Source organism: Rhamphochromis longiceps, linkage group LG23, assembly GCF_057381845.1.
Source record: "Rhamphochromis longiceps isolate RC_006_pf linkage group LG23, R_longiceps_female_GT1.1, whole genome shotgun sequence".
In the NCBI taxonomy this organism is placed as follows: domain Eukaryota; kingdom Metazoa; phylum Chordata; class Actinopteri; order Cichliformes; family Cichlidae; genus Rhamphochromis; species Rhamphochromis longiceps.
In genome coordinates this window covers 853,532-922,811 of record NC_140578.1, presented here as the reverse complement: position 1 = coordinate 922,811, position 69,280 = coordinate 853,532, and the positions used below count along the sequence as shown (strand labels likewise).

General features: G+C 44.9%; 6 protein-coding genes and 1 long non-coding RNA gene across 8 annotated transcripts; 3 read left to right on the top strand and 4 right to left on the bottom strand.

The window, feature by feature from the left end:
• Positions 1-10,074: 10,074 nt before the first annotated feature.
• Positions 10,075-20,876, bottom strand: enc3 (ectodermal-neural cortex 3). The gene is made up of 4 exons (XM_085397822.1): positions 20,589-20,876; positions 18,522-19,556; positions 17,660-18,434; positions 10,075-11,439 (listed from the first exon to the last, which is right to left on the bottom strand). Exons 2-3 carry the CDS (start codon positions 19,542-19,544, stop codon positions 17,688-17,690), a joined length of 1,770 nt encoding a protein of 589 aa, XP_085253948.1. The 5' UTR covers positions 19,545-19,556; positions 20,589-20,876; the 3' UTR covers positions 10,075-11,439; positions 17,660-17,687.
• Positions 20,877-32,197: 11,321 nt separating this feature from the next.
• On the top strand, positions 32,198-36,301 carry timm13 (translocase of inner mitochondrial membrane 13 homolog (yeast)). Its single transcript, XM_085397828.1, has 3 exons — positions 32,198-32,465; positions 32,842-32,910; positions 35,264-36,301. Exons 1-3 carry the CDS (start codon positions 32,346-32,348, stop codon positions 35,360-35,362), a joined length of 288 nt encoding a protein of 95 aa, XP_085253954.1. The 5' UTR covers positions 32,198-32,345; the 3' UTR covers positions 35,363-36,301.
• tmprss9 (transmembrane serine protease 9) lies at positions 36,050-43,970 on the bottom strand. Its single transcript, XM_085397821.1, has 16 exons — positions 43,831-43,970; positions 43,208-43,426; positions 42,945-43,072; positions 42,796-42,863; positions 42,542-42,717; positions 42,402-42,446; positions 41,604-41,717; positions 41,281-41,446; positions 39,919-40,193; positions 39,627-39,769; positions 38,734-39,007; positions 38,536-38,649; positions 38,282-38,450; positions 37,937-38,202; positions 37,459-37,595; positions 36,050-36,870 (listed from the first exon to the last, which is right to left on the bottom strand). The coding sequence occupies exons 2-16, from the start codon at positions 43,347-43,349 to the stop codon at positions 36,709-36,711; spliced, it is 2,379 nt and encodes a 792-aa protein (XP_085253947.1). The 5' UTR covers positions 43,350-43,426; positions 43,831-43,970; the 3' UTR covers positions 36,050-36,708.
• LOC146640884 (uncharacterized) lies at positions 43,876-46,361 on the top strand. The gene is made up of 2 exons (XR_014909574.1): positions 43,876-43,979; positions 44,091-46,361. It is a non-coding gene; the product is annotated as an uncharacterized LOC146640884 (long non-coding RNA).
• Positions 46,080-47,888, bottom strand: lsm7 (LSM7 homolog, U6 small nuclear RNA and mRNA degradation associated). Its single transcript, XM_085397827.1, has 4 exons — positions 47,821-47,888; positions 47,474-47,564; positions 47,291-47,362; positions 46,080-46,543 (listed from the first exon to the last, which is right to left on the bottom strand). Exons 1-4 carry the CDS (start codon positions 47,824-47,826, stop codon positions 46,401-46,403), a joined length of 312 nt encoding a protein of 103 aa, XP_085253953.1. The 5' UTR covers positions 47,827-47,888; the 3' UTR covers positions 46,080-46,400.
• Positions 47,889-48,031: 143 nt separating this feature from the next.
• On the top strand, positions 48,032-51,178 carry LOC146640882 (kelch-like protein 23). The gene is made up of 3 exons (XM_085397823.1): positions 48,032-49,133; positions 49,264-49,675; positions 49,794-51,178. The coding sequence occupies exons 1-3, from the start codon at positions 48,164-48,166 to the stop codon at positions 50,095-50,097; spliced, it is 1,686 nt and encodes a 561-aa protein (XP_085253949.1). The 5' UTR covers positions 48,032-48,163; the 3' UTR covers positions 50,098-51,178.
• Positions 51,179-55,024: 3,846 nt separating this feature from the next.
• LOC146640881 (ceramide synthase 2-like) lies at positions 55,025-69,013 on the bottom strand. 2 transcript variants are annotated; one of them, XM_085397825.1, is made up of 11 exons: positions 68,789-69,013; positions 67,612-67,788; positions 65,583-65,700; positions 62,299-62,417; positions 61,746-61,803; positions 61,572-61,622; positions 60,492-60,584; positions 59,984-60,112; positions 56,971-57,077; positions 56,631-56,787; positions 55,025-56,551 (listed from the first exon to the last, which is right to left on the bottom strand). In XM_085397825.1, exons 2-11 carry the CDS (start codon positions 67,785-67,787, stop codon positions 56,354-56,356), a joined length of 1,206 nt encoding a protein of 401 aa, XP_085253951.1. In that variant the 5' UTR covers position 67,788; positions 68,789-69,013; the 3' UTR covers positions 55,025-56,353. The 2 variants fall into 2 exon arrangements, with proteins under 2 accessions (XP_085253951.1, XP_085253952.1); XM_085397826.1 differs by lacking the exon at positions 68,789-69,013 and adding an exon at positions 68,114-68,246.
• Positions 69,014-69,280: the final 267 nt, after the last annotated feature.

The window sequence follows — 69,280 nt, the reverse complement described above, 5'->3', positions numbered from 1 at the left end:
GAGTACGTCTCTGCGTTCAGAAGCAGGTCTCTGGGTTTGGTTTCATAGTCTTTTATAAATGTAACTAGAAGGTGAGGATTTAAACAGGCTCGTAAATCTGAAGGATAAACAGGAGAGAATAATTGCATCGTCCTTCGTTCACCCTGAAGACAGCGGCGCTCCCGGTGCGAGTGCAGCTCAGCTCTACACGGGGGATCTAAACACAGCCTCTCTGATTTAGGAGCTGGAACGGAGCAGTCGCCAGCCTCCCACCAGAGCTGGCAGGATCGGTTGGCTGTCTGGCGGCTGTTGCTGATGAGGGGAAGGCGGGTGGAGTGGGGGAGTGGAGATGGGCAGACGCTGCCAAAAGACCAAAAGGCCACTAACTGCTGTAACGGCAAACACCAGACTAGGACAAAGCCGGGTGGATTTCCTGCACGCAGGGAAAATTATTTTGTTGCTAAAAGTCTGTTTATATAATTACTCAGTAGTACTGCAGCAATTACCTCTATAGAGTTGCATCCCTGCAGTTCTACAAATCCAATGAGGAAAGTTGTCACAAAGCTGAGACCATGACTGAAAAAGTGTGAACGGGCCCTGAGACTCGAAATAATGCAAAACCCCCCAAACTCAGCCCCAGTAACACATCACACCTGCTATCAGTTCCTGCGAGCACCTGAGCTGTTCGCCTATGTTCAGCCACTGCACCCATGTTTGAGGGATGGAGCTGCATGTGGGTGTACACAGTTTGCTTCAGGTAATAAAAGCAGTTTGGCTAAGGTTAGATCAGGATATTGAAGTTAAACATTAGCAAAGTCATGCCTCGCATTGCTGCTGACTTCAACCTTCAAAAGTATTCCCTATTCTTTATAGGCAAAAGAAAATTTAGCAGATGAGTTCATTAAAAGGTTTCCTTCTTATGTTGAAAAGAAAAGCAATCAAAGTGTGGTTTCTCCTGCAAGTGTTAAACATCCATTTCAAATCACGAGCAGCTGATTTCAGCTACTTTAAGCACTGGTAGCATCGATCCGTGATCAGCGGTCCTCTGGGTTTAAATGCCTTGTTGATGCCAGATGTGAGAAGCGAATCTCCCGACTGTTGGAGCTGTTAGGAAAGCAACAGTGGCTCTAATAACCGCTCGTCACAGCCAAGATATGCAGAAGAGAATCTCTGAATGCACAACGCGGAAGACCACACCTGTCAGCTCAGAGCAGGACACTGATTTCCCTCAGGCTCACCAGAATTAGACAAAATAGAAGCTTGGAAAAAGTCGCCCGCTCTGATGAGTCTCGACTTGGGATGGTGGGGTCGGAATTTGACATAAACAGCAGGAGCGCAGCTGGATCCCCGAGTACTGATTACGTGTTGTTTAAATGCAACACTCTGCCATGTCTGCTGACGCCGGCGTGTCACAAAGCTGAGATGATGTCAAACTGGGTTCTTGAACAGTGAGTTTACTTAAATGGCCTCCACAGAAAACTGATTTCAACAGAAGGTGTAAGGTCAACCCACAAGTCTGCAGCTGTGTGATGCTAGCGTGTCACCATCATGGTGCCGACAGGGTTTAAGGCAGGACCACCCGGAGTCTAGACGCTGATGTGGTGGTGAAGATGAAGAGGTGGATGATGGAGGGCACAGATTTAAACCATGAGAAGCGGCGCCTGATTGGTTCAAAGAAGGTGGGCGTGAAGATGATTGGACTAGAATAATGACGTCGGTATTGAAAGCGGTAACAAAAGCAGCCGAACACCCAGGAAAGCAGGCTGATGACTGATTACAGATCTTAACTTAACCATAAGCTTCACTTCTATTAGACAAACAAGACAAAGTTCAGTTTCCAGGCAGACGCCACCAAGTATCTCCTACTCGACAGTTAACACAGCTGTGAGTGTCCCGAGGTTTTCATCACCTCTGAATTTACCTGATGCAACAGAGGCGACACTGTCTGCTGTGAAACCACTCTTCATGGTGCAGACGCATGAACAGTGTACTTTAAATCACACAGTGTCTCTTTTGATCCACGGATCTTATTTCATTTGCATTAAGCAGGATCACACCTTACTGTCACTCGGCTCGGTCATCTACTGTAACTTGCACCCGAACCTGTTCCACACAAAGGCAGACTGCTCTATTGTTAGTAAAGAAAACCTCTCCCTGCTCTTTATTCCTCCCCTCGGCCCTTTGGGAAATGGTGTGTGTAACCAATCAGAGAGCAGCAGCTGGGTCCTCGCCTTCTTTGAACGTAACCTCGTCAGTTCAGTTTCCTCCTTGAACAACGCGCCCAGCTACAGTGAGATTTGTCATGAATCATTCAGCGGTTTGCTTGCTTGCAGCGCCCGGCCTCCGCCGGGCCTTTCCTCCTGACTTTCCTCCTGACTGGGAAAATTATTTTTGTATATCAAAAGCAGAGCGAGCTTCTCGGGGGAATTCGAGGGGTCTGAGATGAGATGCAGGTCATGAAGCTGCCACATGGCACCTTCTGCACTCACACTTGTTTGTCTGTCTCTATATGTGTGCATACATCCATGAGAGTGTTAATGCAGCGTGTCTGCTCCATTAGTTTTGTATAAGCCTCTGCGCTCTGCTGTGAATGAGGAGGGAGGACGACACACGTCAGGCCCAGACGCAGACAGATGCTGCTGACACATCTGAGTGTCTCTATTGTATTTTTCATCCTCGGTGTCACGTCTCATCCGGAGTGGTCAGCCAGACACGGCTCAGCAGAAGGGGTCGCCTCGAGCGCGCACGCACACTTGTGGTTTGTTTTCATAGTTCTGTTTGGGTGGGACTTTCTGCGGCGTGTGTGTGAGAGAGGGCGGGTTTAAATCTGCCACGCTGCAGCTCCGAGGCCTTCATCAGGCTGTGGACGATGCTTTTGATGCCCGTCTCTCTGAGCAAAAGGGGGCTTCTGATTGGAGAGGCTGCGTGTGTGTTTTTATGTGTGTGAGCATAAATTTGTCACCTCGGGCAACCTATCAACCCCTTCCATGCCAACCCAACCTTGAGCAACCCCCTCCTTGAGCCTGGCTCCGTGCCGACTGGGAATTCATGTCTGTTTTATTAATGAGACTCAGAGGAAATGGCAATTACATGAAATAAAATCTCAGTGCATGAGATAAAAGAAGGAGCTTGGGAGTGTTTTTAGTTGGTAGAGGAAGAGAAAGGCATCTTTTTGTACCACACGAATCCAAAAATGCCCGGCTTGCCTGGAATGTCCGCTGGCTCGACTCCGCTCTGCCCACGGTCTTTGCTCATCGGCTACGATCGGCGGATGAAGCCATTGTGTGTTTTTTCCTGTGAATGAAATTGTCCCCGTGTTGACTTTGTGATGTGACTGCATACCGCTCCTCTGCCAACGCACACACTTCACATGGTCCTCCCACCTTTGTCTTCAAAGCGGAGGAGAAAAATCTATAAAATACTTCTATTGATTTATTTTTTTTTAGAGAGGCACGCAAATATTTTGTTAATATCCCATTTTATACAGAACCTTTGCTTGAAATCATATTTTTTGAAGGAGAAAAGCTGAAAAACATCAATGAAAGTTTTTGCACTTTTCTCAGTTTTGCTGTTTTGTGCAGTTAAACCACTGAAGAAGCTCTCAGAGGACCCGTCACTCTGCTGCACGTGCCAGCAGCATGAGTGCCGTATAAAGACAGCTTTGCAGAAGCCAAACTCTTAAATATCTGCAACAGCTCGCTGACGTGTCCAGGGTGAACCCTGCGTCGCGCCTCGTCAGAAGATCGGCTAGAGTTAAGGTTTTGCTCCAGGGCCTCTGCAGCTCTGGACAAATGTCTTTTTTAGAGAGCACTAAGATCCTCCAGCCAACTGCTCCTAATGCAACCAAGGTCTCGTTTAAAAACCAGAGGTGACCGTGCATTTGCCATTAGACTCTGGAATAATCTCCCAGTTGACATCAGGACATCGGAATCAATTCAATCGTTCAAATCCCGTTTAAAAACACACTAGTTTAACTTAGCTTTTTTCAAATTAGTGTGACGTTCATTCGGCCTGCAGCACGCCGTGTTAATGCAGTTTTAAGTATAATTGTACTATTTGTTCTTTGTTCTGCCCGCACTGCGGTTTCATGTGAAGCACTTTGATGTACACTAGCCTTTTAAATGTGCTACATAATAAACTTTGACTTTTTATTTATAGATCATCAGTTAGATAAATGCAGAGGAATAAAAAGTGTAACATTTTCCTGCCATATGGAGCCAAGTAGAAGCACAAGCAGGAAATGGAAATACTTGAGTATGTATACAGCACCCCAAAGTTGTACTTGCAGTAAGTGCAGCACTTAGTACCATTTAGTCTGGACCAACCCACAATCAGGGGTCGTTATCGTCATGACGACTTGAAATTTGAATCTGCAGGCAAATAGCAGTAAAACGCAAGATGCTTGTTTGGTGGAGCTCGAGCCTGAGTGCAAGGAAGCAAATATATGAAGCCCATCAAAGACCTGAAAGCTTTGATGGGCTGTGTCCTCCTCCTCTCGTTCCCCTGCAGTTTACTGGGTAATTACTGCATTGTGTAAACAGCTATTTCTGTAGCAAGTCTGGATGCTTCCATCACAATGCTCACATCTCCCTCTCTCTCTCCTTCACAGCCACAGCTCCTCGCTGCACTCAGAAATTAATCTGGTGGAGAGAAAGTGAGAGAGGGAGGGTCAAAGGTTGCAGAAGTCTACAGGAACAGGCGCAGAGTGAAATGTTCATACATGTGAATGCAGTTTTTCCAATGTCACGCATGCATAAGTTCAGCTGCACAGCATGTGTGTTTGTCACTGAGATCTTAATTAAAGGTGCCAAACAACACTGCACGCATAGGTGTTTACTTTTTATTGTTCTTTCCATTTATAGAAGCGTTGGAGGACAAAGCTGATTACAGGCTTCCTGAACGTCATGGCAGAACACCTGTATTGGATTTCATTAAAGTCTACCTAAAAATGCAATTAAATCAAAGCTTTCACAAAGCTGCAGACTGGAGGTAATAAAAGCTTAAATGTAGGAGTAAATAACAAGCCGTTACCAATAACAGCGATAGTGATACTTTTAACTCACAACAATAATGATCACTGTGATTTCGAAGTACACACAAACAGCTGTAGATGTTGTTCATAGTGCATGTTTCAGGTGGAAACACCGACTTACGACATGAATTTGTTCCCGAGGGTCTTTTGTAAGTCGAAGCACCCATCGCGCCTTTTGAGTGAAGCGATGCTGTACGATAGATTGACAGACCACGTGACTTTCGTGCATTGCATGCCGGGTACTAGTGGCAAAACAATGAAAGCAATGCATCAAACGCAAGTATTTGCAGCGCCGCAAAACATTCATTCTTGGTTCCAATACCTTCTTGCTTTTTCTTTGCCCCCCAAAAAGGTTCTGTACAAAACGAAGGAAACAATGCCGGTCCGTACAAAGACAGACTTGATGAAAAGTCAAAGAAAAGATACGAGGAAAAAAATCAAAGGAGTGAAAGGGTCAGACCCTTACGAGCACACAGAGTGGACAGAGTGCCCAACTTTCACCACGCTCAGATTTATAATCATACGGTTCTTGGAGTGAGTGCATACACTCATGAAGTTTAGTAACTTCCGGTCACTGCAACAAGCCCAGGTACAGTTTACCGACGGATGGGTACAGGACCTTGAAATGCACCGTGTAGAAAGTAAAGACTATTGTACGTATCATAAGTTTACCAGTCTCACAAATCGTCTTCATAAATACACATTCGTTAACCGTTTATTAATAGGACCTTTGAGCTCAACGGTAATTAATTAGTAGTGGAAATAATTTCTGGTAGCATCACAGAAATGTAGCAGTGACAATAATACTGTATGCTGTAATCGTACTGGGCAATTAGTGATACAAAAAACCTGTTTTATCCTGTGAATAAAAGTATATGTTTTTATCAGTGTACCATAATAACAGAAGCGAAACGCAATATTGTGTCAGGACAATTCACTATTTATGCACAATGAACAAAGGAGCATAGCGCGACAATTTCTGTTCAGCGCCAGACTTGCTTGTAACCTATATCACTAATTATGTTAAGAAAAATGACGCATTAACTACAACAGCAGACTGACCTCTGTGTAAATGCTTGGAGCAGACTAACCTGTGAGCTGGAGTGTTCTGGGACGTAATATTTGATCTTTGAATGGCTGCAATCCAGGCCATCCGTCGCCTCTTTGTTACTTCGGAAACATGGCTCGAACAATTTCTCTTCAACGACGTAATCCGACAACAACCGATCTCTTTACCCGTCGGCTTCCTGTGGCTGTCATGCGACCGGCTATTGCAGTTAATAACACAACAGCTTCTTGACATTTTTTGTTTCTTATTATGCTGTGTGACTGATTTCGATTGAAAGCCTGCGTGCGCTAGTACCGCTTGCCACGAGTTCCCAGAATTCTTTGCGGTTTTACCCCTGAATGACGTCACATTTTCTAATTGTTGTCTAATTGGCTAATTGTTAACTAGAACAACAATACATCGTTCAAGTGGAACAGCGAAGCGCAAGTACGGAAGCCAAGGGGTTGTCACATGATTGTGGGCATTGTAGGCTCAGCCAATCAGAGTTCAGCCTTCCTAACTTGAATTTATCGTGAAATGGGGTCTTCGTAATTCCACTGTACATGTTTTTATTCCCCATTTCATATTGGTACCAATATCGGTACTGGTATCAGACCACCTCTAGTTTTAAGACTAAATTCCACCTCGTTAAATCAAATGTCCTGTTTTTTAATGTATATTTACTTTAAATTCCAAACACACAACACTCTGCATATGGCTCAGTCTGCTGCCAGCACACATTTAACTCAGGAGATTCAGTTCTGCCTTGCTTGGTGCTAGCCGACCTGTCAGCTCCTCAGAGCCCCTCACACACACACACACACACACACACACACACACACACACACACACACACACACACACACACACACACACACACACACACACAGAAAGCAGAGACGAGACAACCCCTGCATTCGCTCCAGTGGTTAGACTGTCTGACTGGCTGTCTAACTGTCTCACACTCTGTTTACTCCTCATTTGCTTACCCAGCCAGCTCTGAAGCCGTGGAGCGGCTGCCAGCAGAGATGCCCGCAGCTATGGAGGGGGGAGGGGGGGATAACAGGGGGGAGACAGAAGGACAAATTTGACACCAGTAGCAGAGACGGGGGACGGCATTGTTTGGTAATTGTATACTCTTACAGGCTGGACAGGCTTGTGGTCAATTGTTTGGTTTAAAATGGAGCACTGTAACAAAAAATAATTTCCCCCAGGGATCAATAAAGTATTCTGATTCTGATTCTGATTTTCTCAGTAGTAAAACGAGGTAGACAGTGAGGCGGGGCATCGGTTGATGAAGATTGATTTGTGCCTGTGCAACCAGGGAGACTTATGTAAGAGTGAAGGAGGGACGTTTCCTCCCTTCTGCAGTTCGACTCGCCTGCTGATTTTTTCAGTCCTGACAAACTTCCACATGCAGACATGCAGTCTGCAAACTCCCCTGTGCGTCTGCACTTGGACCACATATTTGTAACTTTTCTTATAAACGATTGCAAGTTTTTGTATGCAAGTTGGGGGATCATGTTAAATGTTATTTGACAGGACAGAGCGGACAGTAGACTGGAAAACAGGGAGAGAGTGAGAGGAAATGACATCAAACCCAGGCCACCTAAACCAGGTGAGCTATAATGGAGCCGTTCACGTTAATATCTCGAGATCATAGGAAGCCTTGAAGCATCTTAAGATGAAGATTTAAGCACTTGAACAATCTTGATGCAGACCGATAGCCTTGATTTATTCCCCTCTGTAGCGTTTAAAATTCAGAATTAAAGCCCCTTTACTCTCGGCTCAGATCTGAGCTGCCCAGAAGGCCTTTATTGATCCATCGATCGGGCTTCCTCCTGCCGACGCGTCATCAAGGCGTCTCCTTTTGTTCCTGTCCAAAGCAGGCGCGGCCCCCAGCTGAGGGGGTCTCAGGCCAGCGCACGCATGCCAATATTTGGGTGAGTGAGGCAGAGTGCAACGTCTCTGTCCGTTCCACCTCACTGCTCCTTTTCTTATGGGTTCACAACAACCCCCCGCTTCACACACAAACACACGACCACAGACACACATGAGGATGAAGCATAAATGCATATGTGCACAAAAACCACACACACATAAACAGAGACTCCACATATCCTCCAATCCAGTCATGACAGCTCATCCAACCTTCCATCCCCCTTTCCCAGTGTGTGTGTGTGTCTCTGTCTGAGGTTCTTTTGTGTCCAGCGGACTTTGAAACGTCTATTTATTCGCCGTGGTTTAATTGTGTTGTCGGCAAGTTCTGTTAGCATCACAATAGGAGCCACTGACCGACCGGCTCATGGTGCCAGGCCTCCTTTCAGAGAGGCCGTTTCATTTTTAATGCGCCTTTGCATTGTTTCCAAAAATTCATAAATTAACCTTTTGATGAATCTCTTACCCACAGTGGCACAAACGTGTGCACATGCTTGACTGGACACGGCCCGTTACAGCCACGATGCAACGGCTGCAGAGGCACATTTTTCTTTGCTTACATCCAATTAACAGCACTCAGTGCACTGCTGAGCAGTAACAGCACACTTTGAAGTTTCTTCGTCTGTCTTTGGAATATTTTAACGACGCTGTTGCATTATGTCACTCGCGTTAGGCAAAGACTGAACATGTTGGTGTACAGAGAGTCTTTTGGATTTTTTTTATCAACCTTTTAGACATTTAGAACTATGCAGACAAGAAGTCAATGCTAAGAAAATGAAAACCTTCAGACGATCTGTTTTCCCAGCTCCCTCTTTGTGTCTGACACTCTCAGGCAAACACAGGCGCACTCACTGATGTCTTCATCCATCTGTCGTTCTCAAGCATTGTCAGGGTAGCTCATTTCATCTCCACTGAGGCCGAGGCGAGGAGAAAACAGAAAGAAAAACAGAAGGGGATGAAAATAGTGACGGTCTAAACTGAGAGTCAGTGTGTTATTCTGCAGCCAGAGGACAGAGAGTGAGAGCTGGGGAGGAAGCTTGGACGAGCTGGACTGTGATCTGAGATTTTCCACTTTTTTCTCTAACTTTGTGTTTGTGAGATCAGGAGTCTGATGCCATCGCACTGTGACAACTACAGTCTCTGTGTCCAAAAAGCCAAAACGAAAACACTGTCCCTGTTTGAATGCTTGATTCACGAGTGCAGGTTATCCAATAATCCATCCATCCATTCGCTTCCGCTTATCCTTTTTCAAGGTCGCGGGGGGCGCTGGAGCCTATCCCAGCTGTCATAGGGCGAGAGGCGGGGTACACCGCGGACAGGTCGCCAGTCTGTCGCAGGGCTATCCAATAATGCAATTGCAATGTTTTTGTTTTAATGACAGGTATGTGTGTGTGTGTGTGAGAAACATGTATTTTCTGTTCTGATCTAGTTGATCTATGTCTAACTTAAAATCTGTCATTGTGCAGTAATTCCTTTTTTAAAAAGTACATATATCAGGGTGTGTGGTGGAGCTATTTTACAGAGTTAACAGTCAAGTCTATCGTTCCTGTGACAGTTTTCTAAATGTCCTCTTTAAACTTTGTTATCTTTTAAAGCACAAGTCAAAGCCCTGCTGCCCGACTGTTTAAACACCTCAGAAGTGGAAATCCTGCAGGTTTGTTACAAACCTCGAGCTGCAGGCAGCACTCATTGAGCGTGGGTACATTCCTCTCTGGTGGTTCTCCTCCCTCTTCTACGCAAACGTGCCAGCCCCACTTCCTCCCACCCAACGCCCCGACTGCACTGTTTGTCACAGGAGGAGCATCTCCTGACTGCTGGTGAGAATCATCAGGGTATATTTTAAAGATCTGAGCGTTCTGATGGTGATTTTAGAAGGGTTTTCTTCTCTGCTTCACATACCATGTGATCCTGACGCGTGATATTGTCAAAGAGATCAAACATGAGCAGTTAATCTGAGCGACTCCTCGGTGCACAGAGAGCAGGAAGCAGTTGCTGGTAAAATACCAAAAGCGCTCCGAACCTGCATTTGGAAACTATCTGAAGCACCTGTGTGATTGTACAGCTGCTGAACTCCACAGAGGACGAGCACGAGTCCAACAAGATGACATTTATTGAAAAGTAACAAACTATAGAACAAGTAGTAACAGACTGTTTCAGTAATAGCTTAATATATCAGTATATCTGGAGTATACTGCCATACATCGGAGACTTGCACAGAGAGCAAATTAACATATTTTTGACGATTTGCTACAAAAAGGCTTCGATTACTCACACTACCCGACCGGGTTAAGACAAAAGATACAAAATTAAGACAATTAAGAGAGTTGTGCAAATTTAAAGCCTTCTACAAATGAATTACGAGGCAAATGTACAAAACTATACACACACCAAAGACTTCTGTAGACACGGAAAGAAAAAATCACTATTGCAGCTACAAGGCTATCACACTAAGTTTTGTTATTTAAATCCATAACAACACTAAAGTTAGATATTCAGGTTTTGGCAACATTTCTGTTTCAGATATGACCGACGCTTTTAAGCACGATCAGACATTTTCCACTTGGCAAAACGACATAAAGAAGAGTTTGTATCACAAAAAAAAAAGTACATTCACTAGAATGAAATTTGTTTTCAGACGAGCGATAACAAAAGATGTAACCCTTCCTTCAGCAAGTACACATGACCCTGAGACAGATAAGAACAGACAGAAATCATCATCTGAAAGCCGACACAGACGAGTGTCTCCTTCAAGTCGTGATGGGCCACGTTCCCTCTTTTTTCTTCCTTTTTTTGCGAGCTTGTATTTTCAGTTAGGAAGAGGATACAAATTTAGCTCAGCAAGATTGAGGGAAGCCCAAGTCCAACTTCTAAAAACACAGACAGGAAGATCGTTTCTGTTCACAAAATCATACACTTCCCCAAACGTCTCCTCTCCCTCTGCACATGCCGGCCGCAGCAAAGGTCTAATTCAGTCTGAATAAATTACACCTGAGTAAACAGTGTCAGGAGTGGGCGAGGACAAAGAGGGACATCTCAACTTCCTTCTTCGCGGTGAAACAAGCTAAAGTGTCAGTTAGAGCGGTGATGCACTGGTGAGAGGATGCACGTCTCCGGACGAGCAGTGCAGGGCTGACAGAGCGACAGCAGCTACAGAGAGAGAGACGTGCTCACAAGGCCCTGCTGGACACGCACCAGCGAGTCCACTTCAGACGCGGGGACAACACGGCAAAGTTACACAAGAAGCACGAGTAAACACATCGGGTAAAAAAACAAAAGTCTCTGTGCTGTTTCCAGGCCTTCGCTCATGTGCAGTTGGAGATAATGTGAATCAGTCTGGATGGAGAAACGACGGGAACACGCAAAACCCCCTCCTCTTCCTCTTCCTCCTCCTCGGAGCCGCCGAGGGGGGGCACATTCCTGCATACCAGACTCTGAGGCTCATCTGAGGGAAAAAGACAGAGAGGGATTAATGTGCTGGTCCCGTGAACTCTGCTGTACAAGGACCCTGTATGAGAACGCTGGGCACATGACCAGAGGGCCTGGACGTTCTCAGGGAGAGGAAGGCAGAGACCTCCAGGCTACACAGCAGCTTATCACTGTGCTGTTTTATCAGGCTTTGGCCACAGAGCATTAATAACACCTCTGAACGCAGCAACATTTAACCATTTATGTGGCTTAGTGATGAATATCTGAGGGTGCAGAAGTTGGGACCTGTGAGTGAAAATAAGCTTCAGTGAACTCAGATAAAAAGCACATATTCCAAAAACCATCTGCTTTATCCTGATAGGAGGCTTTATGCTGCAATTCCTGCATCTGCAAGCTGCATTTTTTAAAAATACAAACACTGTAATGAATTCTTTGGAATCTCATATTCCTCTGCAACCTCACTGTCTAATTTTCCTCTCGTGGCGGTATGAGGAAGTCGTCCTCTGGATGTTTGGGACGCTGGACAGAAACCTGAACCTGGTGGTTTGCATACTGCACATTTGCAGAGATACTAATAACCCGCCTGCAGCGTGAGGCAGCGAGTTCGTACTCGGGCTCTGCTGGGGGTTTGTTTGAATAACCTAAAGACTCTAATTTCCACGGCTGACAAAGCCCGATGATACTTCAGAAGCCTTCACTGATCCACGCACATCTGTGACGGTTGTGAATACTTTGCCTGAAGCGTAACAGTCAGACACAGTTGGAGAATATTTGTTTGCACGTTTAAACTCTTGATTGCTGTGATAGGCTGGAGCTGTTCAGGCTCTAGTTGTTTATCGCTGCGAGCGTGCTGATTCTACCACTGCAGCAGACGTGCCGGTGACATTTCCAAATCTCTATAAAAGCTTCCTTTGAAAAGGAGCTTTATTGTTATGCTGCGTTCCACCTCCTGATATTTATTCTTGAACTCTGTCAGAGGAGTTTTGCCTTGTGAAATGAGTCGTCTGTGATTGGCTGCTTTTCACAAGCGGAAGATGTTAAAACAGCAGGTGGGTGGAGCTCCAAGCGTGGAAGAGAAAGCCGTCCGTCGAGCATTTGAACAGCCTGAAGCTTGCAGTGATTACTGGCACACACACTGTATATACACAAACCTTGGCTTTGTTAAATTGTAACCACTATTTTATCTTTTTTTGGCTTTATTGCAAATAATCATATCATTCCAATTTTACCTGTTCATGGTTCAGTAAGACTCTACAGCTAGGCTCCTCAGCTAGCTTAGCTCATCCTGCCTTGAAAAGCAAGAACAGCAGCACTCATTGCATCGCATGCAGCTTTAGGCCTCTGCTTTCTCTGTCAGTGCACATGTGCATGGCTCACCGGCAGCACCGGTTGCTGTGCAGATGATGAAACCCAAACACGCCGCCACTTTGCTCAGACCGTGACAGCTCTGTTTATCAAAGCTTCATAAGAACTGCGGCATCAGGCCGTCACGTCCAGGGTACGACGAGCTGAACCGCGGCCCAGACAGTGAAGAACATTCACCAAGTGCTTAAAGACACCAAAGCAACAAAGAGGTAATGTACTGCCGTGGTTAGTTCATCCACTGAGAGATAATATCCTCGTCTCACATGACCAAACTTTAGCTCACTGTCACCTTGGATGAACTCCAGACCGTCACTTCCTTGTTACCTGTCACATCAAGGTCAGTTTTGCGCAACACCGTGCTGCATCGTTTACAGCGTTCACCTTTCGCCCACATTTCAAAGTACGGCTCTTCATTAGACACAGCTGTAACCCAGGAATTATCCAGGTGCGCTGTGTGCGTCCAATCAGGAGCAACTGCTGCGTGCCTCTGCAGACCAAACAGATGGGCTGGGACTAAATGCTGCTCTGCTTGGATCTGCCAGGTTCGCCTCATGTTTTCACAAAAGCTTGTCTCATGAAATCACACAACGTCCAGTTTGAGACACCTGGAGAGGAGCGGCTCACAGAATGACACCTGGCATGTTGCAAAAGCTGCATTTAACTAAAACCCACATCTGCATCTTCTAGAAGCCCAACGAACCAAAGCCAGTCCTTTCTTTAGCCCAGTCCTTTCTTTAGCTGTCCCCTGTGTGCAACAAGGTCTGTGCCATGTTTACTAATGACCACCTGAAACTGCAGCGTATTGACCGATGCATGAATCGCAGTCACTTCATTTACATGAGTTTGCATTGTTTTCAGGGATGCGTGAAGGACTCTGGGAATGAGCTCCGGCTTACAGGCATCTTGGTACGGCTCTAAAGCATAATGAGGCGCGCCTGATGAATCGCTGCAGAAACAAAGAGCATCTCTGTGACTGGACGAGCCTCACTTTCAGCACCACTTCAGCAAATATTACGCAATTTGGATTAATTACCAGGCAGACACACTGTTTCCTTCCCCAGCTGGCTCTCTGAGGGGGGCCGCTGTAACTGTATGACAGCTCGTCTCTTTTTAAGGGTCTAATCGAATTAGTCTGGGTGATTATTCAGCCATTTTAAGCATCGTCTTCCCTTTTCTCCTTTTGTTAGTCCCAGCGTGGAGAAAAGACCAATAAAAACACCATTAGGTTTATGCAAATTTCAGCATTTGTGCTGAGGGCTGTAATGTGGCAGATTGATTACTCGAGGGACCCGAGACCAAGTGTGCGTGCACGTGCTAACTCTGACTGTACGTGCACGTGTGCGTGAGCTGGGGGGGCGGGCCTTGTTGTACACAGATGCCACAATAAAAGCTTCATTCAGCCCGTGCTCCTGGTGGCCCTCACAGCAAGGCATTAATAAAACATTAGTATTGAGTGACTGAGGCCTCTGCTGTCCTCCTCCCCGATCCCACCGTGACCTTTCTATTTCACAGCAGCTGTTTGGGGATGAAGAGAAACCACCAAGGAGTCCCTCGGTGACCTCTGACCTCTCCAGGTGTACCCTATCACAGAGAGCCATGCCCACCTCACAAGACCGTCGGTTAAAGCCGTTAAAAAGCTGAATTGTGGGGGGGGGGCAAAGGCTCAGGCAACATAACAGGCATTTCAAGGCTATTACAGTTCAGTGGTGAGAGAGCGGGATCCAGTTACGTGTTGTCTGCCTGTAGTCTGGCACCAACGACGGACCAGGCTGTCCCCCCGGATGCCATCCAGCTTATCATTTCCCAAAAGACGCACTAAATAAACGAGTCTAAACAAAATTACACGCGTTTAGTTCTGCGTGTTTTAAACCCGTCTGTGAACGTCACAGGCTCTTACTCCCATTCCCAGAACAAACACGAGCCTTTACAAACACTCTTCCCCCATCCACAGTGGGTTCTGGCTTGGCCTTGAAGTCTGCGGTTAGTCACATCTGGTGGAAATGCACAGGGCAACAAACTGCAGTAGGTGGTGACAAAAAAGAAAAAGAAAGACACAGCACGGCTGGTAATCCCATACAGGCCACGCAAACCACAAGGCGACATTAACAAATCTTTACTAATGGGAAAGCAAGCCACACCTTCATTCCTCCCAAATTAGAGTGAGGACGGCTGGTTTTTACTAGGAAGGGCAATGCCAGCAATGTGTAAAGTCTCACCAGACTGCTGGGAGGAAACAAACACACACACTTGCAGAAACACAGTATTCTTCTCTCTAACCCCGGCTGAAAGTTGAAAACTTTGGAGCAACGTATTTTTAGGCAGGCGTTAGACTCGGCTGCCAAGCGCTGGAAAATATAGCTTTGCTTCTCCTGGTCTTACTCGCTTATCTCCTCCTCTCCTTCAGTTTGTGCATACGTTTGTGTTTGCCCCCCTCCTCCTTTCTTGGGTGTGTGAGAGAGAAAGTCAACAAGGGTCTGGGGAAGGAGTGTGTTTAACAAGCTGGAAATCTGAGCTTTCTCCATCTGTGCAGTAATTAAACATAAAGGCAGTCAGCAGCAGGACGGCAGCTACTGTAACTGCGAGGTTCATAAAGACGCGGTTCCTTGATCTTTCACAGGCAGCCTGTCTGTCTCCATCCCAGCCCAGAAACCTTGGCTACCATGGATACAGTGGCCCATACCAGCAGCCCCATAATGCTAAGCCCCCAGCCCCATCATCTCCAGCTGTTTACTGTCGCTCGCCTCTGCTTTACTCTACTTTCAAACTCTCTGGCAGAATAAAAAGAGGAGGTGCCTTTACTGTTGCTTTTGCACTGTGGGGGAGGAGGATTTACCCAGGATGCACCTGGGTCTGTCAAACAGAAAATAACAAAATATGCACAGAATTTTAACTTGAGCTGTATCCACTCTGGCTATTTTCTAGCCAAACATTCGTCAAGCACATATAAGAACAGCTCACATTTACCGCTGCATTTATGATTATCTGATCGAGTCCGTCTAGTTTCAGTCAACTTGGTTCTTAATCACGATCTCTCAGTCTCATGGTGCACAGCATATGAAGCTGGAGGAGACCAAGCAGTAAACCCCCAGGCTGGAAAGTAAAACCAGCGCAAAGCAACAAAACCTGAAGTTTCTCAAGAGGCCACTTGAGTCTGGCCCCAAAAGCGAGTCAGTCCACTTATGCCTGGATTATACTTTGGTTATGGAGGTTATGGACAACTGGAGACCCGAAGGCCAAGCAGTCACTCCTGCTTCTCTGAAGTCGGCTTGTTTTCTTGTTTTGACGTCCTCAGTGCAGCCATCAAAAATACAGATCCTCGTGTCACTGCTTAGGCTTCAGACTCCCACATTAAAACAGCCAGGAGTGAAAACATTTGCTCTCTACAGACAATTTCAATTTCCATCACAACAGCTATTTTTTCCAAAACACGGGATGGCAACTGCCAGACGACTGAAACTGAAACGTTGTAGTCGACATTTACAAAGAAACGGCTGATGTCATATTAGCCGTGTCCATTTTTTGTTTACAGTCTCTGTAGAAAGCAATTAAGTTAGCATGAAGAGTAGAAGTTAGTTGGACCTCTTCTAACTTTAGTTACTTTTGCAGAGTGACATGCAAACACTCTTGTTAGCTTTAGACAGAGCAGATAGAGCCAGGCTAGCTCTTTCTACTCTCTGTGCTAAGCTAAACTACACGACCGCTGGCTGCAGTGTCGTAAAACCCCTCCTTGTTTTTTCCTTTACAGTTTTATTACTGTAATAAAGATAAAACCCTTTAATTTCAAATTCAATAACTACTGCAGCACTCAGCTGTTTTCTACGGATCGCACCAGAACTGAAATAAGGTCACAGCACGGGCCTCGTGAAATTTCAAACCACCGGGAACGTGTGAAAAATAAATAAATAAAGCTGCTCACTGCGCTTGTCATTGCACCGTGTAAAAGCAGAAAACGCCTCAGGAGTAAAGCATCAATCGATAGACTCGCATGAAACTGAAAACTGCCCCTGCCTTCCCTTCAGGCCAGTTGGCTCCTATTATTCTTGAGTTGTTGTAGTCAGTCATATTTTTATACCCTTTAGACTTTCTCTGTTCCTGAATTCCTGATGACTGGTTTGACTGTTTGTCACCGTGGGAAAAACTCGTCAGCACGTATGGAATTCGTTTTTCTTTTTTCCTTTTTGAAATCCTTCAAAACCTGGGAGCAAGTCGAGGACTTGTTTGTTTCCCCGTCCTGTAAAATGTCCAAATCTTAAGTGTTGCTTCACACGAGCTAACAAACAGAATGTCTCTGATCTTATCTAAAGCACAGCGAACGTGACGCATCGACTTTTCAAACTGCCTCGTTACAGGCACCCCGTTAGCAGCATTGGGCCTGCAGAGCTCCCTGCACCCTTTTGCCATTCACTACAAGCACAGACCTGATGCCTGCCTCTCCACCTCGCTCCCGTCAGTGTCAGAGGTCTTGTTGTGCAGCTCTCGCTCTGTAATTATCAGCACCACTGACATTCCTCCTGCTCTCTAAACCAAGACTCCTCCATGTTTACCCGACACCCAGCCGGCACAGCAGCTAGATAATGTGTAACCACTGTAACCATTAGCAACCCTGAAAACACAGAAGAGTCTTTAAACTGGACGGTTTAAAGAGGCATTCACCTGGACTGTGTAACAGTGTAACAGTAACAGTGTAACAGTGAAACTGTAACAGTGTAACTAACAGTGTAACAGTGAAACTGTAACTGTGTAACAGTGTGCTTTATGCTAGCCAGGTCCCACATATGATCTGAAGATTTAAAGGGGAACTATGAATAGCACACATACAGTAATTGACATCTTGTTTGTTTGCGTCACTTTAAGAAGCTACAATTACTCACCGCAAAACCTCAGAGCGTCAGTGCATCTCTATGCTGAGAGGTACTTCCATGTGCTGACGAAGGCAGTGGGAATGAGCGAGTAGGGCACGCTGGTCACGCTGTCCCAGGAGTCTGACGCTGGATCGTAACAGTCTAGCGTCTTGCACCTCTGAGCCCCAAAGTACCCTCCGACCACATAAAGCCTGTTTCCCGACGCCACAGCGTGACAGCTGATCCGCTTGGCTGTCACGTCGCCAAACTTTGACCACTGATACGTCTCGCTGTTGAACCGATACGCCGAGCTGGCAGAGAATTCGGTGTCGCCGCCGATCACGACGACGTGGTTGCCGACCACGGCCGCTGCCGTGTATCGCCACAGCTGCGGACAAGCGGCCGGCACCGACCACCGGTTCTGGCAGGGGTCGAAGCACTGCACCTTGGGGTATTTGTCTCTGTTTACACTGGTGCCCCCAAAAGCGAAGAGTTTGTTTTTGGCGCCGACAACGGCAGCGTTGCTCACTCCTTCTCTGAGCGGGGCCACGAGGGTCCATTTATTGGTCTGAGGGTCGTACTGTTCCACCTGCTTGAGAGAGACAGATGGAGAGGCGGGGAAGGATCCGGCGAGGGAAGTGTGTCCTCCCACTACGTACAGCATGTGGTCGAGCTCCGCGGAACCGTGTCCGAACCTGGCTACCAGCATCGGCGCCGCTTTAGACCACTCGTCGTGTAATGTGTCGTAGACCCAGACATCTTTGGACGCTCCATTCTCAGATCCACGTCCTCCAGTAACATAGACCTGAGGGACAGAGAGAGAGCGTGTTTACATCGTCGAGGGGTCATAAAAGAAAAATGACACATTTAAGTCGATTCATTGCTTAAATACCTTGCAACCAATGGCGCAGGCGCTGCACTCTTTCCTGGGACTGGGGATGTCTGTTTTGGGGGTGATCTCCTTGGTCTTGTTATCAATCACGTAGACTTTATCACACATGAAAGTCTGACCTCCGAGCAGCAGCAGGGCCTGACTGACTTTTCTTGGACGTGCACAGAATCCGGTTACGATCCCATCGTTCTGGAGGATCCGCATCTTACACCGCACAGCGTCTTCGACGATTTCCCGGCACACCTTGTGGCACATCACCAGCTCCTCTGAAGCGACGTTCTTCAGCAGGTACGATTCAGGCAACAGCGCCAAGCGGACGCAGCGCAGCAGCTCGGGCAGCTCGCTGTGCCTACGCTCCATGTCCGCCTTGACCCAGTCGATAACGGCCTCGTACACCAGGCTCTCGTCCTCCACCTCCAGTTCCTCGCTAAGGATGAGCTCCTGAACTTTGTCCTTGGGGAGGCTTAGGAAGTCTTCTGTCCTAAAGAGAGTAGCAAAGTTCGCCAGGCACATCCTCCACGACAGCTCATACAGTCTCTGACACTGGTGGGCGTCGGACAGCAGCATCATCCCGAGACAGTTGGACTGGTGAAGGTTCTTTTCCAGAAACTCTGCCGCCGCGTCCCTGATGTCGTGAAACTGAAGCATGTCTCCAGCTTCCAGCAGTGACTCTGCATTTTCCTCATTGATGATGACCCGGGCTGAGTAAGCGTAGTCAAGCAGAAGCTCCAGCACTTCCGGGTGGAGAGAGTCGTGGAAGTTGACGTCACCGTCGTGACTCTCCCTGAGCCCGCCGCTAAACATGGCCTCGAAGTACCGGCTGCAGGAGGCCAAGACGGCGCGGTGGCAGGGGAAGGAACGGTTGCCGGCCTTCAGCACGACATCTGTGAAGACGCTGCGTTTGCGTAGCAGGTTGAGCTGAGTCAACAGGCTGTCCGCGTGGGACGTCTTGTGGAAGAGTTGGATATTCATTGAGCCAGAACTAGAGCGAGACTTTCTGTTTTCGTGGTTGCTGACAGACATCTTGACTTGAACCTGGAACACAGAGACAAAAAAACATGGATAAGTTACTCTTACAGCTAATTCTATTTTGATTACAGTTGGCCAGATATAAATCTTTTGATGTGAGCACTCCTCCCATTTGATGATTAAACAAAAACTCTGCCGCCACCGATGAATGGGCTGTACATGAAATACTCTTATCAGTATGTCAGGCTGCAGCGGAAACGGACTTCAGACTGTGGAGAGATGAAAGGAGATCAGATAAGGCGCACTCCCACGTAAACCCAGTGTGTGTTAGTGCACCAGTGATTTACACAGTGCAAAAATCTATAAAGCATGCATCACTGTCAGAGCCGTGAGAACAACCGGCTCTTAGAATAACCTTCAACGATTAAGGTTAGGCTAGAAGCAACACCTGGGTGTTTCCACCCTCTTCCATTTCAGGGCTGTGAGTCACCTCCAAACTCGGCAAAGCCAATAAATTCCTGCCAGCTTGTTGTGTTTCTCAGCTGGCTCACATACAGGAGCTTTCAAGCCCACATAAGATGTGACACCTCAGAGCAGCTCCTCTAGGATAAAATTATGTAACCGCAGTGCAACAAGGGAGAAATAGAGGAGGGGGGGGCATTTTCTGATCGTTTATATATGAAGCTTGAGTGGGAGTGACATTATATGGTTTGTTTAATATTCTAGGAAATATTTCAGCTACCCACTTGTCCTGGCACGGCGCGGCGGGCTAACAAAGAGCCCACATATAACTTGAAAACGACCAAATAAATATCTCCCGCCTTAAAGCGCCCATTGTTTCACAGCAGATAAATTTAAATCGGCCATTCAACCCAGCTGAAAGAGGGACGGTGGACTTCCGTGCAGGGGGGTGGGGGGGAAACAGCGTGAAATCCAATTCGTTGTGTGCAGTAAATGTGAAACTCTGGTCAGCACTTCCAGCATGCGCTCAACTTTCCTCCCAAGTTAGCAGCTGCAAAGCATCGGCCGAGATCAAAGGAAACAGTGTTACAGCTCAGTAATAACGCGCGCGAGCGCTGTGGTACGGTTGGATCTTACCTCGGTGGGAAAGGCAGCGATCCCGACTCCTTTCTTTATCTCGGCTACAACTTCCACCCGTCGTCGGGTTTGTGTTTGAAGTTGTGGCACACTTCAGGCGAGTCCGCTTCCCGACTTTAAAGCTGTATCACACCCTAAACTCGCGGGAGACGGTTCAGCCATCTGTTTGTCTTCACACTCTTGGGTTTGTGCCCGAAACAAAACAATTTTTGGAAAGTTAGCCGCTCGCTGTTTTCTGTGGGTGAAGCCAAGCAGCGTGCCGGAGAGCGACGAGCTGAGCGCAGAGAGAAAGAGTCGAAGCAGCAGCGGTGGTGTTTCCTCTGGCTCCTCCCACTCCTGCTCCCGCCGGCCAATGGGCTCAAGCATCAGCGCAAAGCTTTCCTTTATTCTCCAGCCAACCTGGATCAGTGTCCGTCATTATATTCAGAAACCATCGCCATGAATCACCCGAAACACCTGTCACTGTATGTTTCACCTGCCTGCTTTGTTCTCGCCTTTCCTTGGCTTGCGCGTAAAGAAGAAAATCTCCATTTCAGCGCTATCAATGAACGCCAAGCAGCCTGTGTTTGTAAAGGATTTAGCGGAACAACACAATGGAAAAGGGGAGTCTGTGAAAAAAGACGACATAACGATAGACAGAAAAACTATCCAGGACGGCATCGATGCTGGGTGTAAATGCGCACAGGGTTAAAACTACACGTGTAATACAGGCTGATGTTTAAGAAAGGTTTTCCTGAAAGCTGTTGCTGCTGAGATTTTTACACTTTGATGTCACAAAACAGTCTAAAGATCACTTAAAATGACCTTCATTTCACAGACCAGTCTGCTCACCCAGCTCTGAGTCAAATGTGACCGAGATGAACAGCATAAACATAATTTCATGAAATAACTATTGTTACTAGAAAAAAAATCAACGCATTGATTGTGAAAGACAGCGGTGTGAAGTTGTAAATAACTAACCACGATTTTTAACTGAATGAAAGGTAAAAAAGTTACATGGAGGTTACATCATATAAGATTTAATAATCTGCTCTCTAGAAGGTTTTCAGAAAGTCACAGGTCCATCCAGCACACCCATCCCCACCCACAGATAGTGCAGAAACCACACAAACATTTTGCTTAAATTACTGAGATTTTTTCAGATTGTTTTCCAACTCGGTCAGCTATTGCATTATTTTGCACCATTTTTATAACACAGAGGTCTCAGTGTTGCACAACTCTTCCATAATGCTCACAAGAATAAACATTGTGGCAGTAAATCCCCAAATTTTTGATTATTTTTGAAAACCACAAAAATAGCTACCATGTAGATAACAGAGCCTATTCCATGCAGTGGGATGGGCTGCAGCAGCCCCCTCGTGAAGCCGAATAGGATAAGTGGGAGAAAATGGACAGATCAACTGTGTACATTTTAATTTTGGAATGTAAACTATCCACAGGTTGACAAAGAATTAAAAAATTAATGATTAGAGTAAGAAAACTGCATACTGAAGTTCTTAAAGGATTTTCGCACATCATACAAGACGGCCAATCAGTAAAATATCTGGAACAACAGTCTTAGTGATCATATGATTGCAGGTTGAGCGCTGTGAGATTGTTTCTTCAGCTGAATTCTTGGCATTTTCTGCAGGAATTAAGCACTCGTGAGGTTTGCAACAATTCATAAAGAATGCGCCTCGGATCCAAGCAGCCTCTCAGGACGAGAAGCAGGTCAGTGAGGAGTCGTCTAAGTCAAGCCCGCTTGTACTTGTCTGCAACTCAAAGTTTTAGAAAAGAGACTAAAGTGAGAAAATGTAACAATTATGCGCCAGCCTTTGCTGGGACATGCCCTGACATGTGTGACTGATGATGTGAACAATTTATTCTGTTAAGGTGTGTCAGTTTCAAGGCTCTCACGTTGTTCCAGTGGGTGAATTTAAATGGATTTGAATTTCTGCTAATGTTATTAGTGATTGTCGTGCTTTGACAGGCCACAGTGTCTGCTGTGGAAAAGCGTAATAGAAGTCAGCAGAGAAAACCTCATGGATTTAAACAACACTGGTTTGTTTGTGCACCGAGAAGACTGAAGTCCACCAGAGTGGGTGCCACACATCTCGGGTTTCCTCTGCCTCTCTTCCTGTTTTGAACTCCTTCTTAGTGTCGCTCAGCAGCTGCTTTTGAAGATTACAAACTGCTGCTGCTGCTTAGCTTTCAGAATTTGTGTGGATGAGAGAAGCAGTGTTTTAAGCCGTCTTCCCTTTTATCCACTATTTCCTCTCCTATTATTTGCTTGACAGGGGATTTACATTTGAGTGCATCTCATTTATCAAGTAAGCAGACGTCTCTTTCTTATACAGCGAAACGTCCTGGAGTAACCTCACATCCTGGTGCAATACCTCAAAGTCTGACAGTCATAAACTGGCTGGTAATTCACAATTTTATAACAATTGTAGCCGCTACTCATTACTGCTGGAAGAGCCAAATGCTTTTATGCACACAAGTGCCTGAAGGAGATTAAGAATTTAAGCAGATTAGATTAATGAACTCATGATTGTAATCTAGGGTTAATTCATTTTGCTTTAACCCACTCCTCCCCGCCCCCGGCCCTTTCGACCCCCAGGGCTTGAAGCCTAACTGGTCTGTGGAGTGTGTGTGTGTGTGTGTGTGTGTGTGTGTGTGTTGTTCCAAGCTTTGTATGACTGGTCATTAATTACTGTTGGGCAGGCGCAACACTAATCAGACCCCCTACGATTGTTCATCAACACCCCCGACAGTGCAATAAACCACTCAGTGAGCGTCTGTTTAGATGACAGTAACCGCCACTCCATTGTTGCCTACACTGTACCACTTATTTGTTCGCTCAAGGCAGGTGGTCTTCTTAGTGAGGTCATTGAGTCTGAAACATAAAGCTGGGGGTCCTTGGAGAGGCCATCCTTAACCCTGGGCCCCAACGCAAACAGCACAGAGCTCCTTCTGACTTTCTATTCCTGTAGGCAACTCTGGCTTTTCATTTATTTTAGCCTGCAGTAAATGTTTTGGCTCATGACCCGCTTATCAAGGACAGCTGACATGTTTAGTCCTAACATTTATTGAAAATGATGTTATCTTTAAACAAGTAGATTTGACAGAATTGTCCCTCCTTTTAGAGTGACAGCCCATCCATAGATGGAAGAGAAATGCAGTTTAGTCATTAGAAGGATAAAGTGTATCCTGATCAAAGTAACACACAGAGAATCAGGAAAACTTGTGCTCGGACTACAATTTAAAGAGTGACTGCTCCTTTCAAAGGATGTCCGTGTGTAACTATTTTAAATAAATCTCAATCTAAATTTAAGGGGTGCATTAAATATTTTATATTATTATTTTTAGTTAATAATAAAATAAATAAAAATTATGACTTATGGGTGGAAAATAAATGAATACAAAATTAATTTCAGTAGAGGAAAATCAGCCTCGTTACAGATTAAAGTCTTATTATGTGCAGTGACAGGAAAGTTGACCTCACATGGTGTTGATCTGCACAAAGAGCATCTGCTTCATGAACAGTCACAAACATGTATCGACACATGTAACTGTTTACAGCACACTGTGAAAGAGCCTAACTGAACTTAGTCAAACTCGAGGGAGTATTTAGCGGAGAACAGCTCCACCGTGTGGCAAACAAAAGCACTTTTGTTAAGGTGGATCACGTGCTAATCGTAGGGGTGACCAGATGCCCTTCTTCATGTTGGACTGCACCGCATTTTTTACCCCTTGCGCTCCTGTCACGCATATTGAGACAATGTGCCGCACTTTGTGTAAATGACCTTTAAATTTGGTAAATATTTTTACGTTTGTTTGAAAGGCACTTCGGTTTTATTTTGAAATCCATGCTTTTATTTTGAAACAGGAAACTGGCACAAAACCGTTAAAGGGCTGTTAGTAACGTTTCTTTTAGGATATGGTAAAATAGTGTGCCTTAAAGTGAAAAATATGTACGTTTACTTTGCCAATTAGTACCTGGCTGACAGTGGCACAAGGTTTGTTAATGTTTCCTTTAACGGAATAAGTTACATGCAATCAAAATGTCGTTTAATAGAGTTTATATTGTTAACCTTGAACTTGACCTTTATGTGTAGTGGTAAGTTAGTGAGGTGATACAATGAATTGAGTGATGTAAATTTGATGTATATGCTATATGTGAGCAGGAGAAATTTGTTTCCTTTGATCTTATGGTATTAATATTGCTGGTTTTGTTTTGCTCCTAGCTCTTACGGTGTCTTCACTGAATGTTTCAATAAAAACATTTCCAATAAAACCTCTGTGAAGCATCAGTATAAGAGACCATCATTCAGCCAGGGATGCTACAGTAAGAGCTTCAGCCTCACGAGTTTCACCTGACTGCCAAAGTCTATGATGAAAGAAGAGGGATTCATTGTGATGGTCTAAATGTGACACTCGCTCAAACTGGAAGCATCTCAGATATTAACTGCAGAAGCAGAAGGCTCAGATCAAATAAAAGACATCTGTCAAGCAAGCAAGGATGAGGAACTTCGCAGATCTGATCGCCCAAGAAATCCCACGGAGAAGATGCTTACATTTCAGAGAGAGGAGGCATACAAAAGGGAGAAGCGGCTCATGCACCTTTATGATCAATGGAAGATCCAGGCACGTAAGGCAAGAAATCAGCTAAAGCTAAACATTCCAGAAAGTGAAATCGCAGCTCTCATTGATATCTTAGAGAAATGCATGAATGATATTACGGACATTTATGTACAGATCAGAGATCACCTCACACCATCCAGTGAAACGAGACGTCGTGTTGATGCATGTGAGGCCGTAACAAAGGACATTATTAAAATTGCATATGAAAGAATATCAGGCATAGACGAAGACTATGATAGTGAAGCAGTCAAAGAACGCCTTCGTGAGCTCCTTAACAGAGACTATGCTCATTCCATATATGGATCCACGGTTTCACCTCCAAGTCAACACACTATAGACTCCATTGTCGCAGTAAAAAGAGCAGATGCTGCAGCAGAATTAGCAGCAAAGGAAGCAGAATATGAGTTGTTATTGGCGGAAGGAAAACAAAAGGAAAGGATCCAGCTCTTAGTAGAGCAACAGAAAAGGGATCTTGAAGCTCAAAAACATGAACTAGAAAGACTAAGGGCTGAAAAGGATATAAGAGCAGCACGAGCAAGATTGTCAATTTACAACCAAGATGTAATGCAGGAGGGCAGCTTGTGCTCTGCTAACAGCAAACTAAGGAACCAGGAACATATGCACCCACATCAAGCTGTATCTCTGGCTCCAGTTCAGCATCTCATAAGATTTCCAGCTTCACCTCCACAGACAGATGTGTCCCACTTAGCTCAAGCAGTACAAGACAGCATAGCCATGAACAGACTTCCAATGCCAGAGCCACCTGTATTCACCGGCGACCCAATCCAGTTCATTGAATGGAAATCTTCATTCATATCCCTCATAGATAAAAGGAACATATGTTCAGCTGACAAACTGCATTACTTGAGAAGATATGTGGGAGGTCCAGCACGAAAGACACTTGATGGTATCTTTTACAGGGAGGATGATGAAGCGTATAAGGATGCATGGGATCGCCTTAATAGCAGGTACGGTCAACCATTCGTCTTGCAGAGAGCTTTCAGAGAAAAACTAGCTAGCTGGCCAAAGATCCACTCAAAGGATGCAGAACAACTCAGAGCATTCGCCGACTTCCTACATGCATGTCAGCAAGCCATGCCTCATATTAAAGGGCTGGACATTCTGAATGACTGTGAAGAGAACCAAAAGCTGGTCCAAAAGTTACCTGAGTGGGCAGCTTCAAGGTGGAACCGCAAGGTGACCCAGTTTATGAAGGACAGACAGGAATTTCCAGCCTTTCAGGACTTTGTCAACTTCATGTCATTAGAAGCAGAGATTGCCTGTAACCCAGTAACTTCCCTCCATGCATTACGTTTATCAGACTTACCTGCAGAGAAACATCATCTGAAAGAAAGGAAAAATAAATCTACTGTTCTTCATACACAGACACTTACAGAGAATGAGAAGAATGTACCATCCAAGACAAGCTTAAAGCCCCCTTGTACATTCTGTCATGATAACAAACACCGCCTACATAGTTGTCCAGAGTTTAAAGGAACGCCTCTGGAAGAGAAAAGAAAGTATGTAAGGGAAAACAAACTCTGCTATGGTTGTCTGAAACCAGGCCATAATGTTAAAGACTGCCGCCACAGACACTTATGTGATATCTGTAAGGGACGACACCCAACTTGCCTTCATGACGACAGATATTCCAACATGAATGCTGTGTTAGCCTCTAATCAGAATACAGACGAAGCAGTTACGACATTGTCTCTCAATACAGAGACTGAGCACACATCTACGACTACATCCATGATTTTGCCAGTCTGGGTTTCCTCTTCCAACAACCCAGGAATAGAAAGGCTTGTCTATGCTCTGCTTGACACCCAGAGTGACACTGTGTTTATTGATGAAGATGTTAGTCGTAGCTTGACAACCAAGACCTATCCTGTAAGGCTAAAGCTAACCACCATGATCGGAAAGGACACAGTAACACACAGTGAAAGAGTCTCAGGTCTCAGAGTGCGTGGCTATACCTCCACAAATCACATTGATCTCCCTCCTGCCTATACCAAAGACTGCATACCAGTGAATCGAAGGCACATTCCTACCAGTGAAACGGCGAGGCATTGGAATCATCTCAAAGCAATAGCAGATGATATTCCGCCACATTTAGACTGTGAAGTTGGTCTTCTAATAGGTTATAACTGCTCACAGGCACTAGCACCAAGACAGGTCATCCTAGGAAGAGATAATGAGCCTTATGCAGTCCGCACAGACCTAGGATGGAGCATCATAGGCTGCTCACCACCTCACCTTGAATCTCCTCCTGTCGCCAACATATGCCATAGAGTAACTGTCAAAGAGCTTCCTCCAGTGACGCCATCCGATGCCATTAAAGTACTTGAGTCTGACTTTAAGGACATCAGCAAGGACAACAGAACAGTGTCTCAAGATGACATCCTCTTCCTCAATATGCTAAAGGAAAGCATTTACATGAACGCACATGGTCACTATGAGATGCCTCTCCCTTTTAAAGAGAGACCCTACCTTCCCAACAACAAGCAGTTAGCTATCATCCGGCTCAACCATCTCAAACGAAAGCTGCTGAACAACAAGAACTACAAGACTCACTACGTAACGTTTTTGAATGAGGTAATTAAAAACAATGATGCTGAAGAAGTTCTCTGTGAAGAGAAGGAAGGTGAAACATGGTATATTCCACACCACGGAGTTTATCATTCCAAAAAACCAGAGAAGCTCAGAGTGGTTTTTGATTGCTCGGCTAAGTACAAGGGAACTTGCCTAAATGATCATCTCCTGTCGGGCCCAGATTTGACAAATACTCTAACTGGTGTTCTTATCAGATTTCGACAGAACCATGTTGCTCTGATGTGCGACATCGAAAGGATGTTTCATCAGTTTCATGTGCGCGAAGCGGATAGAGACTACCTACGTTTCCTGTGGTGGAAGGATGGGAACTTCAGTGTGGAGCCACAGGAATTCCGTATGAAAGTTCACCTTTTCGGTGCTGCATCTTCACCGGGATGTGCCAACTATGGGTTGAAACATCTCGCTAAGGAGAACGAGAGCATGTTTCCTCTGGGCTCCCAATTCATTATGAGGGACTTCTATGTGGATGATGGTGTCACAAGCATAGCAGATGTAGATGAGGCTATTCAGCTTGCAAAAGAAGCCCGAAGGCTCTGTGCTATGGGTGGTCTGCGACTACACAAATTTGTGTGTAACAATGCGAAGGTGCTTGAGAGTATAGCACCATCTGAGCGTGCCACTGAAGTAAAGGCTCTTGATCTTGCCTTTAGTGATTCATCACTGGAAAGAGCCTTAGGAATCCACTGGCACATTGAGTCAGACAGTTTCAGGTTTCATGCCCGTTTGAAGGACCAACCAGAAACCAGGCGTGGTATACTATCCACTGTTGCCTCTCTTTATGATCCACTTGGGCTTATTGCTCCTTTCCTGCTAACTGGGAAAAGGGTTCTTCAAGAAATGTGTAGGCATGGTACAGGTTGGGATGACCCACTCATCAGTAAACTGCAACCAGTCTGGAGATCCTGGAAGAGTGATCTGGCAAATTTGGATAAAATCACCATACCCCGATGCTATGTACCAGCTGACTTTGGAAAGGTCACAAAGAGAGAGCTACATCACTTCTCTGATGCAAGCACGTATGGTTATGGCCAGTGCTCATATTTGAGACATGTGAATGGAAATGGAACTGTTCATTGTGCTCTGATTATGGCAAAGTCCAGAGTTGCTCCAATCAAAGCTGTGACCATCCCCAGGTTAGAACTGACTGCTGCTGTTGTATCAGTTGCAGCAAGCAATACTCTAAAGGAAGAACTGGGAATTTCAGGGATTGATGAATACTTCTGGACAGACTCCAAGGTTGTACTGGGGTACATTAACAACGAGACACGTCGCTTCCACACATTTGTATCAAATAGGATTCAGAAAATACATCTCAGTACAACTCCTCAGCAGTGGCGATATGTTTCTACTGACAAGAATCCTGCAGACCTTGCTTCGAGAGGTTCTAGTGCAAGCAAGCTTCTGACATCGAACTGGTTTACTGGACCCAAGTTCTTATGGGAGAAAGAGGTATCACCAGAGGTAGAGGTAATCCCAGAAATCCCAGTTGGGGACCCTGAAGTTAAAAGGGTTCAAGCACTAAATTTGGAGTCTGCAGAACAAGTGACTCTTTCAGACCGCTTGTCAAAGTTTTCTTCATGGTGTAAGGTCAAACAAGCTGTTGCGCGACTTCTTCGCCGAACCAAGAGTGACAAGTCAACAAGCCACAGCACAGTTCAGGAGCGAGAGGTTGCACAGCGCATCATTATAAGAGATTTACAGAGACGAGTGTATCGAGATGAGATCCAGCTACTTAGTAATGGCTTACAACTTTCACGGCAGAGTAAACTGTTTCGATTGGATGCCTTTCTTGACAAAGATGGAATCCTCAAGGTGGGAGGAAGACTGAAAAATGCATCTCTCCCTGCCTCTCAGAAACATCCAATGATCATTCCAAAGGACCACCACATAACGAGGATGATAATAGCTCATCATCATGAACAGGTTAAACACCAAGGAAGGGGTATAACCATCAACGAGATCAGATCAAATGGATACTGGATCCCAGGAATGAACAGAGCTGTTGCATCTTATGTGCATCAGTGTGTCAAATGCAGGAAACTCAGGGGATCAGTGGAAGAGCAGCGAATGGCAGACCTGCCATCTGAGCGGGTGGATCCATCTCCACCTTTCACTTATTGCGGAATGGACTGTTTTGGGCCATTTTTTACAAAGCAAGGGCGTAAGGTGAATAAGCGTTATGGTCTGCTTTTCACATGCCTTTGTTGTAGAGCAATTCACATTGAAATGGTGAATGATATGTCAGCAGATGCCTTCATTAATGGCCTCCGATGTTTTGTTTCCATAAGAGGAGCAGTACGACAAATAAGATGTGACCAAGGAAGCAATTTTGTTGGAGCTAAGAATGAAATGTATAATGCGCTGAAACAGATGGATGTCAATCGTCTGACTGCATTCTTGGCTGAGAGGCAGTGCGACTTCATTATGAATGCTCCCCATTCAAGCCATGTTGGAGGTGTCTGGGAGAGACAGATCAGAACAGTAAGAAATGTACTTCGGTCCACTCTTTCACTCTCACCTGGAAGATTAGATGATGCCTGTTTGAGGACATTGTTTTACGAAGCAATGTCTATTGTGAACAGCCGTCCACTCACTGTGGATAACCTGAATGATCCAAATGGTCCAGAACCGCTGACTCCTAATCACCTACTCACTATGAAACCCACTGGAGCCTTACCACCTCCCGGGACGTTCATCAGAGAAGACATGTATGCTCGTAAGAGATGGTGTCATATCCAGTATCTAGCAGAGCAATTCTGGAACCGCTGGAGAAGAGAGTATCTCTCTAATATTGCCACTAGACAACGTTGGCATATTTCTAGAAGGAATCTGAAAGTTGGTGACATAGTTATCGAAAGGATGGATGATCTGCCACGGAACGAGTGGAGATTAGCCAGAGTTGAAGAAACAGTCGCTGATAAAGATGGGCTTGTGAGGAAAGTTAAGATTCGTCTTGGAGACCAGAAAATGAAAAGGGAGGGTCAATGTTCTGGCAAGCCATCCATTGTTGAACGGCCCATTCAGAAACTGATCTTGCTTTTAGAGGCTGTCTAAGACAACGACTATACCCTTTATTGTATGAAGACTTGTGGACATTACCTGCAGGCTCATGCATGGATAATTCTTTGTTTTCGTTATGTAAAAGGCCTTGTGGTTAAGGTCATTTGTTTTTAAAATTCATTCGTGTTATAGTTCTCCCTTTTGTTAAAACACTCATGATTTGGTGGGAGTGTAAATGACCTTTAAATTTGGTAAATATTTTTACGTTTGTTTGAAAGGCACTTCGGTTTTATTTTGAAATCCATGCTTTTATTTTGAAACAGGAAACTGGCACAAAACCGTTAAAGGGCTGTTAGTAACGTTTCTTTTAGGATATGGTAAAATAGTGTGCCTTAAAGTGAAAAATATGTACGTTTACTTTGCCAATTAGTACCTGGCTGACAGTGGCACAAGGTTTGTTAATGTTTCCTTTAACGGAATAAGTTACATGCAATCAAAATGTCGTTTAATAGAGTTTATATTGTTAACCTTGAACTTGACCTTTATGTGTAGTGGTAAGTTAGTGAGGTGATACAATGAATTGAGTGATGTAAATTTGATGTATATGCTATATGTGAGCAGGAGAAATTTGTTTCCTTTGATCTTATGGTATTAATATTGCTGGTTTTGTTTTGCTCCTAGCTCTTACGGTGTCTTCACTGAATGTTTCAATAAAAACATTTCCAATAAAACCTCTGTGAAGCATCAGTATAAGAGACCATCATTCAGCCAGGGATGCTACACTTTGACCGGCTCTGCGGGATGCGTTAAAGTCTGGATTTTTATGCCCAACACTCTAATGCGCTAACTCTGAAACCAATAGGGGGGGAAAGCCACCTAAACGTTACACGCTTTGCAGATTTTGAATCAAATTATCCAACAGAAAATTTAGCCGCAGTTTATATCGTTTTTTTTTCCTCTGGATAATTTCATTAGTTTCACACAAGGAAAAATGTGGCGTAAAGTGACACTACACGTGTCTCTTAATTGGCTAGAAAAATGCTAACGTTGGCTCAGTAAACATTGCATAGATGATGAAATCTAATGATGATTAACAGACAGGAGAAATAACAGGACATAAAGTTCAGATCCGCTTCATCCTTATTTTATTTACTTAGCAAGACAGTTGCTTTTAAATGCCATTTATTTGGCCTTTACATGCAAACCCGCACAGTACCTCCCTGTATTGCCAACATGTCCCACATGGTCCCACAAAAACACCGTTTTTAAATGTTCAAATGTAAATATACATAGTAGTACTGATCTGTAGGAGAAATGCTACTTGTAGCAGTACAGCTTATGTTGGGGGGGAAAACTACATTTCCCATGAAACCGAGTGGCTTACACGGAAATGACGCAACAAGCACAGCTTCTGTCAAGGGCATCGGAAACTAACGCCGGCTAAGGCTAGCAGCGGCTGTTTGCACGTGTATTGGAAGAAGCTCCGCAAAGGTGAGTTTGAAGAACACGACTGAGGCGGAAATGGACGGCTTTGGTTCAGACTTCTCAGCAGGAGGGTCCGGCGGGAAAATGGACACCGGTACCATCATGGAGCAGGTCAAGGTCCAGATCGCGGTGGCTAACGCTCAGGAGCTGCTGCAGGTAGATCAATGAATACGGCTGCTAAGCTAGCAAGCGCACATTGAGGCTCAAAGAAGTGCTGAGTGCTTTTATCCTCACGGGTCAGAGCTACACAGCTTTACAGTAGCTTCGTTTTTCGTTCTGTGTGTAAGACTGTTTTATTTTTTAGCCCGCAATAACTTCAATAAGGTTGATGGATCCTGCCAGCATGTAAATACATGGCTCATATAAACACACGAGCCAGCACTGAAATGCTGCCGACACAAAAAGATCTTTTTGAGCCACAACGTTGGAGGGTCTTTTAATACATATCTGTTTTTTTTTAAAAGTCATGCAAATATTCTGCGCTGCTGCTGTCAGAGTAGTAAATGCTAATAAAACACTGTTTCTATTTCAGAGAATGACCGATAAATGCTTCAAGAAGTGCATAGGCAAGCCTGGAAGCACACTGGACAACTCTGAGCAGGTATGCACTGGCTGAGTCGCTTCAGTGATGCCCTGCTGCCCAGAGCAAAGAAGTGATCACGTTTTAAGAAAGCAGGAGGGCATAACAAAAGTGCTGCAGGGCTCTAAGGCTTACCTGACAGGTGCTTTTGAGTGGGGCAAGCGCAAAAACATAAGGTGCTGCTGAGGTACTGCATCATCTTGTAGAATAATATATCAGGTTTATCGTAGGATAAGGTGGACCAACATGTATCCACTCCTGAGTCTTCATCAGTGTCTCGTTCCCAGGTTAGAGTTGATCTGGGTTGGTCTATCTCTCTGCAGAAATGCTCCTTGCATGCATATATATATTAGGGGTGCAACGATACACAAAATTCACGGTTCGGTTCGATATTTTTTCGATACAAAAAAAATGTTCATGCCTTTTTAATTTGTCATTTATTAAATTTTCACGGCACATTCCGCACCACATCTCTGTGCGTTCATCATTTGTTTGAAGCCAGCTCACCTCCACCAACTACTTGTCCGAGAATACGCGCTTCTTTTGTGGTTCGGACTCCTTCTGACATTTCTTTGGAGGTGGAGGAACACCAAAGTAATTGCTTAAACGAGCTTCTTCGGCATCTTTAAGAGTTCTAAACAAATGTCTGTCCTTCTGAAAAGCTTATGTACGCAAACACGCGTTGCAACTTCTTATCTTGTGCGCGTTTTTTATTTTGACAGCGAATGCGCACCTGCGGACCACTTATGTGCAGCCCTGGTTATTTAGCTCGTCATATTGCAGCCACAGAAATTCTTTTGTCCATGAAACCATAAAGCTGCACTTTCTTTTTGCCTTATAGTCTGATTTGTCATAACTTCTCCGTTTTGTGGTAAGCTTTTCTTTGGCTGTCACTTCTTCACCCTGACCTGTCTTATTTGGCTCAGCAGAACTAAAATATATATCCTGCTGCTTTTACACACGCACTCACATAAGCTCAGCGATTCTCTGCGCGATCAACCTCTCACATGTTTAAGCTGCGGGAGATTTCACTTGTCATGTTTGCATAGTAAGCTAACGATTAATAAGACGATGTCAGAGGAATTGGTGCACAAATGATCGTCACTCACAGATCAGTGCTGTCGCTCTCTATACACAGTTCGCGCGATTGCAAAGTAAAAGCAAAAAACAAGCGCAAATTCAAACGCGATTTCAATATGTCACATATTGACAGTGGCTCACCGATGCCAATGACATAATTACCCAGCTACATTTCTGAAAGAATGCAAAAGCATTGACATATATTTTTCCTTCCTACAATAGCCCGACGGGCAGGGCAGAGATAGATTTTGGTAGCCCGACTGGAAAGATCGCTAGCCCCAGGACGTCGGGCTAGCGATATTGCAAGCCCTGTATCTGATTGAGGAATCACTCATCTTTGGAAAAGAGAGTTTATTACAGAGAAATGGCTCTTTCAAAATAAAAGCTCTACTATACGCTTCTTCTGGGCTATATTCTCAGCAGCATAAGGAGAATCATGTGCTAACGGCTGTCTAAACGGGTACAGTGTGTAGCATGCTGCTTGTTGTTTTTGTCTGCTTCCACTTGTCTTTGCACGAGGATGATGCCGGAGTAAATGTGCAGTCATATTCGTTGTGTTCCCACTAGTGCTGTCAGGTTAATCTCGTTGAAATGACGTTAACGCCACAACACGGCAAATCTCCGTTAACGAGCTACCGCGGATCGCCCCATGCGTGGGGCTGGACAGCGTCAACACGTTAACGAGCTAACTGCGCTAACACACTAGCTCCCACCCATGTAATTGAGCATTGCATGGCACATCCAACATACTGTTTTACTTTAGTCCATGACGCGCTTACCTTCAGGGTCATACGTCACATGAAGACCAAAATAGTTCCAAAGGCAGATCTGAATAAGGGTGGGGGAGGTTCAATTTGCCATGTTGCAAGGAGAGCTTAGCTTCTGTCTCGCTAGCTTGCCCTGCGCTCAGTGAATCTGCACTCGACTGCTCCGCCTAGGCTGCACTGTCCAGCCTAGGCGGAGCAGTCGAACACAGATTCACTGAGCGCTCAACACAGACAGCATCATCAGAAGGAAAGTTTATAAAATAAATTAAAAATTTTGTATTGTTCGATACATATGCGTACCGAACCGGAAGCACTGTATCGAACGGTTCAATATCGATACGAATATCGTTGCACCCCTAATATATCTATCTATCTATAGATAGATAGATAGATAGATAGATAGATAGATAGATAGAGGAGTGCATCAGAAACATTTTTTGTATTAATCACAGTTTTAAATCGGTTAAAGTCTTTGTAGACCACGAGTGGTTTATTTCTCTGGACTCTTTTTGCTTTGTCCCTAACAGAAGTGTATCGCCATGTGTATGGACCGCTATATGGACGCCTGGAACACCGTGTCCCGAACATACAACTCCAGACTGCAGCGAGAAAGAGCTCGCATGTGAACTCTCTTCATCTTTCCCTTCTTCAGGCTGCTGCACACAGCGAGGGCCGATGCAGTGCTCTGCAGGAGGGCCCGCGCCGTGCACGACTTTGCCACGCAGCGGCGCAACATCTGTCACAGTACCTCTGACAGGCAGAGCACAGCCTGTGGACTGCAGCCATAACGGTGTCTCTGTGGACAGTTTTTATTTTGCTCTGAGGAACAGTTCACTACCAATGTTAAATCGATTGTGTGTTTTACGTTAGAAATATAATCAGTCATCTTCTGCGGGTTCTTGCCATGCTGATTGGAAACACTAAATTACCTGCTTAGGTGTGAATGTGTTTTAAAGTGTTTGCTGATGCTGTGGCAGGAGGCGGAGCCTGCTGTGCTGCTAAAAGGACTCCAGGTGCAGTTTGGCTCAATAGGCCCAGCTTACTTCCTGTGACTCATCTCCCTGCCCATCGAATGCTTCTGCCTGTAATACCAATAACAGTAAACGTCTCCCAGTCACTGCAGACTCTCCTTTAAACACTGCTTCACATTCTTTGCTGGGTGATTGTGCTTAGAGATTAAATATTTCCTGGAGCCTTAAAGGAAAAAAGTGCTTAAAAATCATCAGGAAGAATCGAAGCGTTTTGGTGTTTTCACCAGCATGAATTTGACATTTCCAAGCCTCCAAACAGACCTATATCAAAGTACGCCTGGAGAACAACACTGTTTTGTCTGACGTGTTTTCTGGTTGTCACTCTATCTGCTGCCCTCCACAGTAGTGGGTTTGTTCCAGCGGGGTCTCCCTCGCCCTGACGGGGTACTGCACCTTTCTCAGCTTCGTGTGTGTGCGGTTTGTTAGATGTCTGGGAACCTGAGTTTGTGTGAGGAGCCAGAAAAGCTGTGAACATCATTTGCAATCAGTGATTTTTTTTCCCCCCAAGAAAAAATAATAAATTAATCAATCAGGTGTTCTCTCGTTTCTGATCAAAAATATCCACCAACAGAACGACACCGAGTCCCACGTCACTGACTTTGTACAGAGTAGACTTTCCCCACAAATCCACGTTGCAGTAAAAGATCACAATACCCTTACATTTACCCATAAATGAATCCCATATTGTCCACACAAAATACACAAAGCCACGTGCTGTGTGTTTACCATCCATGACAATAAATAACTAATAAATACTCCAAATGATCCGTGAATGAATGTTTAAGGCACAGATCAGGATTGTTTCCTCAGTTCAGGTAAAGCACAGCACTACCGCCAGCACCCGTGACCGGAGGGTCACAAAGGTCAGGGCTGTGTACACAGTGTTTGTGTGTGGCTGTTTAGCATGACCTCAGTTCTCTGCAGACACAGTTCTTCCTTCATCAGAAGGGAAGGTATGTGGATATCCAGCTCCTGATAGACGTCACACGAGTGTAAACTCCCGGGAAACCGACTCGGCCGCATCCGTGTCCCCAGCTGGTTACTCCAGCGATAAACCACTGACCGGAGGGCTGACGACACGTCAGCGGCCCTCCAGAGTCTCCCTGCAATATCAAAACACATCAACAGTTTCATTTGGAATTTAAATAACTTTAAATTCTATATAAATGTGCTCTATAAATACAGTGATGATTGATTAACTCATTTATAAGAGCAGACTGAAGATGAGTATGGCAGCAGGGGAGTAAATGTCAGTCAGTCTGCAGCTGAGCCCGGTGCTCTGACCGAAACAGGAATGCGTGAGGGTTTCGTTACATAAGACGATTATGGAGAGGGTGCAGCGGGGTGGCCTGCCTTCGCTGAGGAAGACAGCGTACATTTTCTATCAGGTCACATTTTCTAGCTTTATTCTTTTTGGAGTTTTTTCTCTTACATCTGATTCTTGCTTTTAAACCTTAATTTATTCGTCAGCCTTTTTCCAAAGGTGAACCAGAGAAGCCTGTAAGGGGGGAGATCAAGGTTGACTTTGCTCCGGCCTGGTTAACCATTCACTGTAAAGACACCACAGTCATACTTCCTCCAGCCTCCGAGCACTGCATGCAGTGCACCAGCCTGATGTTAAAAGTCTGCAGGTTAGGAACTTTTTAACGATTGTGAAACAGGAAGTGCAGAAGTCTGTGTGAACATCATACCAAGCAGGTGTCCCGACCTCCCGCCATGAATCCCGCACACATCATGTTTGAAGTCAGAACGCTACCGTATGATTGCTGACAGTCCGTCTGGTCAATGATGTTCACAGCAGCTTTCTGTAGCAGGTTGGTCAATGAACCTGAGGAAAGAGCATTGCACACAGAACAGGTGTGATCGCAACACCTGAGCACCAGTGTTTTTGTTGCTGTGGAAACAAAATTCCATTCAGAGGCAGATAAGGCAGAAGCTAAGCTGATAAAGGCTGCAGTCATATCACATTCACTCGTGAAAGGCCGAACAGGCCACGGATCACGGAGCTATTCCTGCTTTTCTACCTCTGAAGGCTGAGTCACGTCAATAACGTGAAAATGATCTCACCTCTCGGGCTCCCCTGCCTTTATTTCTTAGTAAAGACATTTCATTTTTTTCCTGTGTGACCTCTAAATGCAGGACGTTTAGTTTCGTGGGTTCATCTCTCACCTCCCTCTCTCATGGATCCCCACCCTGTGATGTAGCACTCTGCGCTCTTTAAGAAGCGGTGTACTGGTGATGGAAGACAGACAGACTGGATGGTGTAAGACATCGGGGCTGGGACGGCCAGCTCCAGCAAAGCCACATCGTGGTCCATGTTGGTGCCATTAAAGGCCGGGTGGATGATTACCCTCTGGATGGGAACGACCAGGGCTCCTACCCCCGATCGCAGCACAGATCCCAGGCTCACGGCCCAGTTATTGGGAGTAGAGTCACTTTAGATGTAAGTTATTAATATTAGAATCACTCCTGAGCTTTCAGTGAAACGAGTTTTGATATAAATGTATGAAATACCTTTTGAAGCAGTGCGCTGCAGTCAGTAACCACCTATTGTGAATGAGCGTGGCACCGCATCTGTGAAGCCTCTGGTACTGAAGACTCCCGATCCAAGGCCACTCTCCCCTCCGAGCTGTGACTCCACCCACGATCCTATGGGAGCCCAGCGCAGGGCGCATGCCGCAGTCTTAAAAAACCAAAAACCAAAACGCAGTTAAGAAGAATGACCCGTAAGTCCCTCATGCTACGTCCTTCGTGCATTTTAAGTTTACCACAGTTTCTTTCATCAGCCCCATTGGGACAGTCTGCGGCTCTGTCACACTCCGGGTTGACCTTGCTGATGCAGGAAGTGGAGCTACACTCAAAGTTTCCACTGCAATTCAAGGCTGGAAAAAACACATTCATTAAATAAATGAATCTCAGTAACCGATAAAGCTCTTAAGATTAAGGAGCTTTCAGGCTGACATTACCAGACAGTGGTAGCACTGCTGCAGACGACACGTTATCAGCTGAGGTCCCGAGTGCTGGTGGGGTATTAAACTCTGTCACTGTGGGAACATGCTGGCCATAATCATGAACCGAGGTGGGATCAGTCTGGCTTAGAATCCAGTTACGGAGCCTGGTAACGCGGGAATAAACCCCAGGTCTGTTGACCTGAGCGCAGCCCACACCCCAGCTCACTATCCCGGCCAGGAAGAATCTTCCCGGGGCCCCCTCGCACACCAGAGGTCCTCCGGAGTCCCCCTGCACATGACACACATGAGCTGACAGATACTCTGAAAAGTGTCATTTTTGGTAACTTTCAACTATTCAGCATCAGGTAATCCGTCCTGGTTGGTCAGGATTAGCATCATTAGGCTAATCACCACAATTTTAAGCATCAGCTCTGAACCTTGAAAGTCACGGAGCTACTGGGAGATATGTCTCAGAGCATGTTGTCTTTATCAGGGAGACGACACGACAGAAGGGGCACGACATGTACGACTGTCAAATATCAGCTGCTGTAATTCACAGCTATTGCTTTAAATGTTGAAACAATTATGTAATAAGTGCATTTTACACATTCTTAAAGTTCATATTTTTGTCCAAAGAAGTAACATTTTACGTACAGAGAGATAAAATTTCCAAAACGTGTTCGATAATTTATGCAACATCAGATATTTTGAAGTGGATTTCTTTCAGACTGAGCCTCTCACGGTATAATCAACAGCACACGGTTATGCTGAGATGAACAGATGGCTCATAGTCTCAGTTTTTAAGGTGAGAACGGTGTGAATATTTTTAGCGATCCTCAGACCTTCATAGGTCATAGGTCATAGGTATAGACATGCCCCACTGCATGTGAACCGTTTTCACCACTGACCTGACACGAGTCCACCTTGCCCTGCAGGAATCCAGCACACATCATGTTTGGAGTGATCGCTCCTCTGTACACAGATGACTTATTGCACACCTTGGAGTCAATGACTTTGACCACAGCTTTCTGCAGCGTGGAGGGCAGCGTGACTGCAGAAGAACACACGACACACTGATTACTCCCACTTGTCATATTTCACCTTAAATGACAAGACGACAGCTTTCAAGAACAAGTTTTTAGGATTTTCTTTTCTAAATGACTCGTCTGTTGCGTTTTGTGTGCATTCCTGCAGACTCACAGCTAAACTGGTGTACGGCACCCCAACCGGACACAATGCAGCTCTGACCAGGTGCAAAAACATGAGATGGGGAGGGTATGCAGACAGGCTGCACGTAAGAGCTGAACGCGAGAGGCGTCTCCAGCTCCAGCACAGTTACATCATTGTCCGTGGTCATGGGGTTGTAGTCTGGAGACACAGTTATGGACTTGATGTTAATCGTTCTGGACTCTGGCTCCTCACCGCTCACCAGCGTCGCCCCAACCAGGGCTGTCCATTCTTTGGGGTTATTGACCCTAAAACCAGAGGAGGCAATCATAAATGATGGTGTATATTCATGAAATGGGATTGTTGTTTCTTAAGGACTTTTCTAGCATTTTTTCAAAAGCCAGAACAGAATATTTGATCAAAAACTGAAAAAACTGAAAATCATTTCCAGGCTCGTGTGCAGATGTGTCCTAATACTGATTTATTGCAGGACAGCACATGAGGAAATGTGTTTTATGTAACTGTTTGCAAAGTGGTGAAAGAAGCATCATAGTCCTGTTTAAGTAATAGTGGGAAAACCTAAGGATCAAAACATTGCTAAAGTAAAAGTACCCAGAAACATATACATCACAATTAATGATGACGTAATATGCAAATTAATTTAATGGTGCACTGGTAGATAACTTTATTACTTGTGTACTGCTGGGTATCTTTATCAGTCTTGCCCCGCCTTACCTCTCTGAGCCTCATCCCCACGCACCAGCTGCTCCAGGGGGCGGGGCCTTTTCTACATTATGAAATAACCTGACCTTGCAGTTAGAGAGGCCGCTTCACTGTCCACTTTCAAAACATGTCTTAAAACCCATTTTTATTCTTTGGCTTTTGACCTCAGTGAGACTTAGTTTCTCTTGTAATTAAATTAGTTATTTATTTAATTATTTTATTTTTGCTTTTATTTATATCTTATGTAATTTTATTATTTAGTTCAAATGTACAGCACTTTGTGTCAGCTGTGGTTGTTTTAAAGTGTTTTATAAATAAAGGTGATGATGATGATGATGATGATGTACCAACGAGGCAAAGAATACTAGTAGACGTGTGTTTGAAAAACAATTTATAATTAAAGCTTTAAAATGAATAGCATGGACAACCAAGCACAGTATTTACCTCCAAAACAGCGCGGAAGGAGCAAAGCATAGAAATACTACAGTGCTGTATACAGTAAGTCCGTGCTGTGCTTCTGTAAAGCACCTGTAAACTGTGAGCTACATTTCACCTCTCCATACTCTCAAACGATGGCATTGAGCATGTGAAGGTCGAAAGCTTAATGATTGTATTGATTAGCATCCAAAATTTTCAAACGACTGTTTTTAAACGGGTTTAAATCAGAGCTACCTCTCAAAGCAGTGAGCTGCGCTGACGAGCCAGCGTTCATTGACGATGGTGGCTCCGCAGATGTGCCGCCCATGGAACCTCAGGCTGACCTGCCACGGCAGCTCCCCTCGCCGTGCGTCCTCACCGCCCACCACCCGACTCCCCGTGGCAGGACGCGTACCGCAGGCTGTGGGTTGGGTGAAGAAAAACTAGTGTAAGTGATTAAAAGCAGATGTGTCCCAGTATATTCTGCTCAGGTCTGTGGTAACGATGCACACTCGTTAATAACAGAAGGAGTAACGGAGCTACTGTGTATGTCTGCTGTCGTTTGAGGAGTCATTCACCACAGCGAGCTTCATCAGATCCATCTGCGCAGTCTGGGACGAAGTCGCACTCTGGGTTTACTTTAGTGACACATTCTCCGCTGTCACAGGTGAAAGTGTTGTCAGGACAGCTGGCTGCAGAGCCAAAAATACTTTCACTACGCATGAAATAAATGAATAAATAACAACAACAATACATAGTAGAGTTTTTGCAAAACTGGTGACTTATTAAAGTTACAATTCTCACTTCTAAAGATAAATTTGCACATTGAAAACCTGCTGGATGAGCTGAAAAATGGACTGTTTCAGAACACAAAGGCCGAGTTTTGGCTCGTGAAAAGCTGAGACTTTGTTGAACACGATTTAACAGGATAATGAATGGATGGATGTTTGGGAGGAGGACGGATGTCTGTGCGGCAAAGCCATTCATTCCAGATGGAAGTGACATCATTAGGTGAACATTTGAGTTTAGCTTGGCTAATAATAAAGGAAATGAAAATACTTTTTTAAGGTTATGGAAGTCAGATAAAGAGTTTGATGTATCCGTTTCTTATACAAATAAAGATGTAAATGATAAACTACATTTCCACTGCTATAAATTTATAAAGTGTTCAAAAACATTTTTACAGTTTTCACTGTAAATTTCATTTACAGTGAAAACTGTAAATGAAATTTACAGTTTTCACTGTAAATTTCATTTACAGTAACTTTACTTTCCTGTAAGTACTTTTACAGTCATTTTCTGGCATCCAGCACATTACTGTTAAATTTGCAGCACAATTGTGTGTTTGGTTTTGTGCGTGCGAGTGTGTAACTTACCTATCATACTGTCTCCAATAACATAAAATGACTTTCCACTGGCTCCTACAAAGAAGGAGGAGTGATAGTTACGATCTTCGTCACTCCTAGTAAACGTAAAGACTCTGGTGAAACACACAGACTGGTGACAGCTTTACTACCCAGCAGGATGACAGCGTCGATCTGTCCAAACTCCGGCACCTCCAGCGGTTTCCCGTGCATCGATGAGCTGAGTCCTGCACTCAGCAAGTCCTGAACAAAGTTTTCTGAATACTGCTGGATCTTGGACACCCTGAAGACGAGTCGGAGCGTCGCCATCACATCTCCGTTAATGTTACTAGGAAGGCGAGAAGAAAACTGGCAATGTTCCATCTTACATCCTGTTTGTGTGTTGAATAAATGACCCCGTGCTTACCCATAGGCAACAATGCTGCAATCGACAAAGTGACGTGTTATGGGTGAGGCGGTGAAGACGTTTTTAATCTGAAAGGTGAGAATCAGTAACAGTTGAACACCTTTAACATTAAGACCTGCGCTCTCATTGTGTTGTGAATCAGCACTAACCCTGGACTTTAAAACTGAGGACAGTACTATGGAGAAACCAGAGCTCTTATCCTGCAGTGCAGCGTCGTACTTCAGACCTCTGAGCTCCACTGTCTCCATGAAATGATGCTGCTCCTGCACAAGGTACGCTGCGGGTAAAACAGGAGGAAGTTATCAGTAAGTGATGCATCTGCAGTGAAATCTTTAAACGGTTCGTGCTGGTTTAAAAACGTCTGATAAATGAGTCACAAAACATTACACCCAACATTCGTGTGCAGGCTCACCTATAACCAGGCCGACAAAGATGCCAATAATAAGGAAGAAGAGGAGGAAGAGTATGAGACCGCTCCTGTAGCAGACAGAGCTGGAGGGAGCGGGAGGCGAAGATGACCACGGCCCTCGGCCTTCATCCTTCTGCGCTTCCATGTTGGATTCACAGCCGTCACAACCCACCGTCGACTGTCTCCAGCAGCATAATGCCTCACAGGCAAAACGATTCAAGCCTGCGTGAAATAAACGTGCTGCGTGTCACTGCAGTTAGTGCGACATGAGACTGGGAGCATGATTTTAAACAGACACTTTTACACACACACAGAGTTACATTTAAAGATACTTTTAGTTCTCACAAACTGTTTGTCAGTAAAGAAATAATGATCATAAATACTCAAACTATTCAAAAGTACAAAAAAAGTTACCGCCCGGCGGCGCAGCCTGAGGAGCGCGTAAAATAAACCACGGAGGCCATGTCGCTTGGCAATCACAAATCAGATGTGGGGAAAGGTCACAGTAAAGACAAGAAAACGTCCGTAAATCTTTGCAGATAAACTCCACACAGCGTCTCAGGTACGTCTCACACAGCGGAGCTTTAAACAATGCAGGCTTTATGTCCTGAGGTAGACTCACTCACCTCTTCATCTGTTGCTCTCAGCACTGACATTTACAACATCCCGAAGTTCCAGCAAGAACAGACACGGAGACTGAAGACCGGGCGAGGACACCAAGAGGTCCGCTATTTGTTCCTTTGGCCAGGAGGCGTGCCTTTCCCCCGTCCCGCAGGTAACCCACCTTTTTCTGTTTGCCTTTGAAAGTCGGTAAGTCTTCACAAATCTCTGGCAGACCCTCCTTCCATGCTTGTTGATCCCTTTGGTTACACCCCGGTGTGCACAGGTGTTTCTGCTGTTACCTCATAGCTGACCTGCAGCTGACCTGCTGTCCACAGTCTCCGGGTAAATATCAAACACGCATCCTTCAGTACAGCAAGTTGGAACAAAGCAGAGATGAAAATGGCTCGAAACGCTCCAGAGCGGCTCCGGTGCTGCTCGTCAGTGCTCCACTGACACAGTGACTGGGCAACAGGAGGAGGAGGGGCCGAGCCTCCTTTAACTCGGCCTTTTTGTTCCTGGCTGCAAGTTCTGCACTTACAACAAGCTGGCAAACCATTAAGGCCCACAGCGCCTCCAGTCTGACACTTTACTGACCTCTTGCATCGAGGTTAATGGTGCACAAGTTTAAAGTGTATTTAAGGCTTTATTCAGTTTCCATAACTGAAAACACAATTTAACTACTCTGTAATTATTTGAACAGGAACAGTTGTCCCTCATTTCAAAGCACATGGGTCAACTTTTAACAAACAATGGACACGTTCTGCTGTAAAGCTCGAGGTGCAAACTGGGATTATTCCCCCGCCCTGCTAAAGCACAAAGGTGCAACAGCCTCTTTGTTGGTGTGTTTACAGGCTTGAAGTTTATCTTCTCACACTCAACACACACTCCCAGTATTCCTTTCAAAACTTTAAGTTCATGACCGACATCATCACACTGTTAACTGGCCGCTCACACGGATCACTGAACATAACCAGCTGGTGTTTAAGTACAACGACCACTCGCTGTGAAGTCAGGGGGCTGAAACAGAAATCAGCTCTGGCCTTGTTGTATTTTTGTGATTTCATGGTGCTCCAGATGTTTGCAGCTGGTGAAACTGGACTGCACATCGATCAGCACACTGTGTACTATGATGCCATGCTGCTGTAACAGATTCATGTGTTTCAGCATCGTATTGCTGAAATATGCAAAGCCTTGCCTGAAAAAAGACACCACTGGGTGGGAGCATGTGTTGGTCTAAAACCTGTAAATACCTTTCAGCATATAGTCCACGTCCACAGACACTGACCCCCCCGTGACAGCAGGGATGGAGGCTTTTGAGCTTGGTGCCGACAACAAGCCTGATGGACCCTCTCGTCTTTAGGCCAAGTTTTCAAATAAGAATTTAAATTCCATCACAGTTTTCCGCCAGAGAAGGCCGGGACGTTTCTGGATCACGAGGCTTCTCTTCAGATTTCTTCTTGTCTTTAATGTGCATTTGTGGATGACACAGTGAACTCTGTGCAGTGATTTCCACAACAGGTACATGTCTGTTTTTATTAAAGTTTTTGATTTTTGGCCTCTTTTGATGTCTTGCACTGTAGACATATTGAGTCTTTAAGTTCTAAAACTTTCATCACAATTTGCATATTTCACAATTTCTGCGAAACTGTCTCTAAGATGCTTCTTCCACAGCTGATCATGTTGGGCCTCAACTGGCAACAGCTGCTTCGTACAACTACACACAAACAGATTACAGATTTATGAAATTTGCAAATCATTGCATTGTTTTTGTGCACATTTTAAAGAACGTGCCAACTCTTTTGGAATTGGCGTTGGATTGTTAAGCATTTGACGTATTTTTTTGCTGGCTAAGCTGGACAGCGAGCAGTGACGCTCAGCTGTAGAGCAGTGGGTCCAAAAGTATGGAGCGAGCCACAGAAGTCTGGATGAAAGGAGAAAAATAAAGCGGGAACTCAATTCAATAAAGGAGTTTTTAGGAAGGATAAACACGAGACTGCTGATGCAGTCATGCCTGTGTCTCTGAGTCTTTGCTTGGTTTTACCGAGTGATTAAAAACTGAAAGTGCGAGGTGTGAAATGGCAGAGAACCCGTGACACTCCGTGTACGAGATAAAAATGGAACCACATCTGAGCTGAGTCATGCTGCTGTTAAACTACAGCGACTTTCAGGAATCTAACTCACATTCAAAGTGGTCGTTTTCACAACCTTCATGTAATTCTGAAGGCAAAGATGTGCAGCCAGCAGAGTAGAGCAAAACTTCCAAAAGTCGGCATAATTACATTTTCACTTTATTTTCTTATCAAAACAACAAAGAATAGTAAAAAGTTCACTTATTCTGGATAAAAAGAAAATGGTACTGTTTACACATCCCACATTTATGGGCTCTTTACAACACAAATCTTTACAAATTTGCACATCAGACTGAAATAAAAGTGAAGTGCATTCAAACGTCTTTTTGCTGCTTAACTAAATCGTCTTGGCTCCATTAATGATCACCGTTATTGTTAAAACGAAATAAAAACTAAGGAAAAGAAACAACGAAATATTCAAGTGTGTACAAGTACGTGTAAGTTAGCAGGGGAGAGCTTGTGTGTTAGCCGTCCTGCTGCTGTATGAATGGGTTTGGTATGGCTTCCATGCCATCCTGAGGACAGATCAGCACTACGGAGGTTCCTCTGCAGACCACCAGCCCCAGCTGCCGGGTGTCTTCTGTCAGCTTCAGCTGGTCATCTGGATCTAAACACAGGAGTTGCAGGAGCACACAAGTAAGCGTCACATTATCTACGACAGCAGTCGATGCTGCACGATCAGTTTAAATACAGACACGGCTTTAACAGTAAGCCCCACCAGTGTTCAAGTAACTCCTATGAGCTACTCAGTTTCAGTTTTTTCAACCCTAACTTCACTGTGGTGTCGCTGAGAAGGTTTAGCCTTAATATCTCAGGTGCAGGAGCTCCACCCACCTGCTGGAGAGGAGCTGAGTAGCTATTTCAAACAGTCAATAACATGAGGCTCAGTTTAAGTTAAAAAAAACAACAAAACTTTAATTTAACTCAGCTGGGCTCACACTTACACCCACACGCTGACATGACTTTAGCATGAAAACTCCTCAGTGTGAGTGAAGGCTACAGCTGTCATAGCTCACACTGAGGCTGGTGGTCAGCCCTGAGCTAAGGATCAACGCTTGGTGAAACACACAGCTCGACTCAGTATACTAAATAACATTTCCCAGTTGTGGGACCATCGGAATACTTTCACCATCACCAGTAGCCTTATTTTATTTTACTGGGTCCTCCTTCAGTAGATGTGATCACAGAAACACTCAGGTTAGTCTGGGCACTGCCTCAGTGTTGCAAATGACTCATTTGGGTTCAGGTTAAAGGAAACGCAAAACACTTCAGTGCTGGCGCAGTCTTGTGTCATTCTTTGTTCCTGTAAATCATTTTTCCCTCGCATGGTCTTGACTTTAAAGCGCACACTTACCGCGCATATACTCAATAGTGCCGTCCAGCACCAGGTTCAGCAGAGGGTCAAATCCTTTAAGGACACCGCTGGCTGAGGAGGAAACAAATACACGGTGTAAAGTCTCCATTAGCTGGACATAAGGACAGCAAATCCCGCAGCGCTGCTTAACTGTTAGCTTGTTATCATAACTGATCCACCTACCTTCTCGTCCTCCTTGAAACTTTACACGAATCGGCTTATCGATGTATTTGGACAAGTCGAAGATGCTCTCCTTTTTCTTTTTGTCTTTATCCTGCGCAGAGAAAACAAAACACGCCGTTTGTGAGTCGCATGTGTGCTAGCCGCGCACACAAACACCAGCTGAGCATGAGCCCAGCTAGCTAGGCTAGCCGTGTTAGCTAACATGATACAACAAAAACACCTTATATTACTTTGAACGTGCTGATTTAAACCCGGGTTACGGCTGAAACACACACTCACGGGCTAACAGCATATCCGACAACGTTAAAGGTGCAAAGGCAGAAAAGTATTTGAATGTACGAACTCACCGCCATGTTAGCTGCGTGACACGGAAGTGAAATTTCGACCTCAAGAATGTTCCACCAATCAAAACACCGAGCGCCTTTACATGACGTCACTGCTTTTTAAAATGACTCTTCATGATTTAATTTAATGGGGCTGGTATGATAGGGTGAGTTAGTTTTTATATTATAATATTTTATATTATAACTCACAGTTTTATCATCAGCATCTGCTTTTGGAACTGACCCCCTTTTCCTTTGCTGTCAGTCGAGGGGGGGAAGTCTATTAATAGCACCAGCTGGTGTGTTGGAAAGCAGAGGACGAGGATCCGAGCAGAACACAGGAGGAGGGGTGGCTGTTTGTTGTGACATGGCTGACAGAGGTGACCATGAGCTGAAACTGCAGAGCTTTGAATTGACGCTTGTATCAGAAGAAGAGGATGAGTCTGCTTCACAGGTGAAGGACTCTGAGGCTGATATAACACCTGATGCTAGCCTACAAGTAGAAGGAGAGATTTTTTATGTCAACCGTCAACATCTGGCCCTGCAGAGCCCTTACTTCAGGGCTCTGTTCTTTGGCCGTGGGTTGGAGAGCAGCAAAAGGCAGGTAGAGATTAAAGGTGTGAGTCTGCAGCATTTCAGGACCTTGATGGAATATACCACAACATGCAGCCTGTCTCTGGACAGAGAAAATGTTACGGGCATCCTCGAGACGTCCGACTTTTTGCAGCTGGAGCGAGCCAGGCTGCTGTGCTGTAAGTTCCTGGAGCGTGAGCTGCACCTCAGCAACTGTTTGGGGATGATGGCCTACGCCTGGCAGCTGGGTTGCACTCAGCTTTATGCCGCAGCACGACAGGTGGTGCTCACTCACTTCTCCGCTATTTCAGCTGAAGAGGATTTTCTGTCACTCTCAAAAGAGTCAGTAGCAGATCTACTTGCCAGCGATGACCTAACCATCCATAAAGACGATCTGGCTCTGGAGGCAATACTGCGCTGGGTGTCATTTGACCCTAAACGAGAAGAATATTTCCTGGAGCTCATTGAGCTGGTGAGGCCCGAGTCTCTGTCGTTGCCTTTCATCACTGAACTCTTGACCAGAATGAAAAGCTCTGATCCCAGAGCCAGGCTCATCATAAAGCTCAATGAACATTTCCCAGCATCTTGGTCAGTGGGCAGGTCAATGATGAGGACCAGGGCCAGAGAGACCCTGTTCGTGCTGGGCGGGCCTCATGATCAGGAAGAACAGGCGCTGTTCCAGTATCACCCGATGAGTGGTAGATGGCAGAGCTGCGCGCCCCTGCAGAGGAAGAACCTCACACAGTACTCCGTGGCTGCAGTGGGTAATGGATGCATAATGAAACTGGCAAAAGTTAGATGTGTGCTTATTTTTCATGTGCTCGTTTTTATGATCTTACATGAATATTGAACATTAAATTTTCACTGATTTTTTAAAATTTCCTTTTTATTTAGGAGACAGTGTGGTCGTGACAGGTGGCTACTTCCGGGATGTTCTGTGGTTCAGTGTGGATTGGGTCCGGATCTACGAATGTGGGAACCAGCGCTGGGTGGACGGGCCAGCCCTGCAGAAGTCCAGACACAGCCACTGCTCCATAGGGCTCGAGTCAGTACTGTATGTCCTGGGGGGAAGTATGGACGAAGGTCTTGTGGATGATGTAGAAAGGCTGGTCCTTGGGTCAGAGGAGGGTTGGGAGGCAGTGAGTCCCATGGTCAGGGCCGTAGAGAGGGCAGCCACTGCTGCTCTGGGGTCGTGTATCTACGTGGCGTGTGGGCTGGATGAAAATGGCGAGGTTTATGGTGGAATTCAGAGGTATGTGGCGAAGGAGGATCAGTGGGATGTGGTCTCCTATTCTCCATTTCCACGGTGAGTATCTTTCTGACACTGCCAGATTTACATTCTTATGAAGTTTGAGCTTTCAAATTAAATGATACAGGATGATCAGCTGACAATTAAACAGAAAGATTAATATGTTTTTCTTTAGATACGACCTGGTTGCCACGGAGCTCAACAGTGCCCTCTACCTGTTCGGAGGCCAAGCCCTTCGTTTTGACATGGAGACAGATGAGTGGACGGAGCTGGAGGAGGAATGTCTGAACAAAAAGTTCTTCTGTGGCTGCTCCTCAGTCACTGGGCAGATATACCTGCTCAGCGAGAGAAAGAGTAACAAAGCATTCCCGAACATGGTGCTGCTGGACCCTTACATAGACACCTGCATTGAGGTAGATGATGCTATACCCTGTCCCGTGCCCCTCAGAGGGTGTGTCACCGTAAGAATGATCCCATGATGCTCTATGATGGTTGAATGAATGTGGAATTGTGCAAATCTCTCGAGCCATCCCTCTTTCTTTATATTTGGTCAGGAAAATGGGAAATGGGTGCAGCAACTCATGCAAACCTGAAGGGAAAGTCAATATTTGGTCTGACCACCTTTAATTTTTCAGCACAGGCTGAACTATCAGGCAAGCTTTAAGTAGTCTTCAGGAGTAGTTCTCCAGGCTTCTTGGAGGACATGCAAAGCTCTTCTTTTATTCTATTCTCTGTTAAGATGATCCCAGAGATCAATAACGATGAGTTCCAGGCTCTGTGGAGAGCAGGAAGCAGGCGGAGGTTTGAAAGTCAGAAGAAGCAGAATACATATGTGTGAACAAGAGGGAGACATGCAAAGAGCAGTGATGGTGAAGGTAGATCCGTTTAAATATCAACCATCCAAGAAAAGGGAGAGTCCAGAAGAGAGTGCAGTCAGGGTGGAGTGGGTGGAGACGAGTGTCAGGAGTGATTTTAGACAGAAGGATAAAAGCAAGAAGCTACAAGATGCTGGAGAGCTGCTGTGATGTTTGGAGATGCTAGAAGCACGCCTGGAGGTGGAGTGACGAGGACTGATGGAGCTAGAAACGAGTACAGTTAGAGAGGCAAGGCAGGAATGATTTGGACATGTGCACAGAAGGCAAGGCTGGACTGGGACAAAAAAATCGGCCCGGGCATTTTGACTAGAGACCGGCCCACCAGGATAAAGATTGAAAATGTGACGTCATTCAGGGGTAAAACCGCAAAGGTTTCTGGGAACTTGTGGCAAGAGGTACTAGCGCACGCAGGCTTTCAATTGAACTGAGTTACACAGCGATAATAAGAAACCCAAAAAATGTCAAGAAGCTGTTGTATTATTAAACTTCAATAGCCGGTCGCATGACAGCCACGGGAAGCCGACGGGTAAAGAGATCTTTTTTTTTTTTTTATCGGATTACGTCGTTGAAGAGAAATTTTTTAAGCCATGTTTCCGAAGTAAGAGCCGACGGATGGTCTGGATATACCAAATATAACGTCGCAGAACACTCCAGCTCACAGGTTAGTCTGCTCCAAGCATTTACACAAAGGTCAGAGTTTTGTTGTAGTTAATGCGTCATTTTCATAACATAATTAGTGATAGAGGTTACAAGCAAGTCTGGCGCTGAACAGAAATTGTCGCGCTATGCTCCTTTGTTTATTGTGCATAAATAGTGAATTGTCCTGACACAATATTGCGTTTCGCTTCTGTTATTATGGTACATTGACAAAAACATATACTTTTATTCACAGGATAAAACAGTTGTTTTGTATCACTAATTGCCCAGTACGATTACAGCATACAGTATTATTGTCACTGCTACATTTCTGTGATGCTACCAGAAATTATTTCCACTACTAATTAATTCAATTCAATTCAATTTCTTTATTGTCCCACAAGGGGAAATTAGTTTAGCAGCAGGAGGATAAGAACAAACAGAACAATACTATAAAACAATAATAACAATAATAATGATAGAAAATTCAAGGACAATTATTTGCCATTAAGGAGACAAGACGCAGTAGGGATAAAAGAGACCTGGAGTCTTTTAGTCCTCCTCGGAGGTACTCTAAAACGGCGGCCGGAAGGCAACAACTCAAACTCACTGTGAAGTGGATGGTTCACACAATTAATAATAGACTGAGCCTTTCTAAGCACATTTCTATTGTAAATGGCCAAAAGTCCATCTTGCCAGCGCCCTGAAATTTTGCTAGCAGTTTTTACCAGAAGTCCCAACCGATTCTTATTCTTCACCGTCAGGTTACCAAACCAGGCAGCGATACAAAATAACATCACAGATTCGATAAAACTTCTATAAAACAAGGACAACATCTCAGATGAGACGTTAAAAGATCTCATTTTCCTTAAAAAGAACAGTCTTTGTTGAACTTTTTTAGTAGTGGCATCAGCATGAGATTCAAAACACAGTTTATGGTCGAGTACCACACCTAGATATTTATAACTCTCAACGATCCCAATATCAGCAGTTTTAATGATAGTGGGTGATGAGCTATAAGAGGACTTCCTAAAATCAATAATCATGTCTTTAGTTTTTGACACGTTAAGTGAAAGGAAGAACTCATCACACCAATTCACAAAATCATCTACAACCTGCCCATGGCCTGACTCGTCCCCCACTAGAAGACTGACGATCACTGTGTCGTCAGCAAACTTCAGGATGTGTCTGTTTGTGAAATTGCTGCGACACTCATTCATGTACAGAATGAACAGAAGGGGAGAGAGGCAACAACCCTGGGGTGATCCAGTAGAGGAGGTGAGCACATCAGAAAAGACATGATTCACCCTCACACATTGTGACCTATTAGTCAGAAAGTCTGTCACCCAGCCGACCAGACTAGTGTCAAGCTTGAAATGATTGTAAAGCCTGTCAGCAAGTAAGAGGGGTTGAATTGTATTAAATGCAGATGAAAAGTCAGCAAATAATAATCTTGCATGGGTGTGGGGGGCCTCAAGATGCTTATACAAGAGATGCAGGAGTGTGACAGCAGCATCCTCCACACCTCTCCCTGCTCTATAGGCAAACTGGAAGGGGTCAAGATGGTGTTCAACATGCATTAAAATCTCCTTCTTAATTATCTTCTCAAATGTCTTCATCACTAAAGAAGTCAGAGCCACAGGCCTAACATCATTCAGTGCCTTAGGAGAACTGCCCTTAGCAACAGGAACAATGATCGCATGTTTCCAAATTTTAGGTACCGTCTGTAGCTCTAAAGAAAGTGAGAAGATATAGTGAAAAATCCCACTCAGCTGATCAGCACAAGTTCTCAGTACCTGTCCACAGATGTTGTCAGGTCCAGGACTCTTGCTTTTGGTATGTCTAAAAAGATTAGCTACCCCTGTCTCATCAATACAAATAGATGGGGGAGTGATAGTCCTTTCCCTCAGTGTGCTGGTCTGCCTAGAACAATCATAGTTCTCAAAACGAAGGTAAAAACTGTTAAGACTGTCTGCCAGATGTTTGTCAGAGGTAAACCCCTCTAAGGTAATGCTGCTTTTACCTTTCGTCTGTAGCCCTGCCATTGTTTTCATACCAAGCCAAGCTCTTTTGAGGTTGTTACTGCTGAGTTCTGCCTCAATCTTATTTCTATACCTCATCTTGGCAATCTTTATTGCAGCCCTCACCTCCTTCCTCAATATTCTCACAGTGGGAACGTCTCCCTCGTTAAAAGCAATTTTCCTTTTAAGAATCAGATCCTTAATATCTTTAGAGAGCCACGGTTTGTTATTAGGGAAAGTCTTAAATTCTCTGACTGGAACCACAGTCAGAGAATTTAATTACCGTTGAGCTCAAAGGTCCTATTAATAAACGGTTAACGAATGTGTATTTATGACGACGATTTGTGAGACTGGTAAACTTATGATACGTACGATGGTCTTTCGTTCTACACGGTGCATTTCAAGGTCCTGCACCCATCCGTCGGTAAACTGTACCTGGGCTTGTTGCAGTGACCTGAAGTTACTAAACTTCACGAGTGTATGCACTCACTCCAAGAACCGTATGATTATAAATATGAGCGTGGTGAAAGTTGGGCACTCTGTCCACTCTGTGTGCTCGTAAGGGTCTGACCCTTTCACTCCTTTGATTTTTTCCTCGTATCTTTTCTTTTTGTTTTGTACATACCTTTTTTGTGCGGCAAAGAAAAAACAAGAAGGTATTGGAACCGGAGAATGAACGTTTTGCGGTGCTGCAAATGTTTGCATTTGATGCGATACTTGATTGTTTTGCCACTAGTTCCCGGCATGCAATGCGCGAAAATCACGTGATTGCTAAACAAGGGGGAGGGTGCATCCAGCCTCCTCAGCTGTAATTGGTCCAGCCCAGAGTCGATCATGACCAATTGGCCAATCCAACACCTTTCAGTACATATACCCTTCCTTTAAAAAAAAAAAAAAAAAAAAAAAAAAAAAAAAAATCCATCGGCCCATAAAAACAAAAAGTCGCCAGCGGCCCACCGGGCAAATGCCCAGTGGGCCACTGGCCAGTCCAGCTATGACAGAAGGGATGGTAGATATATTGGACAAGGATGTTGAATATGGAGCTGCCAAGCAGGAGGCAGAGAGGAAGACCTCAGAAAAGATTCATGCATGTAGTGAGGTAGGACATGCAGACGCTCGGTGTGACAGAGGAGGATGCTGTCTGTCACACGGTGGAGTTCCTGCAGATCCCCAACTGCACTGGCTGAGACTCAAACCATGACAGAGCCTCCACTGTGTTTCACAGATGGACACACTGCTGTACCTCTCTCCTGACCTCTCCTGTACACACTGGCCACGATTTGAACCAAAAATTTCAAATGTAGATTCACTCCACAAGACTCGTTGCCACTAATTTTAAGTCCAATTTGGCAAACCTCTCCCTGTTTCCTTTCATTAAGAATGGCTTGTGGACAGCCACTGAGAACATTTCTGAGGAGGCTTCAGCGAACAGCAGATGGATCAGCTGAAGGGCCAGATGCATCTCTCAGGTCCTGTGTCACGGCTTTGCTTGTGTGTTTTTTTCATGTAACTCTTTAGGACAGGACGTTCAGAGACTGTTCATCTGCTGTAGACAGGCCTGCCACCTCTTTAATCCTCCACAGATGTTTAAGGACTCGCTGCGCAACATAAAAATGAATGAAAAAGCAGCCAACCTCCAACCTTCATGAAGCCTGGAGCAATACTGCTCAAGAGCACTTTACAAACATACCAAGAGGGTGTCAGTCACCTCGATAGCAAAACAAAGTTTGCACAGTACTGTGTATGGTTACCTGTCTGTGTGTGTGTGTGTGTGTGTGTGTGTGTGTGTGTGTGTGTGTGTGTGTGTGTGTGTGTGGGGGGGGGGGTCTTCATTAGTATGAACAAAATGTAAAAGTGTTTAATAAAAGCTTGACTGAATTTGTACAGGTTTTATTCAGAAGTCATTTATTTAAACTGTTCGAGTTGTCACAAATCAACACTCATAATAAAAGTCAAATGCAGGTTTCATGAGGACATAAAGTGTCTCCTGCTTTTATATCTTCTTAAAAACAACATCCAGGTGAGTCTCATTCACTGCGTCGGCCGTTTAGCGCTCCAGCATTTCACTTTAAACCCCCTGCTGTGCGGTGGGCGTCAGTGACATCACACCCCTGCACAGACACGCCCTGTTTCTAGCCCTATCACAGCCATCGTTACATAAATGATGACTGGATTAGCATGTTCACCTGCAGCAGCACGGCAGGAAGACACATGTAAAATCACACTAGCAAGCATCAGAACACAATTTGGTAAATATTAAAATATACAGCTCCTAATATCTCTACATTCATTTTTACCCAGGAGCATTGCATCGATGCATTTAACGCCACTGTCTAAAATAGCTCAATAATGCCCATCTGTGTGAATCAGGTAGAAATGACAACACAAAAACACGTAACACACGTTACAATAAGGCCTTTTCTGTGTGTTGTTCCAAAAAGGGGAACCCTAGTAGCACATAGACTTCATATCTTAGTGTTCAAAACACAGCAGCCAAGGCACAAAACAAAAGACCCGAGTAGGAAATCATGCTGCCCGTGAGAAAAAGACACGATGCACAGACACGCACACGGTTCACGTCCGTGTTTGTAGAAGAAATACTTTTTGTAAAGGCATCAGAAAGGGCAGCGTCTTCTTTGTGCACCAGGGGGCGCCATAGTTCTCCTAAAAAGTCTAAATCTGTCGCAGAAAAATACAACTTCTTCAATCATACGAGGGATTCAAATACAGATTACAGTGAATAATGAATAAAAACAGCCAATAAAGTGATTTATCAACAGATTTACTACAATCAGAACTGTGTGCATGAGCAGCCATGTGGACATAAATCAGTCAGAGGAGTTTGTTCCATTTAAAATAGATTACACCATATTATACACAAGAATTAATATGTTTTAATACAAACAATATTTTTTTTAAGCTCTCACTCAAAAAAAAAGCAAAGATGAACTAAAACGCTGTCCTGAATATTTTCAAGTTCTTATACTACAGGGACCAGAAACGGCATCGCAGTGATCACGCGCTCTCATCATACGTGTTCTTATTGTTTTGATATTAGTGTTATGAGTGGTGTCACATTCGGTGGATCAACAATCATCTGTGCTTCTTTGCTCAGAGGCAAACCTACCCTGACCTGAAATCATCAACGGACCATGTTGGAGACATGGAAGTGGAAGCGAAGCCGTGGACTCGATGTGAAGCCACTATCTGGTTTTGGGTAGTCTGCTGTTTCTATTTGTCTGGTTGGTCAGGTTGTTCAGGACGCAGTTGTTAGCCAGCGATGCCAGTCTGGAGTTAATCGCATCCTTCCTCTGCTCCCAGCTGCACTCACCCCCGTCTTCCTCTTCTTCTTCATTGTCATCTACCGGACTTTCCTCGTCGCTGCGCACGTCACCCTCGATCTGTGGAGAAGAATAAAAGTTAACCATCCGATTCCTCGTTTCCTGCTATCGCTGCTGCTTAAACAGCCTCTCGTCTCACCTTGCCTACAAAGGCAAACCTGTAGACCATGCGCAGGATGAGATAGGCCCAGTAGATGTGCAGCAATTGTAGCACGAACAGAAGAGCGTTGAAGAAATAATAACCAAAGAAAGGCTCGTAGAACTGCATTGAAACGATCAGGGTGGTGTGGATGATCCTGGAGGGCAAACACAGAAACAGTGAGATCAGCTGTTCCTACAAACTCTCGGGCTTCAGAGCATCGTGTGTCGTACCGATAACGGGAAACTTTATCTGTGCTCTAAGACAAACTGTACATCAAACCTAGTTGGACATTTGCACACCAACACATGAAACTACGTCTGATTTAACAGTTTCTTACCTGCTTGGAAAGACATACAGCCTCGTGACGAGGAACACCAGAGCAAAGAGGACAAACAGGACGTCGCATGTCTTCGCCCACAAGGCGTAGTGTAGCATCTTACCCACCTGTCAGAAAAAGGAAGGTAAAAGTTCCTGTGACTTAGAAAAGACAGTGAAGACGTTTAGGTTAAGTGCTGTGGGTGTGAGCCCACCTCCCCACAGCTTCCTGTTCATCGGCCCCTGACAGTAACGACCTGCTCAGGTGTTTTCAGGTTATGTCATCAGGTTTGATTTGTGGTCATACAATTACTGATGTTCTAATCTCGGACGTACGCCAGGGTCAGCTCCACCCCCATTTTCACTTTTAAATATAAAAAGTCATTTTTAAACATCGAGCACTTCAGTGTGTTTGTCCTGCAGGGGTCTCAGATCTGAACAGGTTCAAGTGTAAAGACGTCACCTGAGTTTACTGACTCGAACGTTATCTCTTTGTTCCAGGTGGTTTTAGCGCAGCGAGAGAGAAAACAAGTGGGTGTGGCTGGCTCGAAATCAAACCTCAGACTCACTGATGAACTCACCTGCACTCAGTAACTAATCATCTATTGGATATGAAGCCAGCATCGTTTTCCCTTTATGATTTTTATCAGCGTCCAGGCGACACCCTGTCACGCCCGAGTTGACACGACTGCATATTTCCTCATCTCATGTAACGCGGAAACAATCATCATCGTCACTTCTTATCATTGAAACAGCCTCACAACACCCACGGACAAAGGAACAACTGTCACCGAGGTGGTCAAACCTTTACAGCCAGGACAAGCAACAACAGAACGAAACCTCTCGCTGTGCGCGGCTCACAGGACGTGTGTGCTCGTATGAAAGAAGAAGGAAATTCACAAAAATACACAAGTTCCTCGTTTGTGCAATAATCTGCCATTTTAAACGTTTGTGTGCGAGCATAACGATGCAGTCTCCTCCACACTGCGCCGTGCAAAAGTCTCGAACCACCACTCAGTGTTTTATATTTTGCTTCCGAGGTGCCAGGCGCTCCTGGAATTTTTAAAAGTAGCCTTGAGCAGCGGTTTTAAACTTTCTCACCCATTTTCAGTCCAGTCCTTGGACCTGAGTCACTTAACACTAGGGCTGCCACAAACGATTATTCTGATAGTCGACTATTCAGATCATGCATCCATTGGACATACAGCGTACAGCTTATTGCACCAGCAGCATCTGCTCTTATATAACTATCATTAGCTTACAGCTTTAAGTGTTTAAGGTCTGTGCTAACTAAAAATAAAGACAAGATGATAGTTTATTAAATTTTAATGAAATTTGCAGATTGTTTCGGTGAAGTTTAATAAACTCCTTGCTATCTAAAATATAACAGGACACCAGAGTAAATTCTCCAGCATCTCACACTTCTGATAATCAGTTGTCTCCTTGACGTTTATTCAGCTGTGTAAAAACTATAACTTTAATCTCAGACAAACCGATTTACTCAGGAACAAATAAAATACTAAAAAAAGCCAAACAATAACATTGTTAAGTTATCTAAGTGACTCATATATCATGTTTAACCTGACTAGCGAAAGACGGCGGTGGGTTTGAAAACGATTTGCCGGGAGTCCGGTGTTCTCACGGCTCTAGTTAGCCTAGCCCCCGGCTAGCTATCGAGCTAGTGGGTAACAGACGTCTCCGAAAACGTCGGAGCGCTTTTGAAAATATGTGGTGTCCTGATAAACTGAGCAGATATTTGAGGTTTACACAGCTACATTCTCGCCTGAAAATATGTTAAACGTTTATTTTGTGACCCAGAAAGAATAATAAGAGTAATATTAAAACTAACTAGCTGCCGCCATTGTTGGAAACTGAGCTGGGCTGCGCTATGAATTCTGGGACACAGCTTCTTCTTCTTCGGGGTTTAACGGCAGCTGGCATCCTTGTACATGCAGTGCTGCCATCTTCTGTTTCAGTCCGTTATTACACTCTTAAATCCTGCTGCTTATTCCTGCGTCTTTTGGGATCTTACAAAGCTTCAAACGACGCGTCGACTATTAAATCAGTCGTGACTAGTCGACTAATCGTGGCAGCCCTAGTTCACACTGATGAATCGGTCAAGCTTGAAAAAAATGCAACTCAAGTGTTGTGTCTACACACAGCAGACAACTTGGCAAAGACCCAACTCAAGTTGAACCTCGAGGCACTTGCAGGTTATTAGCAGCCTGCTGACCGACTCCCATTTCTTTTGTTGAACTTGTGAAAAAGGCCAATCATAACAGAGTTTGACAGGAATATTTCAGCATCATGTGAAGTGTCTCTGTGAATATTTTTAAGGGAAATGAACACACAGAGGACGAGAAGAAATCCTGTCCTTGAAAACTTGGGAAAAACCAGCAAAGACCTGTTCCGGGACCCGAGGGATACATCTGTCCCTTCAGCTAATCGTCTACTGTTCACTGAAGCCTCCTCAAAAATGGTCTCAGTGGAAGGGTGGCTGTCAAAACGTTACTCTTAAGGCAGGGAAGCAGGGAGAAATGGGTGGGCTATGCCAAATGACACAAGAAATCCAAAGAAAATCAGTGTCAACAAGTCCTGTGAAGTGATGAATCCACATTTGATCCAAATTTTGATTCACCATTTGGAAAGCATGCGATTGGCAGCACTGACAAACAAACTGCCACTGCAGTCAAAACGAACCTGGATGGAAAACATGGACCAGCCTCCCAGAGCCTGTTCATAGTTTCCAGTGTGGTATCATCCTGACAGGGAATGGAACAAAGTACAGCCTCCAAGAAGAGAGCTTTGGGATGTGCCTCGTGAAGCCTCACAGAGTTCAGGCTGTGTTCCAAAATAAAGGTGGTCATACGAACATTGACTTCCCTGCTGTGGCAGACGCTTGTGAACGAGGCAGCGTATAAAAGTCACTTTCATTTCCAAATATGCTGCACTTACTTCCCTTTTGTTAGAAAACAAAGAATGAAGTAGTGGCGTTTGTACTCACAGTGTATCTGGAGGCAGGTGTGGTGTTTTACCTCGAGAATAATGTCGGCAGAGTCGTGGACCAGCATCACCAAAGTGCCCACCCTCACATAGTTGGCAATGTAGGAGAAACCGATGAGAATTATGGTGGCAATATGATGAACCACCTGCTCCTTGAAATCCTAAAACACAAACACACATGCATGCACGCATTTAAAAACATGCAGCAGCATAAACAGCAGCTGCACGGGTGCCGTTTGAAACCAGCACTGATTCGTTAATTTAAATAATACAAATATGACAGCAGCAAAGCCTCCTGAAGGACAGAAGCACTGAAATGATTATAGTATTCAGTACAGTTCAGGTTTCTGTGGAGAGACTGAACTGAATATTTAATATACTGTAACACTCAAAGTACAGAGTTATAGATAATTACAGTTACAGATAATCCAGAGCATAATCTGCATTTGCTTTTTTTACCATTGGACTAAAACGTTACATTTCAGGGATTAAATGTGGAATAATAATCAGGTTCTTTATGTGTTTTCAGTTAATACTCACTTTTCGCTTCACATCCACAGAGATGCTCAGAAGCAGCGACAAATAGAAGCTCATCTCCAACATGTAATACCAGTAATGAGCCTCAGACACAGGCTGATGAAGGAGAGGGAGAGAGCAGCTCAGTGTGATCATTCAGTGGTTAAACAGAAGCTTTTCCAACACCATGCTTATTTGTCCAGACTTAGAAAGCAACAATGGTGATGCACGCAGCAGCATTCACAGACAGATGTGTTAGACTGTTAATCACTGAACTCCAACGTGAACTCTAACTACATGCTTTTGAGGAACTGAAAGAGTTTAATAAACAGTTTTCTGAACTGATTCCTTTAAGTGTGCTGAAGCAGGTCTGGACTTTTTGGGGTAGTGCAGGCAGATATTCAACTCTGCTGAGTATTTACAGCTTCACCTGTCTAATAGCTTCAGGGCTAAAGTCTAGCAAAGGTTCAGTGGCCACGTAAGAACTCCTCGCTCTCATTTACAAGCACAGAGGACGTGCTTCATGCACAGGAAGTCATGGTGTAATCTTAAAGAAAAACATTTGGAGAAGACTCAAAAGTGAAAGTTTGCAGCGACACAATGACAGGAAGTTGACTGAGGTATTTACCCTAAAATACGTCCTTTCTACCCGTCTGAGAAAAAAATCAAGTCTGCAGTAGCAGAGCTGTTATCGGTTAAATGCAGATAAAGAGAGCCGTGGCTTCCAGGGAAGAACGTGTGCCATCATCCACACGGCAAGTTAAAAACTCAGGCAGGAAGGAAACCACAAAAGCATTCAGAGCTTTGCAGTCAAGGAAGTCGCAGTTGAAACATTGTGGATGGAGTCTGCATTAAAAACGATCAGCGTGCTCTTTCTGCACTTTCCTTGCTTTAAGTAGATCCTATTGTTCTTATGACCTGAGTGATGCAGATTTTCAGTTTTAGCTCACAGACATCTCTGCCACTTAATTCTTCATGAATATAAATGTTAACTTAACAACAGAGCAAAGAATCAAATGACCATGAATTAAAGAATCTACGACTCATGTTACACTTGCTGCAAACCCCAGCATTTACACCCCAACGGCAAAATCTGTGTCCTACCTGTTTGGGATAACCCCTCCAGCACTCGCTCTGATCCCAGAACCACGGCGTCTAGAGGATGGAGGAAACGATAAATCTCTGTGCCTCGATCTTACTTCAACAGCGTAGTAAGCAGATGTAGATTCTCAAAATTCAGTGAAAGTCTTTTAAAGAAAAAAGTGACGACACACTTACATCAATTAAAGAGCCGAGCCCTGCTGTGAACGACGTGAGGTAGAAGAAAAAGCGCCAGCTGCAGATAAGAACAGACGCATCATCGATTAGCGCTGGGATGTCACAGTGGCCCACTTTGATTTTAAATGGGCGAGACGAGTGACAAGAAAGTTTTCGTTTATGAACAAAACTATCATGACCTGGATGATAGTTTTGTAGATGAATCAACAGAGAGACTGAAAATGTCGTTTATATGGTGGTAATTACTTTGGTGTAGCATGAAGCTCCACTGTGGACGTCTTTATCATTCAGAAAAGCTATAAAACTTAAATGTTGTAAGAAAATGTAAAAATTCTGTTCACATTTTCCAAAGCCATCTAGTGGGCCGGATCGGTGTCTTTGCTGGGCCCATTCTGGCCCCTGGGCCTTATGTTTGACACCCCTTATTAGCGGATGCTGTGTAAATGAACTACATAGTTCTATGAGATCAGACAAAGATGTGACCAGGCACACGTGTGACATCCGTCCAACAGGAAATTGCTCAACGACTGAGTGTATGAGAAGAAAAACTCACGAGGCCTCGCAGAACTTTTTGGTGCTGCTGGGTCTGTCCTGGTTCCTTCTGTGTCTAAACCAGGTCTGGATCTTTCTCTGCGAGAGTCCACACTGCTTCCCCAGGCCCACCACTTCACTCTGAGCGCGCACACACACACACACACACACACACACACACACACACTATGTAAATACGAGCTGCTTTCTCATAGCAGGCATTGTTACAGCTTCATCACAGCTCTCGTCCTGTCGACGTGTAGCTCTGCACCCACAGAGATAAATGTGCTCGACCACTGTTAGCGTGACCTTCCCTCCCTACATCCTACATCACAGCGCCGAAGGTCCCTCTGCTGAGTGAAACCTAATTACAGGGTTCAGTGTGACACATGCATGTTTTTATTTGGCTACACAGGCTCTCTGCACCCCCAGCATCAGCTCCAGCACTGTATCAAAGGATAAACTGTGACACCACACCGAGCAGTGAAATGATTTTCCCACGATTGCGTTGTGCAACAGAAATACAGTCGTTGTATTCAGGAAATAAATCTACTTTGTTTCACAGCGTGTTTGTGGCCAAGTTATTTACATGGGGAACAGCAAAGTCGTTAGCTGCTGCTGCTGCTGCTGCTGCTGCTGCTCGCGGCCCCATGGAAATAGATTTGCAAATAAGCCAGAGCATGCGCACACACACACACACGGGTAAAAACAATGTAGAAAGGCGCTCGTGGAGCGGTGCGTCTCCACTCGATATGCTCAGTCATGCCTCGTCCTGACAGGTGTACACCCCTGCCTGTCTGCACAGCAACACGGCTGCTCTGCTGCAATGCCAAATTACACCAAGAGGAGGGTGGAGGACTTCCATGATTCGGAGAAAAGTAACAGTTACAGACTAATAGCGCTGGTTTGTCCTCAGATTTTAACTAATTATTCTGATTATCAGCAACATAATAGGAAAGATTAATAGGGTGGCTGGATAAACTGTGGCTGTAGCTCAGGTGGTAGAGCAGGTCATCTACTGATCGGAAGGTTGGTGGTTCGATTCCCGGCTTCCCCTAGTCTGCATGCCAAATATCCTTGGGCAAGATACTAACCCGAAATTGCTCTCCGATGCATTCATCGGAGTATGAATGTGTGTGAATGTCAGTTGTGCTTGTGCGAATGGGTGTGAATGGGTGAATGCACAAGTTGTGTAAAGCGCTTTGAGTGCTCAGAAGAGTGGAAAAGCGCTATATAAGAACCAGTCCATTTACCATCAAAGGGACAGATGGGATTATGTTTAAAAGGAAGATAACTGCTTCTCTCACAGTGCAGCGAACACGCTTTTTGTAAGCTCGAGCCTCGCAGCCTGAGCTGCATCTCTGTGGGGACGGCCCGTTTTCAAACTGTTCCTCGTTCCAGAGGAAGCTGGCACACAATCTCACTCTTTCTCCTGGATGGAGCCACACCCAGCACGCATAAACTGTTTGTGTCACACAGTAACAGATGTTCCTATTTATTAACATTAAGAGTGCCTGGCTCAAGGTGAGATTTTCCATTTAAATTTGCATAGACTTTGCAGGATGCTTACATATTTATATAGATGATCATGAGATACAGTTTATGTAGTCGTTCTTTAACCAAGACGGAGGTCTGGGCACAGATGTCATTTTTGAGCTCAGTATAAGTATAATCCTAAAAAATGGGAATTGCTTTGTAGGTTTTCATGTTTTCACACACTGAGGTTAATTATGGAGTTCCACAGGGTTCAGTGCTAGGACCAATTCTGTTTACATTATACATGCTTCCCTTAGGCAGCATCATTAGAAGACATAGCATACATTTACACTGCTATGCTGATGACACCCAGCTCTATCTGTCCATGAAGCCAGATAACACACACCAATGAGTTAAACTGCAGGAATGTCTTAAAGACATAAAGACCTGGATGGCCGCTAACTTTCTGCTTCTTAATTCAGATCAAACTGAGGTTATTGTACTCGGCCCTGAAAATCTTAGAAATATGGTATCTAAGCAGATTCTTACTCTGGATGGCATTACCTTGGCCTCCAGTAACACTGTGAGGAACCTTGGAGTCATTTTTGACCAGGACATGTCCTTCAACACACATATTAAACAAATATGTCAGACTGCTTTCTTCCATTTGTGCAACATCTCTAAAGTTAGAAATATCCTGTCTCAGAGTGACGCTGAAAAACTAGTTCATGCATTTATTACTTCCAGGCTGGACGACTGCAATTCATTATTATCAGGAAGTCCAAAAAACTCCCTGAAAAGCCTTCAGCTAATCCAAAATGCTGCAGCAAGAGTCCTGACAGGGACTAGAAAGAGAGAGCAGGTTTCTCCTGTATTGGCTTCCTGTTAAATCCAGAATTCAAAATCCTGCTCCTCACATACAAGGTCTTAAATAATCAGGCCCCATCTTATCTTAATGACCTTGTAGTACCATATCACCCTATTAGAGCACTTCGCTCTCGCTCTGCAGGCCTACTTGTTGTTCCTAGAGTATTTAAAAGTAGAATGGGAGGCAGAGCCTTCAGTTTTCAGGCCCCTCTTCTGTGGAACCAGCTTCCAGTTTGGATTCGGGAGACAGACACTATCTCTACTTTCAAGATTAGGCTTCAAACTTTCCTTTTTGCTAAAGCATATAGTTAGGGCTGGACCAGGTGACCCTGAATCCTCCCTTAGTTATGCTGCAATAGACATAGGCTGCCGGGGATTCCCATGATGCACTGGGTTTTTCCTTTCCAGTCACCTTTCTCACTCACTATGTATTAACAGACCTCTCTGCATTGAATCATATCTGTTATTAATCTCTGTCTCTCTTCCACAGCATGTCTTTATCCTGTCTTCCTTCTCTCACCCCAACCAATCACAGCAGATGGCCCCGCCCCTCCCTGAGCCTGGTTCTGCTGGAGGTTTCTTCCTGTTAAAAGGGAGTTTTTCCTTCCCACTGTTGCCAAAGTGCTGCTCATAGGGGGTCATGTGATTGTTGGGTTTTTCTCTGTATCTATGAAGCGCCTTGAGGCGACTTATGTTGTGATTTGGCGCTATATAAATAAAATTGAATTGAATTGAATTGAATGTTTTCAGCACACTAGAAAAATCGGTGCATTAAACTGATCTTTAACCTATTGGGCTGCATGCTTATAAGTGACTTCAACAATTCATTTATTCATATATTGGTGGAAAATTTACTGTATTATACAGATGAGTGTCACATTTAAAGCAATGACTCCCTGTTACGTGTACCATAGTTACAGTAGTGCACTCCACGGACAGTTAGAGGGTCCTGTGAACACCAACCTGCGATGGCTGCTGGCTGTGCTGTTTATAGAACGCTTCCAGCTTTGGGATGGAAGCGGCTCGAATCCAAATCCGATCCTTCACACCTAAGACTTTGCTGAGGGGGATGGCGATGACCCTGAGAAGACAGAGACCAGAAGAGATGAGGAGGGGAAAAAATGCATTTTGCTGCTGTTTTATATTTATATGCATATATGTGCATAATAGCAAATGCAACCCTGTTAATAAAACAAACGGGAGTAATTCGTTTTGCAGTACTTGAAGGATTAATGTGTGATGTCATCAACAGCTGCTCGATGTGCTCCAAACACAGAAGAGCAACAGAGGAGCTCGTTACAGCCTGTGGAGCTGCTGCCGTGGGCGGGTTGTGCCCAGACAGCCATTATCCGATCCAGCATCAAGAGACACTTGATCTGTGTGTGTGTGTGTGTGTGTGTGTGTGTGTGTGTGTGTGTGTGTGTGTGTGTGTGTGTGTGTGTGCGTGTGTGAGCGTGTGTGCGCGTGTGTGTGTGTGTGTTACAGACGGAAGGAGACAGAAAGATCGACAGAATAATACAATATGAGGGTATCAGCAATGAATACATGTTTAGATAAATGTGCGTGTGTGTAATTCTATCTCAGAGATAATGATCCTGAAGTGTGCACGCAGGGAGAGATCGGAGATAATGAGAAGGTCAGGGCAGCTTCACAGAGGGACACACAGTGCTCTGGTTACAGGAACACACACACACACACACAGCTGTGGCCTGAGAAGATTGCGTGGAGACACCTTCCAGCTGGCCGACGTCTACGCGAGCACAAATGACGGTGCCCACCTCTACGACCTCTACGACTCGCACACAGCACACGCCATCATCCTCCGACCCCGGACTACTCTCACAGCTAATGTTACCAATCTGCTAAAACATCGCTGATGAAGGCACAGACGAGGATGCTAATCTTCAGCTCTCACAGACAATACAGCAGCTGACGATGATGATAATGGAAAGGCGTTCAAGCTGTGGTCATGTGGGCCGCGTCTCTGCCAGCCCCGAATAAATTCTTGTCCTGTTACCAGAGGAACTGGTTAACTGTACAAACAGGTTTACTGTGACGTTTCTTTTAAAGCAGCTTTGCTCACAAGCATAAATGTGATGGGCAGAATACTGTGAAAGCTCTCGTCTGTCTGATTTTGTGCCACTAACATTCTGAAACATTCAATCCTGTAAAACCAAGAAAGTGTTTGAGACGCTGAGACAAACGCATCATCAGACCAGATGCACTCACAGATTAACTGTAGCCTCGAATTATTATTATTTCTCTTTAATTCATCCAAAGTGTTCAAATGTTACGTTAAAGTAGAACGCTATGAAATGCGTATAAAGAGGAGTGAAGATCTACTGTCTTCTAACTGAAATATTCGAAAACCAAACGCAGTCTTTTAAGAAGTGTCAGGTATCTGAAGATAACATTCAAATCCCTTCAGCTGTGACAGCAGAAATATTCTGACCTTTTCTAGGGAACCTCTTGAAGCACCGGGAGGACACATTTAATAAGCACTAGTAGGACTTTCTGTGCGATCACCCCGACAGCAGTCACTGGCTGGTTGGTGTGCACTACACCTTGCAGAGGCAGCTTACAGAGAATCAGCATTAGTAGCCATGCATCGTAAAACCTCAGCTATAAACTTCTGTAGTTGCCATGTCCGAGTGTTTTCCCTCAAAAACACTCGGACACACTTTAACACAAGGCTGGAAGGAGCCTGGGGGGAGACGGGACTCTCACACAGCATGTAGCACATGAACAAAGGGAAAAGGAGGCGTTCCTCAGCAGCTTAGCAGCAAACACCCTCCATCCAGCCACCATGACCAAAACAAGTCAAGCAGAAAATTACTTTTCCCCCACAAACAGCATCACACTGCTTCCTTCAACTAATTAGGTAAAACTGAAAAGGACAAAACTGTGCGCCACATAACTTACTGCTCTGCTGATTTCAGCCAATTTAATGACAACAGCCAAAAACCAGAGCTCGCCGTGAGCTCGGCCTCACCTCTCAAAGATATATCTGATGGCTATAAAGATCAGAGCTAGTGGCAAGGTGTAGATGAGATGCCTGGGTAGAGGGAAGTGGCCCTCTCCTTCCTTCATCTCCATGTCTTTCCAGTGATTCCCAGGAGGGATCCAGAACTCTTCCCGCCACAGCCACTCGTTCAGCAGGGCCTCCATTCTGTGGGGCACGAAAGAGGAAGAGGTGAGTACTGTCTGGCCGCACAAACACAGTTTACCAGAACGGGAAGTGGATTCAAATTAATGACAAAGAGGACAAGAGGAAACTGTTTGCTCACGCACAGAAATGATGGAAAAGAACAACTGCACAGTGTCATCGCTGCTACTGCATCAGCTCACATGGCAACATGTTTCGATTACATGATCAATGACGGCGATTTCACCTCTTTACATCTAGTTTATCAGCAGTGCAGTGTTTCCCCCAGAAAATATTCACAAAACATTTTTAAGCAATAAATGAAAAAGCACAGCAGCAAATACGACACCTTCAAATGAATTTGAATTATTTCCTGTTTCAGGCTTTAACAGGTTACATCTCCTGTTAAATGTAACCACAGAGGCGCAGCAGCTGCCGCCTGTCACAAACATGAATCAGATGCAAACCCGCTTGTTCCTGACTCAATGGGACAATCAGCTTATCAGCCTTTCAGAAAAGACACCTGGTGTTCAGGTCCAAACACCTGAGCAGCGCATCGATATTATCAGCAGACGTGTCTGTGCCTGCTTTTCAGCAAAATCTGCGCAGCGCAGCCTTCATGCGTTCAAGTCTCTGTCTACACACACACACACACACACACACACACACACACTGTATGCTGTAAGCTCACTACTGTTATTCCCTGTAAACGGTTTGCACGGTCTGGGTTTAAAAGCTGCTGCTGCTGAGATCCAATCGATCCGCGTATCGATCAGGTCGTAGCTGTGGAGGAACGTGAGCGCAGATGTGAAAGCCTGCGCAGTCAGATGACCAGACAGACCGTAACCACTGTGCGCCGACTGCACGGCGAGTGCGCCAGATTAAAACGCGCAATAATTGATCCATCAGCTGTTATTCGCGGAAGCACAGCAAACCCACGGGTCCATCAACCATTCAACAAACCACGCAGAGAGCTTCGAAACAGCGTATCTAACACACCGCAGAGAGGAGATGTTGTGCTCACCTGTCCGCGATCCTGTGATGGGAGATGGAAAGCGAGGCAACAGCGGCAATTTAGAGAGGAGGGGCGTGTGGACGCACCCGCTCCTACCAGCGAGGGCGGAGAGCGGGCGTGTGCTGTCATCATCATCATCATCATCATCATCATCATTCTCTGCTCTGGATCTTGCGCCACAACACGAGGATCGTAGTATTTTCTCACCAGCCAAAATCTGCTCAGCCATTCACGGGGACAATGCCACGTGCTGCCGACAGGGGGCGAGAGGAGACGCGTTCAAATGAGATTTTCTGCTCGGGTTGTAATTTCACTTCTGTTTATTTTGGGGGGTTTCCAACGTATCGCAATTTTGGTGGTTAAACATGAGGCCCGGGGGCCAAAATGGGCCAGGAATAACTTCAGTTCGGCCTCTTAGAAAAATATGAAGGAGGGCAAAATATGGCTTAACTGTATTTTTTCAAAATAGGTTTTACAGCTTTTCCTGCCGACAGAGATCCC

Bases quoted from the DNA above. Each gene is read 5' to 3' on its own strand.
- enc3 (XM_085397822.1), bottom strand. From the start codon at position 19,544: ATGTCTGTCAGCAACCACGAAAACAGAAAGTCTCGCTCTAGTTCTGGC. The intron at 18,435-18,521 runs GTATTTAAGCAA...TCTGTCCCTCAG, and splicing joins CCTGCGCCATTGGTTGCAAG to GTCTATGTTACTGGAGGACG.
- timm13 (XM_085397828.1), top strand. From the start codon at position 32,346: ATGGACGGCTTTGGTTCAGACTTCTCAGCAGGAGGGTCCGGCGGGAAA. The intron at 32,466-32,841 runs GTAGATCAATGA...TTTCTATTTCAG, and splicing joins ACGCTCAGGAGCTGCTGCAG to AGAATGACCGATAAATGCTT. The intron at 32,911-35,263 runs GTATGCACTGGC...TGTCCCTAACAG, and splicing joins CACTGGACAACTCTGAGCAG to AAGTGTATCGCCATGTGTAT.
- tmprss9 (XM_085397821.1), bottom strand. From the start codon at position 43,349: ATGGAAGCGCAGAAGGATGAAGGCCGAGGGCCGTGGTCATCTTCGCCT. The intron at 38,650-38,733 runs GTAATGTCAGCC...TGTTTTTTCCAG, and splicing joins AGCAGTGCTACCACTGTCTG to CCTTGAATTGCAGTGGAAAC. The intron at 36,871-37,458 runs GTATGATGTTCA...TTGATATTGCAG, and splicing joins GAGGTCGGGACACCTGCTTG to GGAGACTCTGGAGGGCCGCT.
- lsm7 (XM_085397827.1), bottom strand. The intron at 47,363-47,473 runs GTAGGTGGATCA...TTTCCTCCTCAG, and splicing joins GTTTCAAGGAGGACGAGAAG to CCAGCGGTGTCCTTAAAGGA. The intron at 46,544-47,290 runs GTAAGTGTGCGC...TCCTGTGTTTAG, and splicing joins CACTATTGAGTATATGCGCG to ATCCAGATGACCAGCTGAAG.
- LOC146640882 (XM_085397823.1), top strand. From the start codon at position 48,164: ATGGCTGACAGAGGTGACCATGAGCTGAAACTGCAGAGCTTTGAATTG. The intron at 49,134-49,263 runs GTAATGGATGCA...CTTTTTATTTAG, and splicing joins GTACTCCGTGGCTGCAGTGG to GAGACAGTGTGGTCGTGACA. The intron at 49,676-49,793 runs GTGAGTATCTTT...GTTTTTCTTTAG, and splicing joins TCCTATTCTCCATTTCCACG to ATACGACCTGGTTGCCACGG.
- LOC146640881 (XM_085397825.1), bottom strand. From the start codon at position 67,787: ATGGAGGCCCTGCTGAACGAGTGGCTGTGGCGGGAAGAGTTCTGGATC. The intron at 60,585-61,571 runs GTAGGACACAGA...CTCCTTCATCAG, and splicing joins GGAGGGGTTATCCCAAACAG to CCTGTGTCTGAGGCTCATTA. The intron at 56,788-56,970 runs GTAAGAAACTGT...TTTGCCCTCCAG, and splicing joins CTGTATGTCTTTCCAAGCAG to GATCATCCACACCACCCTGA.